The sequence below is a fragment of the Harpegnathos saltator genome, unplaced genomic scaffold (genome assembly GCF_003227715.2).
Source record: "Harpegnathos saltator strain DR-91 unplaced genomic scaffold, Hsal_v8.6 scaffold96, whole genome shotgun sequence".
Classification (NCBI taxonomy): domain Eukaryota; kingdom Metazoa; phylum Arthropoda; class Insecta; order Hymenoptera; family Formicidae; genus Harpegnathos; species Harpegnathos saltator.
This window is the reverse complement of record NW_020230724.1, coordinates 1,635,861-1,707,949: the sequence shown is the minus strand read 5'-3', so window position 1 is coordinate 1,707,949 and position 72,089 is coordinate 1,635,861. Positions and strand designations below refer to the sequence as shown.

At 48.9% G+C, this 72,089-nt stretch overlaps 1 protein-coding gene across 1 annotated transcript; it reads left to right on the top strand.

Moving 5' to 3' along the window:
* Positions 1 to 32,443: 32,443 nt before the first annotated feature.
* LOC105190572 (LHFPL tetraspan subfamily member 6 protein) lies at positions 32,444 to 58,695 on the top strand. Its single transcript, XM_011153363.3, has 5 exons — positions 32,444 to 34,474; positions 43,085 to 43,203; positions 51,535 to 51,710; positions 52,893 to 52,991; positions 57,486 to 58,695. Exons 1-5 carry the CDS (start codon positions 34,385 to 34,387, stop codon positions 57,617 to 57,619), a joined length of 618 nt encoding a protein of 205 aa, XP_011151665.1. The 5' UTR covers positions 32,444 to 34,384; the 3' UTR covers positions 57,620 to 58,695.
* Positions 58,696 to 72,089: the final 13,394 nt, after the last annotated feature.

Sequence of the window (72,089 nt, the reverse complement as noted above, 5' to 3'; positions counted from 1 at the left end):
TCTCTCTGTCTCTTTCTTTCTCTCTCTCTCTCTCTCTCTCTCTCTCCCCTTCCCTCCCTCCCTCTCCCGGTCTCATGTTCCTTCCTCGTTGCTCTGGCAGTCTGGGACTTTGCGTCGACCGCGTTTCTTTCTTCCGTTGCAGCTGTCTCATCTTGTCTCGTCCCATTTCGTCTCGTCTCGTCTGCTCTCGCGAACGCTTCTCGATCCTCTATTAAGCCGAGAAATTAAATTACCGAAATTACAGCCCAAGGCAGCGCGTGCGCGCGCGGAGGCCGCCAGGTGGAAAATCGGCGAGATGGCCATCTGCTGTTACCGTCGACTTTTCGTCGGCTCGGTTGAGGAAGAGAGAGAGAGAGAGAGAGAGAGAGAGAGAGAGAGAGAGAGCGAGAGAGAGAGAGAGAGAGAGAGAGAGAGAGAGAGAGAGAGAGAGGGAGAGAGCTCGTCTAGCTTCTTCTTCGTCGGACGTGGCGGCACCAACGAGATTAAGATTCCGTTACCTCGCGTTAGCCCGTGTAATTTTCCCGAGCACGGGCACCTCGCTACCGCACCGGCTGCTCCCGATATTTCCTCAGGACGGGATTAATACTTGGAGTTTCGCTCAGATACGGGAGGTTCTCGCGCGTGTCCTCGCTCGGCGCACGTTCCGGATGCACGCTCGACTGACATCTGCCCGCCGCGAATTAATCGGTTTTCACGGCCCCGCGACGCTCTCACGCTCTCCTCGGACTCGTGTTTCAAATTAGAATGTCGCGAGCGGTGCGAAAAAGAAACGCGATACTGAAATTCGAATATCGAAATATGCGGATGAGATATCGCGGTAAAAATAATAATGAAGTTTTTGTCATCTTGGGTCGTGCCGTAGAAACATGACCTCGGAAGTGCTACCTTCTTGTCCAAAAATATCATGTACTTTTCACCACACGATATTATAAATGCTTGAATGTTTTATTCTTTGATATACAATATTTAATATTTTTATAGCAATTTATATTACAACATGGTGTATAGTTTAGCTTTGCAAAAAAAAGAAAATGTAATTTCAACGTGGTTTTCAGCGCGTTATCTCCTCCGTGTATAAAAATCTTTCGACGAGGGATTATTATTCTGAAAAATGTACGTGCGGGTGTGTTAGTAACCTGTCCATTTGAGACCTCTGCACGTTATCAGATTGTGTCGATACTTGGATTTCTCCAGAAATTGTTCCGTTTTTCAAATGTCGATAATATTTTTTCTCGAGGTAACGCGCGCCCGTCCGGGAACATTATTCGCGTACAGGAAAAGGATCGATGTGGCTGCGGCGACTGAGATGATTTCTCGGGAATAGAAGCAGCCAATTTCCGGTCGTATTAACTAACGCTCGAACAGGTTCATTGACACTCAGCTGATTCTTTTTCGCGCGAATCTCGCGCTCTCTCCGTGTGAGCGCTTTCTCGCGACACGAGATCGCCGTTGCGGAGAGCATATGGAGATGTCGCCTGGGATAGAAGTTCGCGGCTCATGTGTGTATGCGTGCGTACGTGACTTTGTATGTAGGCTGAAATGTTTATTTTAGTGTAGTGGCTAAAGACAGAGAAAGAGAAAGAAAGAGAGAGAGAGAGAGAAAGAGAGAGAGAGAGAGAGAGGGGGGACGAGGAGAAGGGAAAGAGAAACAGAAGAGAATTCACCTAGTAGGATCGTAGGATTACAAAGGTGCGCGGAGCAAACGTGGCATGCATGGGCGCATGAATAGTCAGTTGTATCGCAGATGGCACGAGTGAATTTTTTACAGCGTGTGTTAGACACTCGGCGCTGCCTACGGTTTCTTCCGGCCCGGCCCGGCCCGATCCGGAGGAGCGTCCGTTGCGAAATTGAACGGCTCATCAACGATACCGTTCTCGCGCGAGCGAACGTGTTACGACGCCGAGAGCGGCGCGCAACCGGCTGCGACGTCCTCTTGGCGTGCGGGCACATTTTTGTACCGGAATTTCTCCGCAAATTTCCGATTTTGCAGACGTCGGTCGACGGTACCGACGATATTTTCCCGTGGATTCTCGCGTGGTATTTTCGACCGAGCAACGTAAAGCTCCCGACTCGTACGCGATATCGCTCCCGCGCCAGCGAACGTGTTACGACTAAGGTTTCGACCCACTCCCCCCCCCCCCGGACTGTCAGGTTTTCAGTAGTCTTGTTCAGTATCCGGTTAATAAGTCAAACCGGACGTCATATGTCCGGTTTTTAAGTTATATCCGATCAATGGAATGGAGAGTTCAGATTTTAGCAACGTTTCTCCGTGTCAAGCGCCTACAAACGATCGAGAGCAACGGAAAGCCATCTAGTGGATGATCTGCCGATCCATCACTCCATATATATTAAAGAAGCAATAGTTTATTATTTTATTCAATCAAATCTTGTTTATAAAATTGTTTGGAAACTGATATTGTAAATAAATTCTTGTCATATTTTGTATTTAATGTAACGTTATGATTATTATTTCTGCACCAAAGAGAAAAGTATACGATATTTGGAACTGTAATGATACAGTAACTAAATTATAGTCCGAAATATCATATTTATAGTAAGTATATATTGTCATAATATCGGTAATAATTACGATATAGGCATAGTATAACCAACCATATAATATTCTTACCAAGAATTGTAGTAAGTTAAACTAAAATGATTGTATGGATACAAATATAAAATGGTAGGTAAAGTAACTCTTTTATATAGCCAATTTTACTAGAATATTTGCTAAATGATGACAGATGTAACTGTATGAATATTAAATCTCACTACATTTGTGAATGTGAAATTACCACATACGTGGTAAAAGTAACTAAACAATTATTTAAGACAATCATTGACTGTATATTTGTGTTTATTCTACTATATTTCGCAGGTTCCACGAACCATAAAAATATGGTTGACGCCAAAATGAACTATAAAATACAGTGAGATCACAGTTAATTCAACTATATTTTTCCATCAGTGTGTCCGGTTTAGTCCGGTTTGGGTTTGTTACCAAAGAGGAAATGTCCGGTAATGTTGACTTTTGGATTTGGCAACCCCAGTTACGACCCGAGAACGACGCAACCGGATTGCGACGTCCTCTTCGCGCGCGCGAGGAAACACCGGAAACGCGCCTAAATTGCATCGACGACGGTGGCTGCTCAGCATTATTAGCCGGCGAGCCAGGCGTGACTGTGTGCCGCAGATTATATTATAATTGATTAACATTAACGCGCGCGCGCAACCTCCTCGTCCGGCCGACGCGCGTGCACGTTTCTTCCTCCCCTTCTCCGCGTCTCTATTCGACAAGTCGGGATCACTTCCACCCTTCGTTTGGTATTCTCGTCGTCCCGACGACGCGAGACACTCCCTGCCCGTGCATGCATCGCGCGTCCGCCGGCTCGTATTCGAGCGCAGTCGCGACGCTGACCGACGCGACGCGGCGCCAATGTAGTTAGAAGAATCTCACCTCGCGAAAATGGTATCTTCCGTTTTTGCGGGGCGACGGGGCGCGAGAGGTCGGGAGATGTGCATTTGCATTAAAATGCTCCTGGCCACTGAGCCACGTAGCTGGCCGTCCCTACGGCCGGATTTTCACACGTACGCTTTCAAAGGGGACTCGACGATTGTAAGAGACTCACTGTTTTAAAACAGCTAAGTCCGCCGGCGTTGGCGGTATTCAAAAGAGCTCTTCCGCTCCGTATAGCTCCGTGTGCATTAATTATATTCTATCTCTACTAAAATTATGCACGTTGCACTAAGAACGTAATATAAGGGGCTGAAGAGAGAGAGAGAGAGAGGGGGGGGGGAGGAGGAGATAGATGGATAGATAGACTCTGGGTAGAGGAAGAGAGGGAAGGAGAGGGGGGCGGTACTTAAAATGTAAAAATTACGCGGGTCAGCGGGAAGCCTCGAAAAACGGTAAATATTAATCGGGTAAATGTTGGGTTCGTTAAATTACGTGTTCACCCGCCGACGGAAACGGCGGGGCGTAAGAATTTTTTTTAATTAACAATTCCGCCTTGTGATACTCTCGCGATAGCGGCGCGGCTGCGGCTGCGGCTGCGGCTGCGGCGACGGCGACGACGGCCAATTACAATCGTTATACCGCGCCTTTCGACGCGGCGCGCCAGGTGAACAATACCGGCGGAATTGTATTTTTCCATTTTCGTGCGGAATGATTGCCATTGTTCGCCGTGTTCGTGTGTATCCACCGAATTCTATTTATACAGGAAACTGGGTTCAATGTTTCCCCGTTCTTGCACGACCGCGGAACTTTTGTCGGCGGCTCTCTCTCTCTCTCTCTCTCTCTCTCTCTCTCTCTCTCTCTCTCTCTCTTCTCTTCTCCCCCTCCCCTCCATCCCTCGTCTCCGCGTTATCAAATTTCAATTAAAATCGCCGCTGCAGCGCTTCCAATTTTTCACCCGGAAGACACGCGATAACGCGGCTCACGCGGACTCGAGCTTCTCGCTCATCGCCGCCGTAGCAAAGGGAGTTTATCTCTATTAGGACGGCGCTCTCATCGCAAGCGCGGGATACACGAATCACTTCATTTTTCAACGCCGGCCGCGGCCGGCGGTTTGGTCCGTTAACACGGGCGCCGACGTCGCTGACGCGCCGTTATCAAAAGCCGCCGGGTAAGAAATCCACGTTAAAGCGAGAACGTCGTGGCCGGATGGAATGCGACGGGGGGGTGGGTGGCTCGGTCGGGCGGGCTAGGAGGACCTAGAGAATCAGCCGGAGGAGGTGGTCGAGCGGGAGGAGCGGAGGAGGAAAAGGCAAAAGACGTTTAATGCCCGCCATCGATAATGTCGTCTGAGCCCGGGCACCGGGGAGCACGCAGTTAAGGAGCGAATGAGGCGGGGAAGAGAGCTCCGTCGGCGAAGCGAGAGAGAGAGAGAGAGAGAGAGAGAGAGAGAAAAGCTGCGCTGGGTCGCGGAGGGAAGAAGCGACAAGTGAGTGACAAAGAGGCAACAGCGCCGGCGAACAAGCAGGAGGAAGAGAACGATCGACGGCGGCGGCGACGACGACGGCGAGAAGGCGGGCAGGAGGGGTAGGGGGATGACACGAACTAATAGCAGTCGAACGATTAAAACTAACGATCCCGTTGCGTCGCCTAGTTCATCCCCGTGCTTGTCCCCTCGACCAGGATTAACTGCCGGATGACGAGCGATCCGGCCAAATGAAAATACGGCGCTACCATCCGGGCCGCCTTCCATCTTTGTCCGCCGTACTAATTGGCGCCTCGACCTCATCGTTTCTTCGCGAATCGACTTTGGAATTGTCGTCCCTCCGCTGGGACGACAAATCCTCCTCCTTCTCCTCTTCCTCCTCCTCCTCCGCCGCCGCAAGCTACACGTACGTGCGTCGCAATCCATGCGCGACGGCCGGCCGTCTGTCTGTTTCCACTTCCGAGAACGGAAGTCGGCCCGCGGATGTTCGATCAGCTCTGCGTTTCTGCTGCTACGCGCGTTAAACTTATCCCTTGTGCGTACGAAGTTTATTCAAGCGGGGAGTCCCACGCTGCAGTTTTCGCTGGTTCCGTTGAAAAGAACACACAGGCCTGTAACGTGGAGACTCGCGAGAGAGCGAGGAGCTTCTCAACCGGGACTCGCCATTGCTCCTCTTGAACGAGTTGACATTCTCGGCTGGATTGTTGACTTTGATGCCAGAGGACTGTAAATTATATAGATTTGGGATTTTGTTCCTCTCCGAGACGTTGTATTCGAAAAACGACGCTCGAGCAGCGTGGATACTCAAACGAGACACCGATCGTTGCGCAAAATCTTGCCCGAATCCCCGAGATCAGTTCTATCGAGAGAGCTTCGATATCTCAAAGCTTCAAAGTCGGATTATTCGAAGTTTCGAAGCGCTTCGAACATATCAAATAGTACCACTGGTTTGGACACTTTTCTCTCTCTCTCTCTCGACGCAGTTTGCAGCGCAGCCGATGGTCCAATGAGGATCCCCAAACTTCCGGGAATTAATCAAAAACACAAGTTCTCCCGCAGGAGCATCGGTAGGGCGTTCCGAGCTGCGCGGCGGAAAAGAAAAGTACTCCAGCCATATTGAAATCAAGCGCGAATAGTCACGCGTCGCTTTCAGCTCGCATGAAGGAGTTCTCTCCCCCTTCCCTCGTGGAATTACAACTGCTTCATCAGAAGACCCCCCGAACGCATGAAAGTGCTCCGGGCACAATTATACGGATAAGAGCTCTCTCGCGCTTATCGCTCTCGACCGCTGCGGTTAACGCGCCAAACCACCGCCGAACGGCGCGGCGAAGGGGTTAATAAACGGACGTTTTACCTGTAACCGATACGCGCTGATAGATCTCGCGGTCGCCGCCGGTTATCAAGCGAAAATGAACGAACGCGCGCGCGATTTCTCCGTCGCGGTCGCTGACGAATTTTTGCCGCCGCGCCGCGTCCGATGCGCGAACGTTCGCGGTTTCCGCGCGAGCGAAGCTCCCCTCGCTCTTCCTCGCGTCTCGCGTGTCCTCGCTTGTACTACTTGCGTGGCCGCGCGGGCGCGTCACTTTTCCACTGCGGCGTGCAACCGAGCGCCTCCGCGCGCGCTGCGGTTACGCGGAGATGCTCGAAGATTTCACGCGTTCCGCTCGAATGAGACGCTCGATCCGGCCGGGACGAGGCAGGAATCTGCGCGAGATTTCCGCGAGACGTGACGAAACGATGGCGAAGCGGCGGAACGATCCTCGCTTCCGGGATGAAGAGGCGATGCTATCGCTGTCGTGGCACTTCGGGGGATTCGCGCGGACATCAATTCTTTCGATACTTCGGAAATTTACGCTCGCGAAACTCTTCTCTCTCTCTCTCTCTCTCTCTCTCTCTCTCCCTCTCTCTCACCCCATCTCTCTTTATTTTTCTCTCAGCTCCGGAGTGCTGTGCGCGCGCGTGCGTTTGATCCGTGCTTGCTTCCCGGGGGCGATAAAGATACCGGACGGGTCATCTATCGGGATGAGATTGCGCACTATATTATCCTCATACTTGGCCCTCATTCTTTTCGAATCGTACACCCTCGCTCGACTCCTCCCTCACTTACACTTCCGGCCTTTCTCTTTTCCTCTCTCATCTCTCCGCGCTCCTTCTTTCACATCGAAGACGCTTTGTTCGCGCGACACGGAGCGCAGGCTTCGCGAGCGTGTTTCACGAGCATCGCGTGATATGTGCGAACGTCGGCGGCTTAATCCCCTAAAAACCTCGGCTTCTCGACTCGCCCGAGACCGTTCCATTTGTCGCTCGTGCGGGAGCAGGGACGGGAGCGCGGCGGATCGACGGACTAATAAACGCAACGGAGGTTCTCGGCGCGCGAAAATGTCGCGCGCCGGTAGGCCGTCGCCAACGTCTTCGCGCGACAGATCCTCGGCGGGATCCGTCAATATCAGGATTTATGGAACTTTCGCCGCGGGGAGGGCGCGGCGGAGCGGTAGGTGCGGGTAATTTCACGTAGAAACGTGTTCCGTCCGTCGGCGACGCTGTGTGAACGCGCGTTTTCTCGACCAATCCCGCGCGACGATGGAGCCGCGCGAAATAGGTAATCCATCAGAGAACGACATCGGTAAGACTTCAGTATACACAAATTTATATATCACACCCCCGGCATTCCCCTCCGCTCCTCGTCTACTTCCTCTCTCTCCCTCTCTCTCTCTCTCTCTCTCTCTCTCTCTCTCTCCTCGCTCGCTTTCTCTCTGCGTCTGTGCGGGCGAAGGACCGGCCGGGGAAAAACTGAGAAAGAGAGAGAACGAGCGAGGGCAGGACGAGGGAGCCAGGACAATACCCAGCAAGTTCGCATCGTGACCAGCATTTTCGATTCCTCGCATAATTCATTTTTTTTCTTTCGCCGCCACGCCACCCCACCGCTGTCCCGCACTCTTTCGTTATCGGTACCACTTGCTCGGCTCTCTCGGTTTTTTTTTTCCCCTCCTTTTCCTCCTGTCAGGGCCTTCGAGGACACGCTTCCACTCGTTTTCGGGGTATTGATCGATCGTGCGTTTTGCGGGCGCGTTCGCGGCCGATAGGGGACAGACGGTTGGTTAGCGATTTAAAGGGGGTCGCGTTCGCTCGGCTCGGCTATAGAAATTTCATCGGGTCGTCCCTTTAACGCCGTGAGCCTCCGCTAAAGCTCCCTCTTTCGCGCCCTTCCGCGGATGCTTAATCATTATTACATCGCGATGCGCGAGTCTTTCCGTTTCAAGGAAATGCAGCGGATAATTGTCCCGCCCGCGCGTGAATTAATGTAATTACACCTTTCTTTCTTTCGCTCCCGTTCTCCCCTTTGACGCGCGCGTGAGATCGAGAGCGTTTGAAAACTTAATTAAAGATCCGGAATATATGCCCTGATGGAGAGAAATTACACGCCGCGTAGGGGGAGCGAGGTCTCTCCTCCCCTCCCCCTCTGCCCCACCCTCTGTCTCGATACGTTCAGTTTGCCGGTTAGGAGATCGACGTAATACACACACACGGCATCGCGCCATTCAACTGAGCGCGGCACTCGTTAATTCATTATGTTGTTCGCGAGAAGCTCGTACAGCTAATAAAATCTCTCGTGGAAATTACGGCCAGCACCTTTCACAACGGGCGTCCCCTATTGCGTTTCCACTTCAAAGTTGATATAGGCGGCGTGTGTCGGCGCTCATTCGCTCGCTCGTGTGTGCGCGGCGAATTCCAGACCTCTACCTATGTAAACTTGCCTAGAGAGAAACACTTGAAGACGAAGAACGATCCTGACGAGGCCCCCGCACATGCCATTTGCCATCCCGCGCGTTATCCCCGTAATAGGGTTCGCACATGCGATCTTGTGTCACGAGATTCTCGAGACTTCGCGAGTTATGATGAAAATTGGAGAACCGTCGGGGCATGTCGTATCTGATCCTGACGATTATTCCACCCTCGTTCGTCCACACACGCGCGCTCACATATACATACGCGCGTGCGCACACACGTGCGGGGTCATCGCGGTGTAATAATAATGATAATAATCGTACGATGATGACACCCGAGTGCCGCGATCTTTCATGCCGGCGACGCGACGCGACGCGACGCGACGCGACGCGGATTCGTATCGATTGCCGGCACCGAATTTCTGCTCGCCGAAATTCCGCGCGCGCACTCGCTTGCGGGATAATTTAATCCTTCGCGCTCGTAATTCAGAAATGTGAATATACGAGGGTGCAGTTTCTACGAACTGCGAGTATCTCACAGGTCGGAATTGGCTTTAATTAAATTATGCCGCGCGCGCGTAAACATGTAATAAACAAACTCGTGGAAGTGATGATAGCAATAGTAATCTTTATTAATGGGAAAAGCCTTTGGTACGCGACAAATAAACTAAAGTCGCCGATCGGATTTTAATGTACGAGGGCAGTCTGAAAAGTTCACGGCCTGACACATAGATGGCATTGGAAACTGTCAAATTATAATTGTATTGGAAAGTGGCATCCCTGATATAAACCCATGTAAAATTTTATTTCGATCTGTCAAGTCATTCGAGTAGTAGCACCAGTTGAAAAAGCTTTGTGCAAGATGGCTGCCGCATTTGACCCACAACAACTGACCAAAAACGCATTCGAATGCGTGTGTTTCTCAAGCGTGTTTGGCACATTTTAATCGTTTTAAGCAAAATAAAATGGGTTTCAAGCGTCGTTTCATAACTGTTGACGAAACTTGAATCCACCACTGCTACACCAGAGCGAAAAGAACCTTCCGGAATCACACTTTAATGATGTTATTGAATTATTGGAAAGACGTTGGAATAAATGTATTGAAGTTTCAGGAGATTATATTGAAAAATAAAACATATTTCACGGCGAAAAACTTTTCTTTCGTTGTTAAAAAGTTTGTTCATTGTTGAAAAGAGCAGTCGAAACAATGGATCGAAGCACCGGTGGACGTGCACCGAAGAAGGCAAAGACGGTTCCATCAGCAGGAAAGGTTATGGCAACAGTTTTTTCGGATTACAAAGGTGTTTCGTTGATCGATTATCTTCAGAAAGATAAAACGATTAACTCTGAATATTATTGTAACCTTTTGGATCTATTGGATGCAAAAATTCGTGAGAAAAGACCTGCTCTAAAGAAGAAAAGAATCGTTTTCCATCAAGACACTGCACGTGTTCACACAAGTGTTTTGACAATGGCAAAATTCAACGAATTTTTAAAGTTCAACGAATTGCTTGAACATCCAGCGTATTCACCAGATTTGGCTCCCTCTGACTATTATCTGTTTCCAAACCTGAAAAAATTCCTGGCTGGAAAGCGTTTTGCATCAAATGACGAAGCTATTGCAGCCGTGGATGGATATTTTGCAGACCTTCCGGAATCACACTTAAATGATGGCATTGAATTATTGGAAAAACGTTGGAATAAATTTTTTGTATAAATGTATTATGTAATGTGTAAATGTATTTTGAATAAATTATGTAATGTATAAATGTATTTTGAATAAATGTATTATGTATGAAGTTTCAGGAGATTATATTGAAAAATAAAACATATTTCACGGCAAAAGAATTTTTCTTTCATTGTTAGGCCGAGAACTTTTCAGACTGCCTACGTAGAGGAAAAAAATAAGTAAGACGAAGAAAGATAAGATATCTAGGCCGTAGAAAAATGAAGAAGAAATATAGAAGGAAAGTTTAAAACAATCGTACGCGTCAGGAAACTTCGAAATGTAGACCGCGCTACTAATCCGTTAATAACAAACAAATTTCTATACGTAACGTAGAAATTTTATTATTTCTTAACTGGCGTATTTTCTTAACTCGCTTCGCACTCGTCTGCGGCCGACTCGCGACAGATGAAAGGCGAAACTTACACGCGATCGAAACGGTCCGAGCGATGCGGTCGCTGAGAGCAAACGTACGAGCACAAAGGGTTAAAAGACGTTTCCTCGGACGCAATTTGCAGCACAGTCGGCGTCGAAAGGGGGAATTTGTTTTCGAGTAATTCTCATAAGATAAGGGTTCTCTCGCGGGACGCCGAATGCGAAAGTCTCGAAGTGCAAAAGAATGTTCGGGCCGCTCCGCACGCGAGTGTACACTTGGTTTCAAATTCGAACATTTTCCCGCTGCAGTTTGCAGTTTGAGACGCGGTCGGTGAGATCCGAACGAGAGAACTCACCTTTTGCGAATGAATCCAAAAGCCAAGTTCTCTCTCGTCGCATCATCGGCTGCGTTTCAAATTGCATCGGGAGGAAAACGTTCAAAACTGCAGGTCTGCTCCTTCACGCCGAAGCAGCGTGCACTTTCGGGACTTGAAGAGAGACAGGCATACCGTTGAGACTTGGGAGGGGGGGAAGGGAAGAGAGAAGAGAACTGTTGCAAACTAGAGCACTAGCGGAGCACGGCGATAAAGAACAGACCACTAGTGTGCAAAGTGTGCAACGAAGAAGGACAAACTGCTGGTGCGGAGGAGGAAAGTTCCGACGCAGCGTTGCTTGGGCTAAGAAGAATGCGCCTCGCCTTGAAACCGAGTGTACAGTGACTGGCCTAACAGCCTTAACATTTTCTGGGTTACTAGCAATCTTTACTTGCACGCGGTGCATCGATTTATTGTTTATCGATTACTCAGATCCTGTCAAAGCAGCACATTTGTCACAGCGGTAGCTTTACGTTAATGTCTACACTAGGAAAAAAAATTTTGTATCTCTAACAAAACTGTTTAGTTGAAGCATTTTTTAATAGCAACCAAATATCTTGTTTTATACAACCAAATATATTCAGTTGTCTCAATTAAACTTTGTTCTCTGAACCAAATGATTTTGTTCTTAGACTTTATATGTAAAAATTAATAGCATTTTGGTAATTTCATCCATAAAAATTACATAATAACGAAATATTATTTTACATAAACTAAAATAATACCCTGTTGGAAGATGAGTAGCGGTGGCGGAGGAGTTCACGATCCCGCGCGTTTAAAAAAAAAAAAGCTGATTCGAGTCGGTTGCGAGGGGCAACTCTCGCTATAACAAGCTATCAATTATTTATTCTTCTTCCTGCTCTTGCTGGATAAAGGTATTTTGTCTGGTACATGATATTTGGTCAAGTTTAATATTATACTTTATTTATCAGGTAATTGCGCCTTGTGCGCCAGGACATTGCGCCAGGTATCTGTTCACAGCTCCTGCCGCCTCCTTCGTCTGTGCTTCTGATCTGCAGCGACTCCTGCTGCTTCTACCGTCAACACTTCTGACCTGAAGACTGTTTGCTGCCTTCTTTCCTGAAGTCCAAACCTGCAACAGCTTCCGCCGCCTCTTCCATCGGCGCTCCTGACCTGCGGCTATCCGCCGCCTCCCTTCACGACACCTGGATCTTCAGCGGCTCCCGCCGCCTCCATCGGAGCTCTTGACCTGCAGCTGTCCACTACCTCCCTTCACGACACCTGGATCTTCAACGGCTCCCGCCGCCTCCTCCATCGACGCTCCTGACCTGCGGCTGTCCGCCACCTCCCTTCACGACGCCTGATGTTCAGCGGCTCCCGCCGTCTCCTTCATCGGAGCTCTTGACCTGCAGCTGTCCACTACCTCCCTTCACGACACCTGGATCTTCAGCGGCTCCCGCCGCCTCCTCCATCGACGCTCCTGACCTGCGGCTGTCCGCCGTCTCCCTTCACGACGCCTGGATCTTCAACAACTCTCGCCGCCTCCCTTCTCGACTCCTAGAACTTCAGCGGCTCCCGCCGCCTTACTTCTTGACGCCCAGACCTGCAGCGTTTCCTGCCGCCTCTACCGTCAACGCTACTGATCTGTGGCTGTTCGCCGTCTACTTCCCGACTTTTGGATCATCTTCGGCTACAGAAGCCCTTCTTGAAAACGCTATAGACCTGTGATCGTCGACTACCTCCACTCCCGCTAACCGAATCTATCGCGACTCTCATCACCTCCAATACATCGCTCTCTTCGAAATTCACGTGAATATATCTATTTTCATTATAAATAATTTTATTACGTATATAGATAAAATACAGTCCACATAACATACCCAATGGATACTATTTTGTCTTTCTGTGCACTAAAATTTAGATTTTATATATTAAGAAAAAATTATAGCATTTTTAATAAAATTCATTTAGCCAAAGCTTTTTGCTTTAACAAAAGTTGCTGTAACAAAAGTATTACGTTATACGAACAAACCGTGATCAAACAAGATATTTGTTTGCAGGAGCTAAACAGTTTTGTTGGGCATATTTTAACCAAATTATTTTGTTGTTACAACAAAATTTTGGTTCACGCAACAATACATTTTTCTTAGTGTAAAGAGCAACACGTATGATTAGAAAATATCCTGACAACCTTGGACCGAATGTTAGGGCTGTTATGTCGGTCTGTAAAAGATCAGGTCTGTCGTTCACCGGCCATCTCGACGGGGAAAATCGATGAGGCTTTAGGCGCAGCGTTGCGCGTTCCGCGATTTACGACGGCCGGAACTCGTCTCGTTTCCCCTTCGATTAATACGAATTTGCAGTCGTACAACAGTTGAACACAGATATTTCGGCCTAATACACCGCCCTGTTAATTTCATCGCGCGCGAGTGCGCGCGCGCGCGCAGCCGTTCCGCCGTTATCGAATATGTCTCTATTGCGAATTACTGCGAGAAACTCGATTTGAGTTTGCCGGATAAGGGAATGATTAAATACTACGGTAGCGCACCGTGTAGGGCCGTTTACGCATATCTGCCCGCTTATGCAATCGTATCGTTTGCGTATACATCCGTAGCGTATCGTGAGTTACTACGTGAAACTCGATTCGAGTTTACCGAATTAAGGGGTTATTAAATAGTATTACGCCGATACACGACACGCTTTGTTTATTACCGATATCGCGCGAATGGAGCTACGCTTCCACACACGCACCTGCGCGCGCGCACGCACGCCACGTACACACTCACACACACACACACACACACACACACACACAGAGAGAGACACGCTCGCTCAAGATAATCGCGCGGCACTCGATTGTATATGTTATCATATATTTCCCACACACGATAGGTTCCTTCGAATAATGAGCAACCGTCTGTACGTGTATATGTGTGTGTGTGTGTGTGTGTGTGTGTGTATTATATATATGTAGATATCTATTTTGACGAAATTAATTGACGGGAAATTCGTCCCGACAAATCGCAGAATATTATCGCGCGACTGTCAATATTAATCACGTTCGGGTCTGCTCACGGAGCGCGCGGGAGGAGGAAGAGGATTCGCTGCCTGGAATTGTCGATACATCGTTAAATGTCCGGATCGAGGGTGAAACGCGAATCAAGTTTTTCTGCCCGTAATAACGCCATTCGGAGGAGGGCGATATACAGGAAACTGCACGCGCGCGCGGCCGTGAAATAAGCATTGTTTTGCCACGCCACAGCGTTAATCGATTTGCCAATTAAGCACATACATGGCTTCCGCGCGTGCAAAGACCGGATTTCCTACCTTATTTTCTCTCTCTCTCTCTCTCTCTCTTCCCCCAATCTTGCGCCTTTCTCTCTCTCTCTCTCTCTCTCTCTCTCTCTCTCTCTCTCTCTCTCTCTCTCTCTCTCTCTCTCTCCCTCCCGACCGTCTGCACAAGTTTTCAATTAACTCTCTCGCAGGTCGCATTGTTCTTTAGAACTCGCTAAGGTCCGTAATTTATGGCATCTAATAGAATAGCTAAAACGAGATCTTTAGAAAACTCGCGGCCTCGGGCGCGCTATTTCAGAAGGCCCGAGGAACTTGACGTCTGCGAGGGACAAGCCGTCTCGGAGATGACGAGCCGGGGGAAGTGGGACGGGGCGGGATGGGTCGGGACAGGACGGTCAGAGTGGGCGATGGCGAAATACCATTAATAATTATCGCGCTTAAACAAAGGCTCGTGGAGTGGATGGTCGAACGACTTGCATAAAAGACTTGACAGGATCGGCGCGCTCTCGGCGCCTCATGAATATTCCGGCGTCCATCGCGCCCTCCGGCCGACGCCCTCCGGCCGCCGCGCCGCGCCGCGTCGGGAGCTAAGGGCGCGTGTTGGAGCGCAAAATCATTTCGAGAGATTGATAATCGGACATTAAAAGCGGCGACCGCGCCGTGACACGCGCCAGGGGTGAGCTTGTGACGCCAGTCACGCTTTCCCCGCTGGTCAGGACGACGGCGACGGCGGCGGCGGCGGCGGCGGCGGCGGCGGCGGCGGCGGCGACGACCGAGAGGAGAGATCTTGTCAGATGGAATTCCACGACGAATGAGGTCGCGCCACGCTGTGACGCCACGCGATCGCGATTTCTCCCTAGGGCGAAGCGAAGCGATCAACGGGTAGAAAGAGCGTAAAATAATTCTCTAAAATAACGCTAGCGTGAAATTAAAAATATCGTCATAACGTGACGTGGCCGCTTCCGGCTGCGCGCTCTCTCCATCGCGGGCAGATATTTTACGGCGTTTATTTACCGGCTCGCTCCGTTTCTCCCGCTTCTCTCTCTCTCTCTCTCTCTCTCTCTCTCTCTCTCTCTCTCCTCCTTTGTCCTCATTACACGACGCGTGTCGCATTTTTGTAAATATTCGATATGACGGTGGGACAAATTTATGCGTTGTACAACAAAACGTGCGCAGGCACATGTAGACGTACGCGCTTCCTGTTTTTCCTCTTTTTTGTTCCTCGTCGAACCCGCGTGCGTTATTGATTCAACATGTGCTCGCGTGGAATATTCTGTTTGTCGGGCAACGTACAGTGTGACAAACAGTACATATGATACTCGCCGGTGTCGCGTTAAATATTCCAATGTGCACGGCGCGCGTAACGGAGGGGAGGGGCAGGGCAGGGAGGGGGGGACGCGGCAATCCCGCGACCCAGTGACGGTTACCGAGCGATCCCACGGAACAAGAGGAAACTTCGAGTCGCCGTCGGGGCGAGCGAACTTCCGATGGCGTGTGTATTCGATAACAAGACGCCGCCCGCGCCGCCGATAGCGTTACCCCCCGATGGCGAAAGTTGGGCAATTTCGCGATTCTCCGCTGTCCCGGTTTCGCTCGCTCGCGCGTGTAAAAATGCCCGCCTCCGGTCCTCCTCGTGGAGGGACCTCTTCCTCGGCCAATTTCGCTTCTTTGGGACTTTCGCGACATTAGGACGACGTAAAGAGAGAGGGAGAGAGAGAGAGAGAGAGGGAGGGAGGAGAGAGAGAGAGAGAGAGAGAGAGAGAGAGTGGGGAGAGAGAAGACCGACGACTTCATGCGGATGGACGCAACGTGTGACACACGAGAGCTTCTGCCCGCTCGAAAGCTTGTTTTGGCTCGTGTGAGCGTTTCAGCGCGACGGAAAATCGCGCGTCGGCCGTCGCGGTACTTCTCCGGCTACTCAAGCGTCAATTACCGGGCAGCCTCGGCGGTTTTTCTTACTTCCTCCCGTGATATCCTCTCCTCATATTCCGACTCGTAAAAGTTTGCTTCGGGCGTGCAATAAAATGTCCTCCTCCCATCGCCACTACTTTACGACGCAGCTTCTGCTTTTCCTCGTCTTTCATTTCGCTTATCTGTTCTCGCGGAGGATTTTATCGACGTCGGAGCGGTCCGCGCGAATCGTAACGCGTGTTGGCATCACGGTTATCGCCTGGTTCTCCGTTTAATTTTTACGAGCCGTTTTAGCGGTCACCTGGCCGCGGGATCGTCGCCGGCCGACGAGCCGGAGAAACTGTCATGCCGCGCGTACATCGACAAATAATTGTTCACTGCGAAGGACAATTGCGCGTCGGTGTATAAAGTTCCCTCGAGCCGCGAGCTCGAGTGTTAAAATCTGCTCGATAACCGCGTTGAAAAACCTGATAGCGTCGATAATCCGGTCTCACTGATAAAAAAAAATATATATATATATATGTACACGTGGCAGCCGCGGTACGGATGAAAGAAGAAAAAAGCAGACACGTTGGTGGTTTTATATATTAACCGCCGTGCGTTCAACGTTAGAAATACTTGAGACCGCGCAGATCGCCGTTCTATGATATAATGATATCGGAAGCTTTAGCGTTGCACACATGCAACACACACACACACACACACATACACACACCGACATTCGTTCGTGGTTTCGACGAAACTTCAACTTCACGGCGCCGAAGGGATGACTGGTGGGCGGATTTGCGCTGTCGTATATTTGCTGGAACAGCGCTGGGCCGCCGCGGCAAAAACGGCGAGACGCAACCGAGCATTCGGTCGTATATCTGACCGAGGCGTGAAATTAATGCCCCTCGAAAGTTGGACGCGCCAAGAGTGGGTTGTGACGTGACGCGAAGTTTTATCACGAAATACGTAATGTGGAAATCCCGGCGCGGCAGCATCCGTGAATATTTTAATGCCATTAAACATTCATAAACCTTTCCCTCCCCCTCCCCTTCTCCTTCTCTCCCCGGCCTGCCATAATCCCGCGTCCCTGCGTGAACTTTATAACTTCGCACAAATTTCTGATCTAATTTAATATTAAATATTTTCGCGCGTCGACCGCGACGGTGAAATTCAAAGGATGCGGCCGATATCGCGCAGCCCGCCGCGCTATCGCGTTACAGATAATACACAGGCTGTTTTATTGGCTGCATCATGAAATATCGAACATTGTCCGGAGGAAATTCGCGAACGAAGCAAATTAACTTTTAATCAAGTGCGCGCGCGGAATAGCGAAATTGTGCCGCGTTATTCGCTATGAAATCACTCCGCGCGTGTAACGCACCCGCAGAAGATGGACCGGTATCTCCGAACTTCCTCTCTTTTCTCTCTCCCTCTCTCTCTCTCTCTCTCTCTCTCTCTCTTCCTTTTTTATATGCTCACGCGAATTTATGAAGAATTCAAGAGGATCGCGTAAACGCCCGCGCTTCGCGCGCGTACGTCGTTTATCGTAGCGACGTTTGATTATTCGCAATTTCCTGAGGAGAAGGACGACGCATTATCCTTTGCGTTAGAAATCAATTCGCGAATTCGCAGCGTTAGAAAATGCTGTGTGCTTTGTGAACGTTCGATCGTCCAATCGTCTAACCTGCTCATCTTGCGACGTTTCACCGTTGATTGCGCCCGTTTCACCGCTTTCATTCGCTTTCATTCACGTTACACTTCACTCAGCCGACAAATTACACTCGGGCGACAACATGTTTATTAACAAGCATTTCGGAGGTGCTAACGAAAAATCCCGATTTATTCTGTAATGAGATCGGCCGGCACGATGAACGAAAACTAAAAAATCGAAAGTAGAATTTGCGGGCTCGTTTAGCGGATGTTTATTGCGATACGATAAATGTCAGCGTTTCGTCGACACACACTCGCAAATCGCGTGTGAAAAATTCACGGTTGGGAGGTGATCGCCTTCGGCGAGCTCGTCACGCTTTAATATGCTCGATAATGAGAGATATCAATTGAAATCCCCAGGATCAAGCAATTTAGCGACGCGAATGTATCGGGTGAGTGCAAAAGTTTTGATACGCTTCTCGACGATATCGCGAATGACCCACTTCTGTGGCAGCGCTTACAGACACGCAAATACTTCGATATACCAAAGGTAGTAGAAAACAATGGCTTGCTAGAATGGGTAAATCAAGCGCAAAATAGTTTTTAACAAAATTCCTCGGCTCATGTTTTCATCGGGACGCCCATCTAAAACTTTTGCACTCGCTCAGTACCCGCGAAAATCGCCGATTAAATATCGAACGAAGCGCGTAATGCCTTTGTCGAAGCTTTCCGTCCGTCTTCACTTACAAAGTTTAAGCGCGTCTGGAAGACACGTTTAAATGGGTGACACGTTTAAATGGCGAGCGCGAAATCAAAATTCACGCGGGCGAGGTTACTTGGAGTTGTGAGCGTGTGCGGCGGCGCAATTTTCATGGGAGTTATATACTACTCGAAATAATCAAGAGCTTGTGTACTGAATGAATAATACTGCGGGATAATTCTGCAGCCTCGGTCAGAGATGGGAGTAGATCCCAGGAAAAGCGTCACATTTTCACGTAACTGGCTTGACTACAAATCGTCAAGGATTAAGAGAGAATCACTTGAAATCCGTAATGTAAATCAAGCTATCGATGAAGCGATTTTATCGAGCAGTGTACTTTGTTCAGCAGCGCGAGTATATGCGCGAAAAAATCGATACCAGCGATTCGCATTGGACTTCAACGATATTTCTCATCTTAAATTATTTTTGCCTTCACTCGCCGAAGCGACTCGCAGTCAGAGAGAGCTGGCCGTGTCCCGTTCCGGATCCTTCGAGAAAAAGAAGATACTCGTTGATTGGATTTAAGAATTCGGCTTGACGAACGCGGACGAAGGCTAAGAGTAGATTTTAACCGTCTGCGTAATTCGTTATACCGACACGATTATATCTCGACTGCCGTCGCAAAGGATTAAACGAGGCGTAAAAGAAACACATAAACTCACCTTCGAGCCAATCCTGCTCGGCTTGAACTTGCTCTTTAGGTGTGGCACTCGCCTCCGCCGGGATTACAGCTGCCTTTGCGACGTGGCCGCAAAATCTGCCAGATCTGCAGCGAAGATTTAATTTTCCTAGTTAGTAATCAGAGCGATAAAGAGAGATTCTATTTTTTTCGTTACCTTATAGCATTTAATTTTTTAATTAAAACGTCCCGAGACAGAGAGCGCTTAGCGGGCTTATGTGTTGATCATTATTAAAATTCTGAATATCACGATCTTTTCAAGATGGCGAATTATCAAGGCTGCAAAGAGTTCGGCGAAGGTGTACAGAGAGTTTGCGTCCCCGAGAGCGGTTCACCGCGAAACTATTCGGGAAAGTTCCCGAATCCGCGATAAATCCATTTTTTCCTAGACAACACGACGGGAGAATCTAGAGGGTAACGGAATTATTTCGATCTCGGGATCCTTCCCGAACAATTTCGCGACATCCGGCCGGAGCGTCCGCCGCTAGCTAGAAATCCGCGCCCAACACTTTTGTCGCGTTTCGAAATTCTCGCTGATATCACACACGTCGCGCGACCGTCGAGGAAGATCGATACGCGGGATTTTTTTAGCTGCGCGCATTCCCGCCGATTCAATTTTACAGTACATTAAATTCCGCGCCCTGACTAGGCTGCGCCGCCATCAGAGAATCTCTGAAATAATGCATAAGCGCGCCCTTTTATTACTATTGCATCTCTCGCCAGGGCGCGAACGGGGGCGGGGGAGGGCCGGCGATAGCTTTTTTTATGCGTGAACGACGTCGCGTTTTTACATTTTTGCGACGTCACGCTCTGCACGCGCGCACGGTCTATGCAAATTATTTACTGCGAACGCATCCCTCGTTATTTTCGCCACTAGACGGCCACGCAATATCTTTTAACTCCCCGGCGAAGTTTGCGGGGAAAAAGTCGGCGAACGTGCGTTGCACCGCGCGCGCGCGCCTATCCTCGGCGCGTCGTGTGTCGGACAAGGACCGCACACATATATCCGGCGTTATATATTCACGCCCCCGTGCGATTGCATTTCGTCGAAAATTTGCCGTACGCGCGCGCTCTCGGAGCCGACGTAAAAACAACGAGCCGTGTCCGGCGTCGTCCGTATATTCGACGCGGCTGCGGAATTAATGCACTTCGAGAGAGTGGGATATTTTATCGCGAAGTAAGCAATACTCAAACCGCCCCCGACCGCCGTCGGTCGGCCAAATGTCCGCGTTTTATTAAACATTCACAGCCTTTTAGTATTTCCGAGTTGTCGCTTCGTCCGTGCGTTTCTGTCTTTTTTTTTTTTTTACTTTTTGTCACCACTGCGCCACGCGCTTGCGTCACGCGCGGCGCACGTGCGAGCGAATCTAATTCGGAATCGATGTAATGCGAATTAACGAACTTGAGCTCGGCGCGCCGGCGACACCTTTTTCAATAATTCCACCTGAACCCGGCGAATGTACACATCTCTTTGACGACGCCCGCGATCGATGCCGGCTTGACGGCGAGGAGAGTGCGATTCGCGTGTGACGCGAGCAAAGCGGCAGGATCGGAGCGAAGGGAGCCGACTGATCTATCGGCACAGACCGTTGACTTTTATTCAACGTGTCTCAAGTAGCGGCGGGGGGAGAGGAGGGAGGAAGAGTGAAACGCTACATCGTTTGGAACGTACTGTATTTGGAATGGTGCAATTAAAAATTTGAAAGTATGAGACAACAAGCTGGACACGCCTCGACAAACGATAAACGTGTCGCATGAAGGAAGGAAATGAAAAAGAATATAAAATAAAATTATACGAAAGACACGAATGTGTATCTGTAGCTTTAATAAAATGAAACATGACGCAACATTTTTCGAATTAACCAGGCAGAGATTGCCTGGTCAAGCAGAGCTGTCGTGAACACGTGCTTTACGTGCCAGTGGCCGGCACTCTGTCAGTTTTTGCCATTCCCGCGCGAATTTTATCAAACATTAAGACAGGGATTTCTTATTTTCTGCAGTTACTCGCTAATTATGCTACTACTTATCATTTGTTTCTTTCTAACAATAAATATATATTTATATAACTCGGAGAACAAGATAAATTTGTACATAATTATTATATATTTATTTTCACTCGTTAATGTAATGTCGTTAATGTACACTCGTTAACATACACGTTAATGTTCAATAAAATCCGGGCAAGAGTGGCGAAGATTGGGGCGATGAGGCTACCGGGCGTTTCACCCTACACAGATAACACACCGTACACAAGACTTATTCCCCCACCACCATCCCCATCGTCCAAAGTCAGCAGTCTAGTTAGTCGGTATATAGAAGCTGCGAGAAGAATATATACGTACATCTTGAGTGCGCGCGCACGAGAGACACGACGGCGATTCTTTTCGCGTCGCCGCGGCATCGGGATGTAAGCTTATGGAAATTGCATAAGCCGCTTTGCGCTTCCGCCCGGGCTGCTTCTTCGTGCCCCGCGTTAACAAATCGGAAAATCGCGTTCCTGAGCGGGCAGGAGTACGCGGCGCGAGGTCGTACGACGCCGAGACCGCGGTTCCGCTGTGTCCCGCTTCCTCCCTCGCGTCCCGCCCGGCGTAATCTAATAAGGGAGCGAAACGAGAGGGAGAGCGTGTTCTGCGAACGCTGCGCGCAATGCGTAAACGCGCGAAGAGCGAAGAGTCGATTTCTCGCTCGAATCTTCGCACGCGAACGCGCTCAAGTGGTGGATATTCATAAATTTCGACGGGGAATTAACGTACGGCAGGCTGAGTCACACGCGTAAATCCATCGCTGTTAACGCGCGCGGGGCCAGTTATGGGAGTTATGGGGAAGGGGGGGGAGCGTATGGAGAGGGAGAGTATGTGCATGCGTGCCGCGTGTCATATCTACGTCCCACAAATTCCATCCGCGTTCCATTTACACATCCCACACGGTGTCGCCCGCCCGACCACCCCTTATTCAGGCCCCTCCCTCCTCCGCCGTTGCAACCGCCGTCGCCGACGCCGCGGCCGTCGTCGTCGCACGTCGTCCTCGTTTCATTTCGTGTTACATTTCATTTCATTTCATTTCATTTCATTTCATTTCGTTTCATTTCGTTTCATTTCATTTTATATCGCCCGCCCGGCCGCGGCGTTACGACGCGCGAATGCGCGCGGTAAGCGACGTTTTCTCGTTTCCGCGTGTCTTTTTTTCTGACGCTTTTATTCGGCGGTATTCGCCAGCGGTGGGGCGCGAGGCCGGAAAGGAGATGACGACGAGAGGCGCGAAAGCGACGGAGCGCGCGTCGGCCCGCGCGGGGGGAGCGCTAGGTTTTATTTCGTCGTAAACAATATTTTTATTGCCGCCTCATCTCGTGGAAAAACGTGGGGTGCGAAAGTGCAATTCCGGGGGATGTTTGCCGTTCCTCGTGTGCATGCCGACGATGACGGCGACGACGCTGTGAGCGCCCGCGCAGTCGAGCTGCGCTGTAAGGCATAACTCGTTCGTTTCCGAGAGAGGCTGACGGGCCGATTTTCGCGAGATGAAACGATCCGCCCCGCGTCTCTCTCTCTCTCTCTCTCTCTCTCTCTCGCGCGCGCGCGCGCGCGCGCGATTCGCGTTCACGTATGATTTATAACATTTTTACGCGCGTGTGCCTTTCTTTTCCATTAAAAGAGCCGTGCAGCGTTGCTGCCGCTACTGTGAGACGCGCAGTCTCACAGTGATGTACAATTCATGCTGATCAAACTGAGAGATGGTAAGTTCTCGATCGATTGGCAGTTTGACGCGATGTCTGCGATTCCTAGGGTAGTCTTTTTGGGGAGAGATCTCTTTCGAGAAGGCGCTGTAAAAGTTGAAAATTTCAATCTGTTCATGTGAATAATTTCAATCACTGAGAATTAATTATTTCCCAGCTAAAATTAGTGATAATAATTATATATATTTCACTTTATACTAGTATATATATATCTATATTTAGTATATATATATATATACTATATATATAGTATATATATATATTATAATTATATATATATATATATATATATATATTTATATATAATAGTTGCAATAAAATATCGAATAATTATTATCATCATGAATATTATGAATATCATGAATATCATGAATAATAACTCTGAGTCAGTATGACCACAAAGAATATCCGTTGTGATAGATAATTTATTGAATCGCACCTGCATGCACTTCACGATGCGAAACACAAGCAAACCACACTTGCAATCACCGTTTTATCGTTATTGTTATATTTATTCGTTTCGCTAGAGAATATATGTTATACCGTTAATTGTTTATTAAATAAATATATCCTTCGTACGTGAATGTTTTGGACATGCGGGGGAATAAAGAAGCAGCTGCGCGGAAGATAATAAGGTCGAGTGCGGAATAATCGTGATAAATAATATATGTAATAATAACAACGCCGTTCGATAGAAAAATTATCGAGGCGAAAACAGCGCGATTCGCTTTCAATAACGTCGATCACGCGATGTATGCAATGCGCGTGCTCAAGAAGAAGCGTGCAAAGAGACTGAAAAATATCGCTCGAGTGTGCCGCGTAAATAAAAATATGTTGTGCAAAACATATGAACGCGGAACGTACGTCGGGCGTTGAATTGAATTTTTCCTCGATCAATTCGTCCCTTCCTCATAAGTTTTTTTTTTCCCTCGGACGAGAAGATGAAACCGACCGGCCGGCCGGCCGGCCGGTCGGTCGGTCGGTCGGTCGGTCGGTCGGTATTTGCACGATTCTCCGTGCGCATTTTTCCTCCATTACCACGCTTCCACTCGCCGCTCGCGTTTGTCGTCCATGTGTCACGCTCATTAGCGCGATCATTAACGCGGACACGCGCGGCCCCGGCCCCGATAATTCCCACTGTTGGCCAGCAAGCTTGAGCGGACGCGCTAAACGGGCGACTCGTCTATACACGGCGCGAGCGCGCGACCATTCGCCGCTCGTGTTTGACACGAACTTTAATTCGGATTTAACTAACGAATAGAAGCAGTTTATAGACATGCATGGATATACGAGAGCAGAATTAACGGCTACTCACGCACCGCGGCTAAAGCGTCAATCTCGAGAAAGTTTCGGATCGCTACAGCTCGAAATTTCGCTCACGTATTCGCAACTCCGTACGGCTATTGAGGATCGAACACAATCAAACTGCGTGCGGATACATATGCATATATGCATGCGGCGTGGCGCGCGTCGCCTCTATTGCCCTGTACGGCGATTAGTTTGATATATTCAAATTGTCACGCAAGTTTCACCCGGCTTCGTTTACCCCCGAGTCTTGCCCTTTCTCCCCTTCTCCCCTTTATCACCCTCTCTCTCTCTCTCTCTCTCTCTCTCTCTCTCTCTCTCTCTCTCTCATTTTTATTCCATTCTTCTTGAACGCTCTGGTGGCGTGATTTGATGCGCTTGAGCGGTTCTCTTTAACTTTATCGATCTTTCGGATATCTCTCTCTCTCTCTCTCTCTCTCTCTCTCTCTCTCTCTCTCTCTCTCTCTCTCTCTCTCTGACACTTCAATATTTATAGTCACACACATGTGTATTATAAACATAAAGTGTGAATTTACGATACGAGAAATTGATTGTGTCACCTTTTTAATTAACTCAATTAATTAACAGAAAATAGCAAATTTATATCTTGAGCAGATTATCCGTTCAAGATGTAAATTTGGTATTTTGTGCTAATTCATTTTTGTACGCTCGAGGGGACATGTCCCAATAATAAATATGCTTTTCTCTCTCTCTCTCTCTCTCTCTCTCTCTCTCTCTATCTCTATCTCTATCTCTATCTCTATCTCTCTCTTTCTCTTTCTTTTCCTCCCTCTCTCATTCGCCGGATCGCTCGTTCGCTCTTCTCTCTGTCTCTCGCTTCTCACGCCGATAATCGATTTCACTGAAAACATAATCGCGAATTATATTCCGCGAGCGGCTTGTTCAAATATTCATCCCATTCTCCGTCACGCTGGCCGACGATTTGCTCGGCTCTTCGGGATCCGCCGTGGATGAGAAGAACAGAAGAAGCGCGGCAAAAAGACTTGTAATCTCGTATTAATGTTTTACGGTGCGACGGAGCGAAAGAGCGGAGGTTGAAATTGTCGCGCGCGACCGCGGCGATTTTCAATGCCGATCCGCGGAGATTTCATTTTCGTCCGCCGTTATTCCCGGCGCTGACGATTCGCGCGACGACACGCTCCCATTTTCCGAGGTGTTAGCGCGCGGCACGTGGGACATCTGTTTTTCCTCGACTCTCGTAACCGCTGTAGATTCAAGATGATGATCTTCGAAAGACAGAGGGGGAATGCCGGGAATGATTATAATTGCCGGTTGCTCTTTGATTAAAGCGCCTCTGGCAAACTGCTACACCGCGCTGGCAAGCGAGTTCATTAGCATGCTCTGCCCCCGCTTGTTGTCTGCGCCGTCAGGGGTCGGCTGACGGCAACGCCAGCGTCGCCGTCGCGCGGTCGTCGGCGACGCCGACGCCGACGCCGACGCCGACGTTGGAGCTGACGCTGACCTCGACGTCGACTCAAGTTGTTCGACGCCATCCGACGGCTTCTCCGGCACTTAAGTGCTCGATAGCAACACTCGATAGCGATACAAGCTCCCCTACATCGTGTAACCACCCTCCACGCTAGCCCTATTTACCGGGACATAAGACGTTGTTACAGCCTGTAACGCGGGGCATTGTGGTCTTGAAGGTTTCCGGGAGATATCAGGAGATAGCCGGGAAAGAGAAGCGCTCGAGCTACAAAAAGTATATAAAGACGAAAACGGACGCAATAAGAGCCGGCGCGTCTAACTGGCGCGTGACGGTTAATTAATTTACATCCGCGTGCGCATTGTCCACAAATACGTGCTAATTAGACCTGTAATTTGGCTCTTGTCTCGTCTGTTCATATATTCTTTTCCCTTTAATCAAAGAACAATGCTGTACAATTATTCGCCTTACAATCGTTTAATTGACGCTCGAATTACGCTCTTAATTAAAGACAAAATAATTGTATAGAATTACGTACGATTATTGTGTGTGGCCACATAAAAAAATATATAATTATATATAATTATTATATATTATTATATATAATTATATAATACATATATATATATATATATATATGATTTTATGTAATTGTATATACAGAGTGTCCGGGATCTTTCGGGAAAGAAAAATTGTGAAGATTGATCAGATCGGACTGAGACGAAAAATCACGTACCGTGCAAAAATCGCAAAAATACTTGTTAAGTTATTAATGATCGGAAGTGACATGTAGAGAGAGAGAGAGAGAGAGAGGGTCTTTTAATTGATAACTTGAACATTTGCGTACTTATTTGCAAAATGACACCAGACCTTTCTTCTCAGTTTCATCCGATTAATCTTCACGATCTTTCTATTCCAAAAGATCCCGGACACCCTGTATATTTTTTCTCTCTTTCCGGGAAAGTTTCGTTATACCGTCCGGCTAGCATTTCACCTCCTTGCGCGTTTCCATTGACTTCGGGTAACTCTGGGTTAGTAACAAGCGCTACATCGTCCAAACATGACAGTCTGCCTGTCGTGGGGTCGCTCGTAAAAAGGCGGAGCTCACAGGGAAGGAAAGTTTGACCCGAAAATAAGCACACCGTCATATTGGAGCCACATGGCAATCGTTATTCCGGGGCTACGGCGAAAAAAACTCGCCGACAGCATTGCCTAAACATCGGCCGGAGTGCTGCGTTCCGTGAACGTCGAGCGAGTTACTGGACAACCGGCTCCGACGTGACGGCGCGCTCGTTTTAGGGCGGCTCCCTTCCCCCCCGCCTCCTCCCACAACTTTACTTTCATAGTTAGTATGATAATGCCGCTTTACAGCGTTACATGGCGGCACTTTCCATTTCTCCAATTTTCGCGACAAACTTTCGCGACTCTAGTTGAAGAACATCGAGCCTCTCTTGCCGTCGTTGCTTCTCCGAGTATTACGCCGAAGTAGCGACATGCACAAGGCAACGAGATGTTCCAACTATTACGCTGGGAAAAAGATGTTTGACATTTGTAACTTTTAATAGCGTAGAAAGAAGTACAGCCCCGGGAGAAGCATTTTTCTCAATGTACGACTTTTCATTGTTTTTGCGCCTTCGAGCGAGCATGCAATCAGCTCGGTCGGTGGTTCGCAATGTCTATCGGTCTTCCATCGAACCGTATGTGTCTCTCTCTCTCTCTCCCTCTCTCTCTCTCTCTCTCTCTCTCTCTCTCTCTCTCTCTCTCTCTCCGTGTCAGATGGCGGCGGACAAATCGGATGGTGCGTGGAACGGTGGAGAAAAAGTATGTAATTAGACGCCTACGGGCGAAATGAATTCTTTCCGGGCGAAACGATTAATTCGACCGAGTGGGGAGGATGAGTGGGAGGAGGGCCACGCTCATTTGTCGCCTATGCTAGAGATAGAAATAGAGGTAGAGAGAGAGAGAGAGAGAGAGAGAGAGAGAGAGAGAGAGAGAGAGAGAGAGACTTTTTCTCTATTTTACACGCGCGTCTCTTTTTCCACATACACGCTCCTTTCTCGCGCGATCCGCAGCGAGTCGTCGCGATGCGACGACCGCCCCTGTAATTTCGCGCGCAGCGAATTTCTATTCATTCCGTATGAATATTATATAACAAAAACACTCCGGAATTTCCCCGTTTATTCGCGCGCGCACACAACCTCTCTAAATATATATATATCTATCGTTATTAATATATCCATAATACCATTGCCCGTTGCCGAGCTCGTTTCCCGTAAACAGCTTCTCGCGAGCCGAGAATTTAATCCGTTCGATCTCCGCGAGAACGCTCATTCGCCGATATATATTTTCGCGCCCTCTCCCGCAGTTTCCCCGATTCTCGTGGCGGCGTTTTACGGCGTCTCAGCGGCCGCCCGCGCGCGCGCGCGCCTTGGCCGAGCGAATCGCAGAGTTCATCGCTGGCAGGTCGAATCGACCGTATTTATTCAGCAGCCGCGCGGCCGCTCCGAGAGAGAGAGAGAGAGAGAGAGAGAGAGAGAGAGAGAGAGAGAGAGAGAGAGAGAGAGAGAGAGAGAGAGAGAGAGAGAGAGATAAGGCTCTTTTCTTGATCCAGCCACGGTCAGCACGAGGTAGATAGATAGGTGGGTAGGTGGATGGGTGGCCAAGCAGATAGCTAGGTAGGTAGGTAGGTAAGTAGGTGGATGGGTCTCGATCTCCTGCCGTGAAATCTTTCTTATCACAGCGAGAGACAGCGATTCGCCCAGGGCGGCTCGTTTGACGCATCGCACCGTAACAGCCGGAAGCGACGCCGCTATCCGATAAATCATGTTTCTTAAGGCGTGCTATGCCGCCTGTCTTTGATCCTCGCGATGCATAATTCGTGGCAGCAGCAGCGCGCACATTCAGCCGGTAACGGTCTGTTATTTCCTGTGCGCTTCGCTCACCCCTCTTGGCCTACCCTGCCTCTTCGCATTACCACGGAGGGTGCGCGTCGGCGACGGTGACGTTTGCGCCGGCGAAGACGTGTAGCGGCCGGAAGGAGCTCATTGTTGGACCGAGTAGAGGGAGAAGCGGAGAGAGAGAGAGAGAGAGAGAGAGAGAGATAAGAACGAGAACGCGGAGGCCGCGTATTTTAATTTCGCCGCTCCCCCCCCCCCGCCCTTCGTCGCCGCCCGCGCCGGTGTGTGTTTACGGCAAACGCGTACACGGCTGGAGTTCTCGCGCGCGGATTCTCGCGGCGCGGCGCGGCGCGGCGCGGCGCGGCGCGGCGCGGCGAGGCGGCGGGCGGCGCCGAAGGTAATCCGACGGCAATTTCGCCGTTCGTTCGAACGATGATTATTTTCGCTCCCGTTGCTTTCTATACATTTCACGGTGTCGTGACTCGGAGCACCGCCGTCGAATCAAGCGCGAGAGCGGCATCTCTTCTCTCTCTCTCTCTCTCTCTTTCGCTCATTCTTACTCTACCTTCTACCTCGGCACAAGACGAGTTCGCTGGATCTCCGACCGGTCGTAAAAATAAATCCAGGACTCATAATCTGTTTGAGGGGATAGCGCTTTTCGTTCCCATCGCTCGCTCCGAGACGGTGAACGTTCCGTCGGCGCTGCGATGATATCGGAAAGGGGTGCGAGAGCACGAGATGAGAAGGAGGGAGAGGGGGAGGGGGAGAGAGAGAGAGAGAGAGAGAGAGAGAATGGATTTCGCTCAACGTTTTCAGAACTTCGCCGCATTCATCGCTTCTGCCCGGACCCTCCTTTGACGATCCCCCTGAAAGACGACGCTCGCGAACGCTCGTCGAGAGTGGCTCGACGCGCCTCCCCCAGCCGCCGGATGTAGCAGCCGGGGTGATTCCGAAGGCGCGAGCGACGAGCGCTCACGCGATAGTTAAGCGAGCGACGACGTCGTTTCTGTCCCCCGCCCGCTCCCCGCGTCCGCGCCATGGCGCGCGATTAAAATTATTATCGCGGTAATGTGCATAACGGGCGCGAGCGGCGCATAAAAATATGCTTACGCAAACGAGATTTCGCGGCGGCGCGCGCGCATTGGCCCGTCGGCAATAAAACCCGAATGGAATTTACACCGAAATGAGACTTTACGGTGCTGTGAGGGCCACAGAGGAGGAGAGAGACGGAGGGAGGAGGGAGGGATCGCGCGTCTCTCTAACGGTCTAACCGGCGTGCCGGCCTCGCCTCGACCTCGACGCAGCCTCGCTCGCACACACGAGCGCGCGAACGAGAGCCGGACGAGATGGACGAAGGGTGACTCCCCGAGCAGCACTCCCTGGCGGAATACAAAGTTTCATTCCGGCCGGGGCGAAATGAAACGTTACATCGCGCCGCCGCCGTTTTCGCGCGAGTCCTCGTCGTCGCCGGTCCGTCTCTCGCTTTTTCCGCTCCCGCGCGTCGCCTTCTTTCTCGCTTCCGCTTTTTATTTCCAGGCTCGCTCGCCACCCGCTTCTGCCTCCCCCTGCCAGCCCCTCTCGTACTTGCGTCCGTGCGACGGCACCGGCTCAATTGGGGGGCGGGGGTGGGAGGGGGAGGTGTTGCGGAAGAGGCGGGGGAAAAAGGAGCGGCGAGGTTCATTTTCCTAATGCGCGACTGATAGCGCCGGCGAGCGGGACGCATCACTCGCGATGTCGCGGCGTCGATAGTCCCGTTCTTACGCTCGGCGATAACGAACGAAAGCATGCCACGTGTCCATGATGGACGATGGAAATGTTAACGAGGTGCCGCGGCGGGAGAGGGCGCGAGCCGGGGCGACAATGCGGACTTACTCGGAAATGCACGTCGCGGGAGTGCGCGCCGCGCCGAGGTGTCTCATGTTTGAAATGAAAAATCGTCCTTTGCGGAGCGTGCTCGGGTAATTTGTCTCCCCTCCCACTCCTCCTCCCCCTCGCCATTCGCTGTCGCCGCTGTCGGGGCCGCCGATCGGGCGTCCCTCGCGCGATTCAAGTTTCACCGGGATGCGCAACCGGGGTGCACAAGATCAACATCGGACACGGAAACGAATACCCCTCCCCCCTCGCCCCTCTTCCAGGAATTTCCCGCGCCCGGGGGCTCTGGGGGGTCGCGTCTCAGGCGCGATCTCCGGAAGGAGATGGATCGCGTGGTGATTAAAAAAAAAAGAGAGAAATGCGTCGCGAAAGGATCGAGCGACGAGGGCGGGGCGAGGGGGATCTCCGGGCGAAATTGAAATGAAATATTTTCAGCGTGCGCGCGTCCCGCTTTGTCTCTCCAGCTTTGTCAGCGCGACCCCGCGCGAGATTCTCGAATTTCCAGAGACCCGACGACGCGTGGGCTCGGGTCACACGCGCCCTCGACGCCGCTCCGGGAGGGTGGGGGGGGGGGAGGGAGGAGGGGCGGCTTTGTGGCGGAAGAGCGACGCGACATTAACGTCTGAAATCAATATGCACGGAATTAGGGCGCACGCAATTTCATCAGCAATTCCGCTTAAGTCTCGGCAGCGGCCGGGATTTCGCGCAGGGAGAGGAGAGCGGCTACGGGAGGAAAGAGCTCGGGAAATGTGAAGCGGGCGCGTTTCTCGTCCGGCGGGAACAAAGGTCGATGTTGCATTATTATTTCCGGACTGCTGGCGGAAATTCAACTACAAAGCTACAAAGGACACGAGCTGCTCGCTTCCCCCCCCCCCCCGCCCCGCTCTCACCGTCCGACACCGCCGCCCGATCCGTTTTTCGCGTGTTCCATAGAGAACGCTCGCGACTTCGGCCGGCCGCGCCGGCGATTTCTGCGCGCGTGCGGCCGTTTCTCCGAAATTTCAGATAAAATCGCAAGCCACCGCGGCGCGGTGCCGCACTGCGGAGAGACGAGAATACTCGAAGTCCTCCCTGGCCTGGTCGCAATCGATGTGTCTTGCCTTGGCATTAACGAGTAACCGTAACCGCGCTGCGAGCAGACGGCGGGAGCCCTCAATTATTTCGGTATGACAACCGGAGCGTCGAGCCCCTTCATCCCTAAACTGATACATCCCCGGGGGACCCCGGGTTACAGTCTCGCATCGATCGACGCGCCGCGCGAGCGCGCGCGCGCGCGCGCGCCAAGAGAAACGAAATAAAGAATGATTAATACCGGAATAAGAGGAAAAAAAACGGAGCCCGCCACGGCGGAGAAGTCACGGCGACAGGCGAGATATCGCGACCCTCCGCGACGATCTCGAGCCCTCGTCGAGACGAGTTCATCTCTCGCGCTCGTGAATCTCCAGACGAGACGAGACAAGACGAGACGAGACGAGGCCGATCGTATCATCCAGCGCACGCGGAGCGATTCGATCTCTATTAACTAACAAAAAAGTTCCCACTGCTCGCCGGTGACTCGCACACGTGCGACGCTGCGCACGCACATGTCTCTCTCTCTCTCTCTCTCTCTCTCGACGGTGCGTGTACGCACGTGTGTACGCGCCAGCCACCCTCGCCCGCGCGCGCGCGCGTGTGTTCGCCAGATGGACGAGCGCGGCGGGATGCTGCGTCGCGGCGCTCTACGTCCCACAGTGCGGTCGCGCCGCGACCAGGCGCGACGCAGAGGCGAGGAGAGGCGAGGAGAGGCGAGGAGAGGAGAGGAGAGGAGAGGAGAGAAGAGGAGAGGCGAGAGAGCGGAGGGAGGAGGAAAGCTCCGAGTGGAGAACGGAACCGTTCAGTCGCAGCCACGAAGCGGCGCCGTGCGCGACGACGACGACGACGACGTCGACGTCGGATACCCTCGCGCACCGACCGCGCACATTTCTGTCGCTCTTCCGCTTCGTTTACTTCTTCATCTTCTTCTTCTCCATCTCGCTCGTCTTGGTCTTCGCCATCGCTCGGACACGCGTTCGCTCCGTTAAGGGGACGTTGCGGACGTGAGGGCTGCTCGGCGGACAGGCAGGAAGAAAGTGTACATGTGTGTGTGTGTGCGCGCGCGCGCGCGCTCCGCGTGTGAGTGTGTGTGTGTGCCCGGCTAAAATTAAATTTCGATCGGACGTCGTCCACTGGACGTGGGCATTCGGGCTGCTCTCTCCTCCGTCTGTCTCTTTCCTCGCAATTTCGAACATTGATACCCTCCGCGGTGCGGCATCTCGGCCTGGGACGGATCGCCACCGCGGTACGACGTGTGAATTCTTATCGAAGACGCCGAGGTGGACGCCGAGCTGCGTGGGTAGTCATCAACCACGCAGCCACACGTCGCGTGGTGGTCGGGTCTATAATTAACCGCGGAGGACGCGTCTGGAAGAGAAACGAGCTACCGTCGTCTCTCCGCGAGAGACTCAGGCTGCGAGCGACTCTCGGAGTTTCGGGGAGGCAGAGACAGAGAGGGGGAGAGACAGAGAGACAGAGAGAGAGAGAGAGAGAAAGAGAGAAAGGGAGGGAGAGACAAACAGAGAGAACATTCGGTGAATCAGCAGCCACGCGCCGCGAGAAAAAGTGCGTGCGAACCGGGGATGAAGTGCGGTCGTCGGATCGCGGCTTCACCGGCCACTCCGACGAGTCGCAGGAAACGCTAGGAGACGCGCGTCGGCTTCGATCGGCGGATCGACGCGGCGGCGACCGCCGTATGTGTGTGTGTGTGTGTGTGTGTGTACGTGCACGAGGACTCAGAGTCCTTCGGGAAGTAATCTTCGCGAGGTACAGCCGCGTCGAAGCGGGTATCGTAGACGCGAAGCGCGTCCGCAGGAGTAAAGCGCGGTGCGGCGAGTAATGAACTTGCCGGGTCTCGTCGCAGGCAGTCACCGAGGGTGCGAAGACGCGGGGGTGGAACTGCGTGCGTGAGTGCGAGCGCGACTGGCTGTCGCCTCGCTCTGCCGTGAATTTCCGCACGCGCTGGACGAGATCGCGAGATCAGTTCCGCAAGCGGCCGTCCGTCCGTCCGTCCGTCCGTCGCTCCCTGCGCGGAGAGCAGGAATTAGATTTAACCGCGTGACTCATTCGAAAAGGAGCGCGCAGTCTGGTTTCCGGCGAGAAAACACGACGCGTGATCTCGTTGAGGCCGGATCAGCGGGGGCGGCGGCGGCGGCGGAGGGGAGGGGGAGCGAACGTTGTTACATCGGGAAACGGCGAGGAGGCCGACGTTGATCGACCGATCGGCGGCGATCCGAGCGGCACTCGAGGCTGAGCTCTCGAGGGCTACGTGTCGGCATGTCCTGATCCGCGATTAGGACGTGGTTCGATCCAGAATTAACACAGCCACGTGAGTGAGCCCGACGAATGGCGACGCGGGGCCATCAATAGCCTGATAAATGTCATTCGTAACGATCGATCGCCGCCTTTTGCCAGCCGTGACGTAAAGAGAGAGAGAGAGCGCGATTTCGCGACGCGACGCGACGCGACGGCCGCGTAGTCGTCCGCTCGGAAAGTGGACGCTTCGGCACAAGGACGAACGAGGACGCGTTCTCGTCGCGCGGGGCCGCGCGTCCAAGTTCGCGGTCGACGCCGACACGGCGGCGCGGCGACGAGGACATACCCTGACGCGGCTACGCACGCATGGAGGATGAGGAGCGGCGCGTGAGGGAGAGAGGCGGACGCTCCTAAACCGATGAGATGACAGTGCTGTGCGTGCTGTGGGCTACTCTGTCCACCGTGGCCTCGATCCTGGCGTGCTCCGGCTTCTACCTGCCCTACTGGATCCAGGTAAACGAGCGCAGCGGTGCGTGTCCGCTGGCCGACGGCTCTTTGCGTATCTCCGCAACGAGACCGCATTTCGATGCTTCGGATGCTCGGCGCCGAGCGAAGGATTGATTGAACGAACGCGGCGATCCCGCGGCGAGCCGGAACGCGTCCCGTTCGAGGGCAAACGAAATTTCCCGGGGTGAGTTCGGCTCATGCAAGCCGCGAAAGTTCCGCTTCCTTCGCGCGAGAGCAATGCGCGCTCGAATTTCGTGTTCGTCACTCGTGTCACTTGGAGTCTTTTCGAGGGAAGTGGGATTTCTCTGGTCTCCTCTCGCGACGGAATTTGGTTCATGCGCGACGAAAGTTTGGTCGTGGAAAGCGAATTCGGCTCGCGGGAAACGGAAATTCTGCTTGCTTCTCGAGCAAAACGCGCGCGGCGTCGGTCACGTTTATTCGGTCGATCATACGAAGAGAACGGAGCTTCCGCTTCTCGAAGCCGAATCGGATTCGCATGAGCCGCGAGTTCGCAAACGCGAACTTTGGTTCGTTCATCTCTTCGCGCGTTCGCAATTCGAACAATCTCTTTTCGCCGCGTGCGCGTTGAACGTCTGGAAAAAAAAGACCAGCACGCACCGACGTACCGTCGAGTAATTCTCGTGTCTAACGAATCACACACGAAGGGAGAGAAATGTTTGGCCGGATGAAACGGCTTTCCGGTGAGATATGAACGATACAGAAATTCCGCTTGAAGTTGTCGGGATTCAATCTAAGCGATCCAGATTTCCGGTCGACCTCAACCGAATTCACGTAGCTTTAATCGCAATTTCCCGATCGTTCGTATTTCGCTAGAAAATCGGCTCGCTCAACCAAACATTTTTCCCCAGCGCAGCGTCTAATATCCAGCGACGAACTCGCGTTAGCCTTTTATCCCTGCCGGCTGTTCAGAGCCTTCGATATCTGTCTTTTCATTTTTTGACACTTGGATATCTAATATTCGAAGCTGCAGCGAAATGTATGAACGCTAACGTTCGAAACGCCGCGTTTTTTGCGAATTTGTCCTCGACATCTCGTGGACAATTCAGCTCACCTAATCGGGCATAGAAGCGACCTGACGTTGGATCGCTCCTCGGGTATTCCCTTACAAATCATTTTTCAACGCCCCGAGCAGTAGACTGATCTCCCTCTCTCTCTCTCTCTCTCTCTCTCTCTCTCTCGAGTTCGCCTGTTAGAGTTAACAAGTTAGCCGCCGACAATTAATGAAACGAGAGAGAGAGAGAGAGAGAGAGAGAGAGAGAGAGAGAGAGAGAGAGAGAAAGATGCCCGCTCCCGCCTTTCGTTTGTTCGTTCTCATTCGCTCGTATCGCCCGCTCGCTCGCTCGTTCGCTCGTTGTTTGCTTTCTTTCCTGCGCAAATATTAGTGCTCAAATATGTCGCTTATAATCGAATGAATATCTCTATTGCTCGTGAATCACGGATACACCGTATCGCGGCGCTGCGATGTTTGATAGTCATTAACGTGTGACATTAATGGGCCGATAAAGCGGCGTATCGATGAATTCGAGCGATTCGTTGAATCCAGATAGTGCGCAAATAAAATAGCGTTATTGCCGACTGCGCACGACTGAATTAGTCCGGCGTTTCGTGCCGAGCGTGAAGAAGAAGTGCGGGCTCGTTATTTGGCAACACGCAGCCGTCGCTGTTTCTTCGCGAATTGCGCGAAACGACTTGCGCGAAACGACCGATGAGTCTCGATCGACAACGAGTGGCAACTCGGAAAATTATGCTTATCGAGCTCTCATCCAACTTGATCGTCCCGCATACCGCGGGAGGGGGGAGGGGTGACTCTTCTTCCCTACTCGCTTCCCTATTCCCTATGCGGAAACTGGCACGATGTCGTTCTCGCGTACATGCAACTTTGCCGAAAGGTCATTTCGGATTTCGTACGATCATAGTTCGCGCGTTCAGGACTCTCTTTCGTGCGCGTACACGCGCTTTTACGTGCGCGCGCGTATGGCAGATACGAAGAGAGGAAAGTCGTTCGCCGCGCTCGCGCACGGCTTTTCTTATCTTCGAAGGGCGGCCCCGTATCGACGACTTTGACGACTCCAACAATTTCTCAGGCGAGCGCGGAGAGCGATTTAACGGGCGCGCCTCGATAAAACCGAAATTTGCGTGCCCGGTATCGCTGTCGGTTATCTCGCGAGCCTGTACGACGTGTCGGGGAGTATTTCGTGATTGCGATACGAGATACGGCCGAGATACTTTAGGCTCGACAGCGGGCTAGGGACGATCGTGTACATCTCCGCCGACGCATGCAGCGCGTTATTTTTACGTTGTACGTTATTACGTTACACGTACGTGATTTCATTTTAGCGGGGGCTTTAAAAAAAGATATTTCTCGATAATAAATTTTTCAATAACACAGCTTACATTTTTAATACCGTTAAGGTTATTAAAGCGCCTGTAATATTTAAATTAGATATGTATGAATGATTTTATTCACCGAGAGAGAAAGCGTTTAAAAACTGAAAAATATTTATTCGGTGGGAATGTTGAATTGGAAACATATTTATTTACATTGTAATACATATACAATTTTTATACAGAGAGACATCTTTTCAATCAAGAGAAAATGTATATTTTCTCTGAAGCCGTTGCCTTCGGTAAAAATAATTGTTAACCCTATCGAAACAAAAAGTGTTCAGATTTAAGTAGATATGTTGTGTGTTGCTGCTTATCCGATAAATATATATATTTTTTTTAAATACTTTTTTCTTTCAATATGCGCAAGAAGAATATTTATCTCTTTAGATATTGCCTCTCGAGGTCTCTCAGCAACAATTCTCTGTCGAAAATTCCTCCGAAATTCATGCGGCCGTCAAAATGTTCGGATCGTAGCTCGCAAGAAAGCGCGCGTCGTGTAACACTTTCATCGCGTTATTTTTAACTGCCGTCGAGCTTGCGTTCGAGTCTTCGTTCGAGTGGCGGCAGTACATTTATTACTCTCTTTCTCCTTTCACCTAACTCTCGCTCGCTCGAGCCGTTCACAGGAATCGAACGACTAAGACCCGCGGACTCGAATTTCTAGACTTCTCGGGCTCGAGTCTCGTAGCCACGGGCGTGTCGACGAAAGCTTTCCAAGCTGTCCGCTTCCATTAACTCTCGATTCCTGCCGCGTAATTAAGCGTAATCCGATTAAACGTGTATCGATGCATTTCGAATGAGTCAGCGAGGAATCGGAGATGCACCAGGTGCACTCCCTTCTACAAACTGAGAATTAACGAATTTTTGTTGGGAAGTTTCACCGCGGAACAGAGACTGCAGGCTCGAGGTACGGTCGTAACGTAACCCCGAGATACGGTTGCCTCTGCGCTCACGTACCTGTGTGCGCTATTTACGTTTCATTTTCGCATTGGTTTGTTCGTGCGGCCGATGTAAAATGGGATACCTAGGCGGAGTCCACGATGCAGGGAGCGAAGCAGCGCGGCTGCAAAGGGACTCTATTAAACTGGCATTCCAACACAGGAAATTGATGTAGCAAGTATACCAGAGTCAAGTACTGATTTAGAGTTGCATCAGGATTTTCGTTTTAGCGGTATTTCGAAGAAATTCGTCTTTGGAAAGGAGGAGTAAGTAAATATCGAGCAAATATATATGTACACCATAATTTAACGTTTTCTTTATGCTTTAATAATATTAAATTATAAAGAAATGAATAAAGAAATTATAGAAATAATAAAGGATAATAAAGAGAAGGCATGCTGAAAAAGCGTGCGATCTCTTTTTGCATATTATATTATCCTTATATTAAAAAGTAAAATCACGAAACATAAAAATCTTTGAATTTCTCGCCGGAAATTCCAACCATCTTCTCGCTTATTATCTTTCCCTGGTATCATATTGTAAAGTTGGAAAATCTTTTTTTATTTTATGTTGTACATACATTTTTAAATATTTATTATATTTTATATTATTATATGATTGTGTAATCATTATTATATATACATTATCGTTGTAATTTTGTTAAATTGTAATTGTAATATGTAAAACAGAATCCCAAATTAGAAATAAACATTTATATTTTATATTATATGCGCAGACTTCTTTATTTATTTTCCCTTGTCTCTTGTTATTCCTATGCCCAATTAATAATTCCTTTTTAAATCCACTTTTTTCAATAAAAAATTTCGCACCCATTCCTTATGCATTATATTGTTCTATTACAAATTCATAAAATTAAAAAAATTCTACAATTTTTTCGATTTTCGCATTTTAGTATTCGAAGTTTTGGCGGGAAACTAAAAAATTTGCGTGCCACTTTCTCGGTCATTATATTATCCTGTTACAAAGTCGCATAATTGGAGAAATTCACTTTTCTCGATTTTCGCGTTTTGGTCATCAGGAGAACATAAAATGCGAAGAGGTGTTCCAAGTTTTGGCGGGAGATTAGAAAATCTCCGTTTCTCGATTTTCATATTTTTGTATCAGAAGAATATAATTGACAAAAAGGTAGCACAAAGTGCACAAGGTGCGAAATTAAGATATGGATAATGGGAAAAGACAGAAAAGTTGGTACAAATAAGTAGAAACTTAGTTCAGAACTATCTTTATTGTTATTTGTTTCAATACATTATAATGCAATATTATATATCATACAATGTATAATACAATACATATAACTATAGAATATAACATATTGTACAATATATTACAACATATACAATAATACAATAATATACCATAATAAGATTAAATATAATTATGCAGAAATATCATAATATAATATAATATGATTTAAATTTTAGTATTTAAATTTTATACACAATATCTTTTATACAAGAGATACACTACATTGCTATAATATAATGAGATAAATTATTGAGAACGTTTCTCAGGCATAAATACGTTTGGCTACATTAATTCTGACGGATGCTTTACCTCGGTGCGTTCACGGTATATACATGTCTCCTTTGTCTCGCGCGTAATTGTTAAATTGTAAATGTCGTAATTGTTAAACTAAATTAGCACTTAATTAGCGCTTAATTCTGACGCTCGCATGTCGACTTTCTGTATTTGTATCGGAGGTGCCAATTTACCAGAGGCCAGAGGAGAAAAGTAGTCTGCGAAGAGAACAACTTGGAAATAAGAAAGTGTGAAAAAAGTCGTAGGAGCAAGGGGAGCGGGGAAAACAGCGGAAAACGTGGGAAATCCTATCGAGCTCCATCCGATTCGTCGAGATGGATCGCGGTGTGGCGATAGTAATCGGATTCTCCGTTCTGAACGACGAGTGCAACAACGAAACAGCAATATTACTTTCCTCCGTAAAGAATCGTCTTGATGCCGGATTTTGTTACGTTCATTGTAACTTAATCGGGAAGAGACTCGGCGGAGTCGAGTGAGCGAGCGAAATGAGAGTCGCGTGTTATGGTAAAAGGTACGAGGGGAGGGTGGGGGGGTGAGGGAGACGCAGTCCGCTACGAAGACACCGTTCTCTTTGACAAACGTCTGCATCAATTCTCTTCGTCTGCACGACTCTCTTAGGGATGCGCCGCGTATCCGGACGCGATACGAGACGCGGTATGAAGCGAGATTGCTCCAGGAATCAAAGAGGAGGCTTTGTGGCTTTGCAGCTCTGTCTCAGTGTCGGGCGTTGATAAATTGAAATTAATTGAAACTGCCCAATCAACACGGAGGAGGAAGGCGTCATTACATGTGTTTCTGTCTCAACCGTATTCTTCGATTTACATTATACACTGATTAATATCTTCATCAGTGAATTAAATTATTCACAATATGACACATGTGATGATTGATTAATTTTGATGAATTATTTTAATCAACTAATCAACTCAATCGACTAACATGCCCGCTTCATCATGCTAACACGCCGAGCGGCACGTTGAGTTCACGCGCGTCAAGCAGACTCAAATTCCCGGTGTTGTGTTAACCCCAGATAATCCGCGATACGATTACATCGAGGGAGGTGTGGTTCGGGGGAAATAACGTCGCCCTCTTAGGGTTAATGATATTCAACATTCAGTTCTCTTATCCGCTAAACTTCCACGTACCTAATCAAAAATCACCTGTAATTAAGCGTTAAGCAAAGCTTGTCTCAGCCACAAAAGCAAACGTAGCAAAACTCTCACTCGCGTGGCAGACGTGGCAGTCGCGATGTTAAATAATGACAGTGACAATCACGGTTACTCGACTCGGTCTGACATGCTGCGCGATGACATCGCGTTCACGTCGCCGACAATCCGTGCAATCCGGGCACTCGGATGATGATTTCAATCCCAGTGCAGCGAGCACCGTGCGCCGCTGCGACGAGTGTAACGAAGTCCCTCTCGGCTGGCTGCGACGCGAGGCAAAATTCCGACCCTTGAAACTCACCGAGACGTTCGTTACGCATGCAAGATTCTTGAGCGAGACAAGAATGCTCTGGGCACTGTAACTTGGAAGCGGCAACTTGATGAGGCGAGTATCGTCGACGGGGTAACTTCGTACTTCGCGCGCGCGCGCGCGCGAGCGAGCGAGCGAGCACACTCGCCTACTCGCCTTTGCCCGAGGCTCCGGCGTTGTCGCATATTCAAAGCAGCCTGCAAACGAAGTCCCGGTCGCGGTCAAATTGTTCCCGTATTTCCCGACGTCACGGGGGCGCGCGAGACGCCCTAGAAAAATAAACTTCCGTTTTCCAATTAAACGCCATGGCGCTGCGCCGCGCCGCGCCGCTCCATTTTTGCTCTGAATTCGCGGCTCCGCGGCGACGACGACGACGACGACGACGAGCGCCAATTTCGCGCGACCGACTCCTCGCAAAGCCTTTTCTCCACGCTGCGTGCAGCGTGCAGCAACGCCATATCCTCTCCCTCGTCTTTCGCTCGTCTTTCGCGGACTTTTCAGCGCGCAGGATCGCAGAGATCCCGCGCGCTCCTCCGCGGGAGCTTCTCTTTCGCTCTGCTGTTTAGAATTAATGATGTATCAGCTACCACTCGCGCTACCACTCGCCGATCTCTCCGGAAGAATCTGAGTTTATACAAGGGGAGGCTTGTTGCGAGGTGAGTCTTGTTATCCGAGGCGTTTCATCGATTTAATTAATGGACGGCGCTTCTCTCGCCCTCTTAAAACCAATTACTTCGCCTTACGCGATTTCCGCTGTTAACGTCCCTCGTTGCTCCGGTTGCTCTTAACTTTCTCGAACGTGCGAGCCGAGAATGAACGGTCTCTATGCTCCTCCCCCCCTTCTTCTCTCTCTCTCTCTCTCTCTCTCTTTCTCTCATTCTGTATTATACGATGCGTTTTTCCCTCTGGGTCGCGCAAATCTATGGCAAATACGATTCATACGCTTTAGATATTGTTAAACCGCCAATAACATTCAATAATCGTTAGTTATAATTGTTTGTTCAGCGTAAATTTATTTCCATGCGCGAAACATTTTGTCATTATATTGTAAAACTGAGCGTTGTTGTGCGGAAAGAAAAAAAGAATAAAAAAATGATATAAATCTCTTCGATATTCCGATCTTTCACTTTAATTAAGTGTGCGTGCGTGCGTGCGTGCGTGCGTGCGCGCGCGCGCGCGCGTATACGAAATTTATTTATATAAATACGGATTTATATTTGTCGCCGCGATTTTTCATTTCCCCGAAGCCGAAAAAGCCTATTTGTGAAATCGCGCTGTTTGAATTTCACGTTCAACCGCGATATTTTTATTACGATTTGTTAATACAAAACAAACACGGCGAGAAACAAGCTCGCTCGCTCGCTCGCTCGCTCTCACGCTTGAAAAACGAAGGGGGAGTGGCGAGCCGAACGGAGGGTGGTAGACGGTACTGGGCGAATGACTGTCTCTCCGCCAGACGGTCGCGTTATATTATATTTTCTCCATATTAAGAGGAGCGATCGAAAACATTCAGACGGAACGGCGAGACGTTTTCCGTTTTCTTCGGCGACATCCTGAGAATCTGCTCGTATTGGGTCGTCGAGAGAAAGGCAAAACTAGAGAGAGAGAAAGAGAGAGAGAGAGAGAGAGAGAGAGAGTCCTCCCCGTCGCTTTCGTGTGTCATCGCGTCGCATAAATGAATAGAATGTATAAATGTCTCGTATCTCGCGTTCCGGACATTGTCGCTCGATCGACCGGCAAGGATCTTCGCGGCGGGAAAAGCAGCCGGGCCGTTTTAAAAGCGTGGCGCGTCGCCGCGTTTACCCGCGGTGCGCCAGCCCTCCTCATTCCTTCCTCATTCGCATCTGCCGATTTATTTCCCCCGCGATCGCACGGTAGCTCGCGATACGCCGAAGAAAAAAAGCGCCGTCGGCAAGTTTAGAAGAGGAAGCCGCATGCGGTGCGGAAGTCCCACGTAAATTCCGCGCGCTATTTACGCGAGCGCTTCGGGCTCCCGGGCTCGTGAAATTTTTCATTACGGCAGTTTCAGGCCTCTCTCTCTCTCTCTCTCTCTCTCTCTCTCCTCCCTCGATTTTACCCAAGTTTAAGGTTAACGAGCACACCTTCGAGGCGCGCCAGCTAGGCCTGGCGTTATCGTTAACGGCAGCGAAGCCATCCGTCGCCGCCATAAGCGGCCGGAGGGCCGTTAAAACGCAGCGGCGTAACCGCCGTCTTGTGTGTTGTGTGTTTCAGGGCCGACTGCTGGGTAAGGCGGACGCGTACTTCAGTTCCTTTCGGCGCTGCAACTACCCGCGAATCAGGGCACCCAACGCCACGCCTGAGATAGTTTACGAGTGCGCGAGGTACTCCAGGTACGTAATCCCGCATTAATGTATTCCCGTGCGAAAGCGGCGGACGGCGGGCGGCGGTGTGTCGGCGACTGCGAGAGCGCTTTACGTTCTTTGCCGCGAAGAAGAGCGAAGCGCGGCCGTTTCTCGCGCGCGCGCGCGCGCGCGCGCAAGAAAGAGAGAGAGAGAGAGAGAGAGAGAGAGAGGGTGAGAGCAGATTGCGAGAGATTTTAAGGAACGATCGTTTGCAAATTTGCTCAGTCACTCTCGCGAATTACAAATTTGTGCAGATCGCGTAAAACGAGAGTAATTGCCTCACCGGATTAGCGGGCAGGAGGGTTGGGGGCGCCCTGCCCCTCCCCTTGCCGTCGCGATCCAACGAGCGCGCTTTTAGTTCTCCCGATCAATTGCGTAATTTCGGGGAACGCGCTTCTGCCGGCGGCGGCGGCGGCCGGGATTACGGCCACGCGCGAATTCTCGTCGACGATTATTTTTTATGTTTGCCCCTTAGCGTTTCTTTTAACAGGGGCTCTTCTTTAACTTTAACCGAGCCCGGGCTCGGTAATATTCCTTCAACCCGTGTCAGCCCGACAGCAGTTTCCATCACTTCCTCGAGCCCGGGCTTGGTGAAGAGTTTCCGTGCCATCTCTTCTCTCTCCTGTCCAGTCGCGCTCACAGTTGGCGTGTGTAATAAAAGCCTTACGAGAGACTCGCAAAGCAGCGACTAACCTTTGAAGCGAGTCCCAGACAGAAACAATCGGAGTGCGTCACGTCGCACGCTGTGACGCACGCTGAATCTACAGGGCCGTGTCTGCGTATCGCTTTTATATCGACGCCGGTTGAGAGGAAATATCACGTCGAAGCAATGGACGGGGGGAGGGGGGGGGGATAAAAGGAATCGCGGAAGCGCGCGAGAAAGTTCCCTCGTGGTTCACCGGCGCTTCGCGAATCATGTCGGACGCGTTCTTCGTTGCGCCGGGCTTTAGCTGTTTGACAGATAATAACATATGCACATGCATGTATATGTATGTATGTATGTATGCATACGTAGGCACGTATACATATCATATGCTGACTCGCGATGATTCGATGCGATGGTTCGACTTACGATTTGTCAAGCTTATGATGGTGCGAAAGCGATACGCGTTCCGCAGAGACCGTATTACTTCGAGCTCTGAATTTTGATCCTTCCCCGGTAGCTTGAGAATATTTTTAATGCATTTTCGACTTAATGATATTCTCAACTTACGATAGTTTACCGGGACGTAACTCCATCGAGCTTGCCAGCATTTATAGTGTGTTTGTGTGTACACATATATATATATATATGTGTGTGTATATATATACATATATATATATATATATATATATATATATATAGGGTGTCAAGGGATCTTTTGGAAGCGAAAAATTGTCAAGATTGATGAAATCAAACTGAGAAGAAAAGTCATGTATCACTTACAAAATTTTACAAATTTCACAAAAATTTTACAAAAATCGCAAGAGTTATCAAGTTATTAATGATTGAAAACGGGATCTAGAGGCCCTTCAAATTGATAACTTGAAAAAGTCCTTTACCATTTTGCAAATAAATACGCAAATTTGCGAGTTGTCAATTAAAAGAGCCTCTAGACGTGGTAATTTTCAACCATTAATAACTTTGTAACTCTATTGTGACTTTTGCAAAATGGTACTTGATTTTTCTTCTCAGTTTGATCTGATTAATCCTCACAATTTTTCATTTCCAAAAGAACCCTGTATATGTGTGTGTATATATATATATATATAATTTATACACGACACGTTGCTGATATTATAACGAATCCGTAATCGAGAATCCGAGGCGCGACGGGCGTGGTGGAATATCGCGAAATATCGGCGCTCGAGTTGCAGCGCGCGCAAAGAGTGACGGGAAGATTTTTCGAATGTATTCCGAGCGGAAAGAGGAGGAGGGGAGCGGCGGAGGGAGGGAAGAGGGAAGGCGGCCGGATCTGGACGCGATATTTAAAGTTCGACAATGGACGAGTTAATTTGAGTTCGAAAAACGCGAAACGGAATAATTTCAGTAGCTCGAGTGGCTCGTTCACGTTCGCGTGTCGCGCGGCCGGAATAATTCTGCGCGAACGCTCGCGCGCGCGCGATATCGCTCGCGGACGCTCGCTCGCTCGCTCGCTCGCTCGCCAGCTCGCTCGGGAAAACGGGACACTGCGCTATAAAAACTTTCCTCACGACCCATATATATACACGGGCGCGGCTGCGCTCATAAAAATCGCGGTGCCCCGCGGCATTGAAACTGAAGCACCGTTATTAACAAAGAGAATTACGGAAGAGGGAGGAACCGTGCGCGCGAGCGCATGGACGAATGCTTGCTTCTTTTTCCCCCGTCTACGCGCGTGAAACGCAAAAGAACGAAATTATACGGGAAATGTCGCGAGCTCGTCGAGCGAAATGCGAATGTCGATTCTCCAGCGGCTCCGCTCGCCAACTTTTAACCCGTCCTCGTCTCTCCTCCGTTCCGTTTCGTTCCTTGAAAATATTCTGGCGGCGCTGAATCCGACGCTGTCGATATAAGAATGAAAGTTTGTCGTGTCTGTATGGCCAACATGTCGACACATTTCGAGGCGTAATGCGTTCATTGTAATACGCGACAATGCGAGTGTTACGGGAGGAGAGACAGCGCTCGTACCACGTTTCGGAGTTTTTTGAAGGACGCTCGAGTCGAAGAAGACTCGAACACGGTCAGGAGATTAAAACGGGAGAGAATTTCGCCGAGAGTCAGCCGTAAGCCTCTTTTTTCGAGACTCCCGAGCACTCGCGATGATAATTGGGTCGAGTGTCGGTAGTTGTGCGCGATCGGACGTAGTTCAGCGCGACGGAAGCGTTAAATAAAGTTCTCGCAAGAAGAACCACTCCCGGCTCGTACTTCCGCTCGTACTTTCGTATTTTCGCGACGTCTCGCGAGCGCGCTGTGTCGAACGGTTCAAGTGTTTACGAAGATTGCGCATGTAAACACGCGTCGAGATCAATTCTCGCTGGACGCGGGGACACACACACACACACACACGTGCATGTTCCCGAAAGAAGGAAAATTTATCCACATTTGGAAAAGGCGGGAAGGACGATTTCCTGGAAAATCGCCGGTTGTGCAATTTTTCGCGATTTTTTTTTCTCTCTTGAGAGCGACACACGAGTGTGTGTATCCACCGATAATATCGATACGTTAATACCGGTCAATCAAAGCGGAGAGTGGTTTCTTGTTGTTGCGATATTTGCAATGCGCTAATACGGCAACGGGAATAATAACAATTACCGCAACGACTACGGAGGGAAGCGCGGGATTAATCGGATCAACGCCGGCGCCGCTTCGGGTGCAAAAGGTATTAAGGTATTTGCGAATGACGTGTTTTTCGAACGACGCGCGCGTATCCCATCCGCGGTGAAATGATGCGCGTCGGATTTGCGTGACCCGTGTGGCTCTTGCTCCATGTGCGGCGTTAAAAACGAGAATTGGGTCGTTCCATATCCGAATTACCGGCCGTTATCGGAGTACAACCGCGCCGGAGTTGGCCCGCCACGGAAACACGCGCGGGCCGAACCTCTCGAAAGCAGCTCCCGCTCGAAAGAGCGCACGAGCGCGCAAAGCATCGCGAAAAAAGCAACTCCGATTTCTCGAATTCACCGAGATACGGAACCTTTTGCACTCGAGGAATATTTTCACATTTTCTCCCACAATAATCGACAATCATAGATATAATTCCTGGAGAAACTGCAAAAAAGGATCTTTATTATTTTCTTCAACGTTGTCGTCGCATTTTATCGTTTTACCGCTCTCTGTTTTCAACTTTCTCTTTTCGTGTCAGCACAGCTGGCATTCCGAGTGCAAGAGGTTAATGCGTTTTATCATACTTTTCCCTGTCGATTCTTATTAATCGGCGCAAACGATTGTCGGAAGCGGGCGACATCGACTCGCTACTTTTTCAGACATTTTATTTAACGGAGACTTTCCGGTGTTCCTCCTATATACTCGAACTTCCCGTGAGAATTTGTCAGGATCATGACAAATCTTTTGCACCAACACGGTATCACCTTTTGTTTAACTTTTTATAAAGTCTCCCTTTCCCAACCCCTTTTTCCCGTGCGCTCGTTAATCTACGCATCTGTCCGCCTATCCGTCCGACGTTTCGTGCACGCGCGCGACTTGCAATTCAGCGCGGACGTGTCCGTGGAAATAATTTATCCCCGGTTTGATCTCGCCCGGATCAGCATCGGCCACGCCGTCTTGTCTCTCGAGCTTCGCTCGAGACTTCTCTTGCTAATTGCAACGCGATAAAGCATTGGCCGACTTTCCCGAGCGCGCGCGCGCGCGCGCGCGCGCGCACGCATGTTGACGACGTCGGCAACGTGTGAAATTTCATGGAAATTTCCGCGACAATACGCGCTTTCGCACGTGACCGTGCGCACAATATGATGGGAAACGATAGGAAATGAAGTTAACGCGCGCGCCCGCGCTAGACCGAAATCGTGTCGCCGCGCTTTTCGCAAAGCGCTCGTCAACCGGCCGACGGGCAACCGTCCTCTTCGCGCGCATTCGTTTTCGAATTTCCATTTTCCGCCGGCGATTCTCGAGCTGCTGAGCGGCGCCTTGTCGTCGCAGGAATTTCGGATCTGCCGGAAGCGACCGATCGCGCTTAATTATAACACGACGTGTCGCCGAGATGCGCGACGATGCGTCGACGAAGCGGACGTGAAACACACGCTCCGACGTATTCCTGTCCGCTAAAAGTTTCTCAGCGCGCAACTGACGTGTCTCTCTCTCTCTCTCTCTCTCTCTCTCTCTCCCTCCATCGAAAATATCGCACGACAAAGACACTGGCGTTCTAACAATGACTCATCCGCAGGTTAAATCCGCGGTTGTGCACTCTCTTATGCGAGATTTCACCAGGGCTTCGTTCGCGCGAAAAAACGACCAGGAGAGAGAAGCGCATGTGTGTGTGTGTGTGTGTGTGTCGCGTATGCGCCTCTCTGATTTAATTTCCGCAAATTCGTGCAACGTCGTGCAGCATGCAGGTCGGAGTACCACGGGGTGTCAGTACCATCCGAGCAAGCCGCTCCTCATCTCCTCCTCTTTCATCGCGGTGTACGCGCTCGGCCGAGCGAAGTTTTACTTACTCGTCAAATTTCATTCACCGTCTATTGAATATAACGAAATTGCGTGTGCGCGTCTGCGGTCTCGATGGATTCGCAGAGAAAAGGGAGGAGAGTACAAGCGACATATTTCTCTCAACACGGCATCGCGCAAGATGCTCCACGCGATTTTCCTGCTCTCTTTAGTTGATGCCAGTCGATAACCTCTATGATTTCGAGAGATGAAGGAACGACGATCTGCGACTTATTGCGAATAATTAAGGGCTCTGGGACTACGTATTAAGAACGTGCGAAGGTATTTAATGACAAGAAAAGCCGAAATTGCGAGTCATTTGGGAATAGCATTGTTCGCTTAATTAACCCGCAAGTTTGCTTTTATCTTCGTTCTTTTCGTTATTTTGATTTCTACACGCGGAGGAAAACATGTCCGATTGGATGAACCAATTTTCTGGAATCTGAAATATGAATAACTGAGAAATTATAATTGAAGCTAGGACAATCCTTTTCAAGTTGAAATCTTGACAAGTTCGTCTAAATTCTGATAATTTCGAGCGGAATCTCTTATATTCTATTCTTATATTTTACCCGAAAATTATTTCATTCAATCAAACCTTTCTTTCCGCGTATATGATTTAATAAATAATATTCCTATAATTTTTGCGCTTTAATGCCGACGAATGATGTCGGTAAGAAGTCCTGCGACGGGTCTGCTGTCGTTTTCTCGTGAGTTTCGCCACTCGCTCCGTTTTGAGTCACGGAGAGACATCATTTTCGCATGTCTATTAGCGTATCGAGCGTGCACGCTCGCCGAGATTACACCTGTTTGAGTCTCTCAATAGTCAAAAATAGCGGACATCACGCGACGCGAGCGATCTCCCGATTGGCCCAAGCACGTTGGCCGATAGCGTAATCGTACGTACGCGAAACGTGCTTCTGTGATCCGCCGTAAGCGGATCCGGTGTAAGCGGTAAGTGCTAATAGCGGAGTCACTCACACTCTCTCTCTCTCTCTCTCTCTCTCTCTCTGCCCCTTCTCTTTCTTCCCTCCCCCTCTTCCGCTACAAACCAGCGTGACTCGATAGTTCCTCGATAGATTTGCGCTCACGGTAGGCCCACAGATGTTACCCCTCGACGTGGAGTTACCGTAACTCGGAAAATCATCGACATTGATCGTTTTGCGAAAAACTTTGGGGGAGAGAAGCGAACCATCTCCGGTAAATCGTCGGGAGATAACGTCCGCGATGCTTCGGCAAACACTGCTCTCTCCACGATTGCAACTCGTGCGAGTCGTGTCGAGAGTCGTCCGACACGACTCTTGACACCGTTTCTCGCTGCCATTTCATTACGTTCGGAGGTGTTTCTCCTTTTTCCCGACAATTGTAACAACAATTCGGAATTACCGACGTGAAGGGCGATTGAAATTATTCGACCTAACATCGCTGTCCGAGGCGACGGTTTTAAAAATGCACGAGGGACGAGGAGCGTTTAACTGTGCAGCGCGCCCGTCGCGATTGATATTCCATTTTTTTTTCGCCACGCTCGCCGGCACAGAAGGTCGAAAACTATACAATATTTTACGTCAGGACGCGCGCCGCGAAAAATATTGCGCTCGGTCGTATTTAACGAGTCGAAACTTCGGGAAACTGAAAACAGATAATACGATATTTTATACGTGGGGCGATATCTGCGGTGAAAAATATTTGCATAGAACGAAAAATATTCTGCGTAGTTACGTCCCGCCGCACCGTATCCGTGTCCTGCCGCGCGTCATCCTTTCATTTTACGACACGAAACGATTTTGCGCGGACCGATTCTTTGTTTGGAATATTCACTGAGGGAAAAGTATGTGATATTTGGAACTATAACGATACAGTAACTAAATTATAGTCCGAAATATCATATTTATAGTAAGTATCACCATAGTACCGGTAATAATTGCGATATAGGCATAGTATAACCAACTATATAATATTTTTACTAAGAATTATAGTAAGTTAAACTAAAATGATTGTACGGATACAAATATAAAATGGTAGGTAAAGTAACTCTTTTATATAGTCAATATTACCAGAATATTTGCTATATGATGACAGATACAATGACTATATGAATATTAAATCTCACTATATTTGCGAATGAGAAATTACCATATATGTGGTAAAAGTAACTAAACAATTGTTTAAGACAATCATTGACTATGTATTTGTGTTTATTCTACTATATTTTGCAGGTTTCACGAACTATAAAAGTATGGTTGACGCCAAAATGAACTATAAAATATAGTGAGATTACAGTTAATTCAACGATATTTTTCCATCAGTGTTCAACGCTGCGCTTCACCCGCTCCGGAATTTCCGCCGATGGAATCAAGTCCGCTTGCACTTAATGTGACTGTTTACACAAGAGAGAGAATCGCGCGGCAAAAAGTATACACACCGCCGCGCTTCACGAGTTAACGTTGATTAGAAAGAACGGAGAAGCAAGAAACTGCGCTCATTTTCGCTCGTTTTCACAGCCACGCGATCGAGCCGGACCTTGCTGAATATTATTGATGAAATTTTCATCCGCCATGATTCGCCAGCGCGATCCGACACGATTTCGTTTGAATTTGCGCTTGTAATATCATATCGGCATGTAATTAGGTTAAAAAATGTATCTACTTGTGTATACACACCGCACACACACACACACACACACACACACACACTCGCATGTACGTCCGTTCGTTTTGCTTGAGGCAGCGATCGATGATAAATTCGCACTAATTTCGTTGCAGAGAAATTGCGCACGTTATTATTGATCAACACGGGCGGAACGTGCGCGTATATAATATCATCATTTCACTAAATTAAACGATAAACACGTTGTGAGCGCGCCGATTGAAGTTTCAGCGCCACCACGTTCATCCGTCCTCTACTCTAATGAAACGTTACTTTCTTTTGGCCGAATAGTTGTCCAATTCGGTGTGCATCGTGATCGTATTACGTTAATCGATATTACGTTAAATGCACCGCGATCGCGCGGCGAATATTCGCGATCGCGCGCGCGCGCGCGACGCAATAGTCCTCCGCGTCATCGCCGATGAAGAAAAATACGATCCCTCTCGATTGCCTCTCCGGCCGATCGGAGCGCCGACATAATAATTGCGCTTCAATTAACACAGCGAGCGACTGACAGCGACTAATCGGACTGGTTATTCGTTTCATGGTAGCTTTTGGGACATACCGAGCGCCTGGTGGCAAGCGAGCACGGTCACGATGGGCATCGGCGTCGCCGTCGCGGTGATCGGCGCCCTCACGCTCTTGGCGGCGGCGTCCTCGTTCCTGCCGCACATCCTCAAGACGCCCAAGCACACGAGGATCCTCGGCTCCTTGCAGCTGTTCGCTGGTGAGTGTCGCGGCGCGGCGCGGCGCGGCATACCGCGCGCCGTTATAGTGAATGTCGGGCGGGTACCAAAATTGTGATGGGCTTCGCGCGAGAAAAGCGCACCGACTCTGTCTTCCGATCGATTCGTTCATCGTGCCCCGACTGATCCCTAGAAGTATGTCCTTTTCGACCGATTTTTACACCTACTACGTATTCGCAAGTGCCGCCGTAGAAATTGATCGCGACGTCTTTGAGAGAGCCATCAAAACTTTTGCACTCATCCGAATATCGGCAACTTGAGGCTGAGTCAATGAGCGACGTTCGTGATGATACGCGCCGACGAGCGGTGCCGTCGGCTGTTGATGCGTCATTTAATAACGCCCCGAGAGAGAGAGAGAGAGAGAGAGAGAGAGAGAAATGTTCTCTACGTGTCCCGTTGAAGGAGACGGAGTGTGATTTGGACTCTTTTTATCGAGCGCCGTTAGACTTATGCACCTTTAGAAGTGACAGTCCGTTCGTCCGTCCGTCCGTCAAATTGATGTGAGACGAGGGTAACGGGCCGGTGAGACACCATTTTGCGCCGCGAAATAATGAACTGTCCCCGAATAAAATAGATATCACGGCGACGTCATCCTTCTTCCAGCATTGACGTATTCCATTTACGCGCTTCAAGTTAGTCCGTTGTTCTCGATTTGCTCCTTTCCGCGCGTTCGAGGGAGCGAGCGAGAGAGAGAGAGAGAGAGAGAGAGAGAGAGAGAGCCGCTTTCGAAAAACGACAGAGCTCGCGAGCGGGGCTCCGCGCGACATGATCGATGCGACGAGACGAGACGAGACGAGCGGGAAACTCGAGAATCTCCTCGTAGCGCCGATTCCTCTCGAGAGGACACATTCGACGGCGTTGCCGACGAGGAGACGAGCGGTTCTTGTTGGAAAAAATTAAACGAGGAATCTGCCGCTCCCGTGAAAGACCTCATCGCGAGACGAGCCATTTTCGTGTCGCGAGGATCGCCGAGGGCTGAGGAAGAAACGCTCGTGGCGAGGAAAATAGCGATCGGTAGAAAAGTAGCGATTATTACGAGGTAAATAAGGTGAAAGCGTAGGAACGAAGCCGAGGACGAACGGACGACGGACGACGGTAAAATCGAACAGGATCGCTCGACAGCGCGTGCGATTAACATGCCTCTCTTTTATTCCTCGTTACAGCAGCGATGATATGCGGCGGCCTGGTGATGTACCCGATAGGCTGGGATAATCGGGAGGTGCGCGAGTCCTGCGGGAAAGGGGCCAATGTTTACAATCTCGGTAAGTACCCGGCATCGTCGGCGCGCGGCTTTTCGGTCCTCGCTCTCGTTTCGGACGCGACACAGATACGTCAGGGTGTCGCTGCGCGGCAATGGCGTTGTACGAGCGAATGGAATTGCCGGAACTCAATTCCGCGCGGGAATACGGCCGGGAGTTATCGATCTAATTCGATAACTAATTAACGCTCGACGGACTCGCGCCTTAGTTGCTCGTTTCCTTAGTTTAACGACGTCTTCAGCGAGAAATTGCCGTTCCGATGCGCCGCTGAAGTGCGCCGCGGACGTGTGTCTGGGCGTGATTACTCGTACAGGCGTAACCTCAGCGGCGGCGACGGCGACGACGACGACGACGACGACGACGACGACGATCTGAGGTCGGTAGCGTGGAAGTTTCCGCATTTTCGCGAGCGAGTTCCCGGAGCGTTTTACCGAGCACTCAACGACCTACAGCCATTCCGGGACTTTACGTAAACCAGTCAAGACTTATGGCTCTTGTAACTTCCCGGGGGCGCCGCAATCCGCGTCCTCGGCCCCGCGTCCCCCCAAGACTCCGCTCCGCACGACGTAGTTCCTGATTTCCCCGTAATTTCCCAGCGTGCTCGTAACGATCTGATTCGACATCGGCGATCCGGCGATTTGCCTTTCAATACCCGGGGGATTGTTATTGATTTGCTGCGGATTTACCGCGCGGCTGCGAATGCGTGTCTCGCGCGCGCGCGGAAGTAAGCAAGCCCAACGTCTTCTCTCCCCGATACCGCCTTCGCATCCGGGAAATTTACCGCTCGAATATAACAGAACCCGGACGACGGGGAAATGCTGCCTCGCGCGTCCGACAGGAATTCTCGCGTCTCCGGCTTTCGCTCCGGTCGACGTTCCTCGAGGTTCTCTCGAGCAAGCCGATTTGGAAGCGAGACTTCCGTGGCCGCCGCGGTTTATTTTTCGCGTCCGTGAGAGCGCTGGCAGGTTCGTCGGGTACTCGTCTGAAACGCGCGACTGACAAGCGTCTCCAGGTGAGTGCTGCGGGAATGGACCAGGTTGGCGGTTGAAGCCGACCTTCAAGAACAATGACGCACGAATCGCGCGTTATATTTCAGATATTAGTTTATTAGATATTAGTTTATTGGGTACAGTAGATTAGGAGTACAAATAAGTTTCTCTAAAAAATTAGGAATTTATTGTGAAAGAACGGTACATTACGTTTTATTCCAAGTATTGTCCATCACTAGCCACTACTTTTTCCCATCTTTCTGGCAGCATTCGGATACCACGTCGGAAGAACTCTTCATCTTTTGAGGCTATCCACGAATCGACCCAATTTTTAGTATCTTCATATGATGTAAAGCGCTGCTTAGACAGGCCATGTGCCATCGACCGGAACAAGTGATAATCGGAAGGGGCAATGTCTGGTGAATACGGCGGGTGGGGCGGGACTTCCCAATTAAGTGTTTCCAAATAGGTTTTGACCGGTTTCGCAACATGTGGCCGAGCGTTGTCATGTAGGAGAATAATTTTGTCGTGTCTAGAGTAGTAATGGGCGTGTTTTTCCTTGAGTACTCGGCTCAATCTCGTTAAATGTGTTTGCTAGAGAGCTCCAGTAATGGTTGCTCGGTTTGAGCAACTCGGTTTGAGCAACTCATAATACACGACACCAAGCTGATCCCACCAAATACACAGCATGAGTTTTTTCGATGTCGAAGCATGGCCAGGTGGTCCCCATGATTTTCTCTTCTTTGGGTTATCGTAGCGGATCCATTTTTCATCACCAGTGACTATACGATGCAGAAAACCCTTTCTTTTATGCCTGGCAAGCAGCATTTCACACGTGCAAAATCGGCGTTCAACGTCTCTCGGCTTCAGTTCATATGGAACCCAATTTCCTTGTTTTTGAATCATTCCCAACGATTTTAAACGATGAAATTGCTTGTTGAGTCACTTCTAATATAAGTGCAAGTTCTTCTTGCGTCTGGCACGAATCTTCCTCCAATAATGCTTCCAATTCCGTGTCTTCGTACACTTTCGGCCCTCCACTACGTTCTTTGTCTTCCGCGTCAAACTCACCGTTTTTAAACTTTTCAAACCACTCACGACAACTTCTCTTCACTTAAAGCAGTCTCACCATATGCTTCTACAAGCAATCGATGCGCCTCAGCTGCAGATTTCTTCAAATTAAAGAAGTAAATCAAAAGTTCCGGCAAATGACGCTTGTTCGGCACAAAACTTGACATTTTCGCATGAAAAAAAATTATGTGATGCTGATACGGAGTCACTAATACTTCAAGGTGATGTTGTTACCAGATGTCCAAACTTACGATATTACGTTTTACATCTGACAATTTCAACATAACCTTCTGGTGGGGCCATCTTTTGTCAAGCGGCGGAAACTTATTTGTACTCCTAATATTTCAGCGGGGCGGCGAACGCAGCTCGCGGCTCCGAACGATATTAGTTTATTAGATATAGTAGATAATATATCCTCCGCGTACTTTCTGCCCGCGTGTATGCGCGCATCGAGTTTATTTATATTAATTCTACAAACGCTCTCTCGTTACAACGCGGCACGAGTAACTGCGAGCGAGCAGCGGCACAGATCGATCGCCACTTGTGATTTAACTCGAATTACAATTTTGACACTAATTGCCACTCGCGTGTCACTTTAGCGCTGTGTTGGAACGCGACGACGTTCCCGCACCTTGGGGATTGCTGCCCCCCTCTTCGTCCGACGCGCGCATGTCTCTCGCGTGGTAACGAGTCGAGTCGAAACGTTGATCCTACTTTCGACCTCGAGATTCCGTTTGATGCTGCTTTAAAGCCCCTATCGAGCTATTTTGATTGCATTTAACATTCACAGCGGAAAATGCGTTTTCTGCTTGGAGGCGCTCCAGGTGGGGCTTCGGTTCCTTCGCGTAAATTACAGGTCCGTTCTTTCGGAATCTGTAGACGCCCGGCAGAGTTCCGGTGGAGAATTGGAGCAAAATTTCGACTCGGCTCGTCTGTCCGTCGCACGCTTGACTCTCTCTCTCTTTCTCTCTCTCTCTCTCTCTCTCTCTCTCTCGGTAATCCACTGTCGCACTGATTAAGCGATTATACTGAACCTCAGCGCGACGATTAGGACACCGAGCTATCCCCCGGCGAATTCCCGGGGGCGCTGATGCGTCGGGCTCTCGCGAAGGGTCGCCGTCGAGTCGATGACAGACGGCTGCCATGTGTTTCAGGGGAGTACTCGGAATCCGATCCTGCCGCGGTTGCTTGCCGGCTGTCTCGATGACGCGGCGTCCCTCTCGCGAGCTATTCTCAAGCGGTCGCCGCGCCGCCGATCGAAAAGTTCCTTTCCGCGGAGACTCGAGTCGAAATTCTCATCCCGCTGTTAACCTCAACATTTCATTTAAGTTTTCTGTTTATTTTGCCGACGGGTCCTTTTAAGAATGTATCTAAGGGCAAATTTTGTATTTCTGAGGCGCTGAGTAGGACTTTTATGCGCGTGTATTTATGTTCAAGAGTAAGAGACAGTTTCAATGTGAATGAAATATTTTCGTTGCTCCTCCCTTCCCCTCCCGCCCCCCCCCCCTCCGAAATCTATAGACAATTCAGGACAGTTCGGGAAATCGATTGTGTAGAACGAGGTGGAAATTACAAAAGTGAGTGACTCTATTCGAAAATTTACGATTTCATCAGCCAACACCCAGCAAATTTGTTCACTTTTCATCTCGTTTCAAGATACGAAAGTAGAGCTGGATCCACTTATTTTGATTGTATTCAAGCTTTAGCTTTAGCTTCGCCGAGAGTTTCCCTTGAGAACTTGCAAGCGGTAAATTGAGCGTTTTCTGCCACATAGAAACTTTAGTTCCTACGTAAATTCAAATCTTTCCCGGAATATCCACGAATGAAATAGACTGGTCGAAAACAGGGCCAGAATTTTGATAGGAGAGAACAAAGAGAGAGAGAGAGAGCGAGCGAGAGCGAGAGCGAGAGAGAGCGAGAGAGAGCGAGAGAGAGCGAGAGAGAGCGAGAGAGAGAGAGAGAGAGAGAGAGAGAGAGAGAGAGAGAGAGAGAGAGAGAGAGAGAGAGAGAGAGAGAGAGAGAGAGAGAGAGAGAGAGAGGAGAGAGAGAGAGAGAGAGAGAGAGAGAGAGAGAGAGAGAGAGAGAGAGAGAGAGAGAGAGAGAGAGAGAGAGAGAGAGAAAGAAGGAGAAAGGAAAATGTCGAAAGAAATACACTTATTCGGGCGCGATTAATCCGCTCGGATCGGGGGGAGCCGATTGAACGACAACAAACGCCACGACGATTACGCGGCACTCCGACGGCACGAGCGACGATTAGGAGGTCCGCAAACGCCATTTCCCGTGGAGATTCCCCCGGGATTGCGACACGGATTGCCGGGATTCGCGAGAGGACTCGCGTCGAGTTGAATCGAGTCGAGTCGAGTCGAGTCGAGTCGAGTCGAGTCGAGTCCAGTCGAGCCGGGCCGGGTCGATGACAGACGGATGCCATCTGTTTCAGGAAAGTGCTCGGTGTCCTGGTCGACTCACTTGCTGGTCGGCTCTGTGGCGTTGCTGATGCTGTGCTTCGGCCTGAGCTTCTGCGCGGCCCGACACAAGCCCTCCAACTCGCACACGGACCCCCTGCGCATTTGACAATCGAGATACTCCCAGTCGATTCACGCCTACGCCTCGCCCAAGACGACCACCCTCTCCATCGTCACGGTCTGTTGATCGTGCCTGGACGCCGTTGCTGCGTGTGGTGGCTGCGTGCGTATGCGTGAGTATGAGTCCGCGAGAGCGCGGCCGACCTTCTCCTCGTCGTCGTCGCCTGTCGTCCACGTCGCCCACCGTCGCCGTCGCGCAGCCGGACCAGCGGATTTCATACGCGCGTCATCGCGCGTCACACGAGCGAGCGACACGCCTGGTGGCAGCGGCGACGGGGCTGACAGTTGCGCGCAATCCCACGTGTCGAAAATGCCCTCGCGTCATTCTCGCGCTCACCCTGCGCGCCTTCTCCGCGGACGCGTGCCTGTGTTTTCGCGCGATTTTCCGCCGCACGGCTCTGGTTGACCGCGGCGAAGCGCGGACGCGCTTCTCGCGCGTCGCCGGCGCACAGTGGGACAAAACTGACATTTTTTGTTCACAACGGTCCAGAGACCTCAAAACTTAACGAAATGAAACAAATTCTTTCTAAATTACTCGTTGAAAGATAACGAAGAAGACTGTCTAAGCAGACTTTTGAAAAGAATCAACCCTATAATCCCATTAGAAAAATACACAACCCAATAACGAAAAACGACAACACATAAATCGGTAACTTTAACTCTAAAACCCCTTCGCCTAATAGCTCACAAGTAAACCGTCGGAACTGCCCGTCACCGATTTGGATCGGCTTTGGATATGTTGTAGAGCAAAAAATAATTAGGTCATATTTTTTTATCTGCGTATCTCGACGTTCGAGGGGTTGAAAACACCCCTCGAAAATAACGGATTTTTTCGTTTTTTGGGAATATGTTCTAAACTATGAGATGCATGAAAAAATGATTAGATGACAGTTTAATGGTATTTTATGCTTTATGTAATGGTATATTTAGATTTTCGAAAAATATCAAATTTGTTAATTTACCCCTCCTCCCTCCATTATAATTCTTGCCATTTTCAACATTTTTGTAAGGACAGAAATTAAAGAGCTTAAAGAGACAAATTCATCCATATGTAATAATATTATATTTGACCGATTACATTTTTAGAAAAATGCATTTGAAACTTCGTATTATAGGAGTTGCACTGCGTTACATTGCGCTGTAGGCTTACATATTATGTTATTTCTTTTCTGCAACATGATGTTTACACAAACAATAACTGCATTTTCTGCATATTGTAAACGAGCAAAAATTATTATTAATTACATCATACGCAACGTATTATATAACATTATATGGCATTTGATAAATTATGCTGCGTTTGAGTGGAAATGTATTTGGTGTCGCTATTGCATAAGTGAATCTTGGAATAAGAAATATATACAGATACACACACAGAAACATACTGAATATATATAGAACACACACGCAGTTGTTTAACAAGATTTAAAATGAGACTTGATATAACTCGTCGAGAGTGACATAAACATTACATATGTATAAATAATGCGTAGCGCATTTACGGTACATATTTATCGCAAAGATGATGTTCATGGAAAAAATGTGTTACACAAAGAGATTTCTTACACCAAGAACATATAATTATTGCAGTTTGGCCGCAAATGTCGCAATATATTTTTGTATTACTTTTGAAACAGAACTCGACAGGTGTTTGAAATTCTGTCGGTTTATTTTGCACATATCCACTTTTAAGCCAAGCGTATTTAAATAGATCTCGAAATCTAGGTGATGAGAACTGATTATGCGTTAATAATTGCAATTTAAGTATTATTTCTGGCATCAAGATCTGTTGCAAGATCTAACAACATAGCCATATCTGAAAAGTATTTAATAAAATTTTTCCACATTCGAAATCCGTACACATCAAATGGCTGTATTTTTCTCGTTGTGCCAGCCGGAATAGTTAGTAAAACAATATCTGTTGCAAATTCTAATCTAGTTTCTGCAATAATATTAGGACACTGACCAGTTCGTGAGTCTAGTAGTAAATCTAATTTCGCTCCAACATTTGGAAAATATACATCTTTTAACCAAGTTTTTACATGTTGCGATGTTAATTTGCCTGATTTTGAAGTCATAATATAAATATTAGGTGCTTTAAATATATTTTTCTGCACTCTTGGACCAAATACCTCCACCATCTTCTTTTAAGGGGGGAACCTAGTTTAAGAGGCTAGAAAAAGGAGATTTTTATGAATTTTTTTTATTGACAATGATGCAGTTGAGGTTCCTAAAACTTTTATAATATTTAACTGCCTATTTGAACATGTAAAAAAGATTTTTATATTGTAAAATAATTGCAAAATGGCGCCATGGTGTATCTCTAATCAGAGCGCCTCGCCAACCGAGTTGCCAATCTGCGGGAAAAATGTAGTCTGCAATTTTGATCTGAAAAAACCAAAAAGATTATTAATTTTCATGTATTTTTATTCTATTTGAACCAACAACATGGTTAAAAAACCGTAAAATACAAAAGTTTTTAGCACTTGAACAAAAAAATTTTTTTATGCGTTTTTATGCAATAACAATTATTTAAATTAATGTTTTTACCAATGTTTGAGGTTCACATAGAATGGTTGTTCATTCTCTAGCTAACGCACTTTGAATCAAGTCGATTGATCAATTAGTTTTTTCTCTATCTTTCCTGCAGATTTTAAGAAAGTACGAAAATGATACTTCGAGAAAAACGCGTTTAAAGTTTGTGGTACAAAAAAATATCATTTATTGGAGACTTACCGCAATCTTATGCTAATCAGCTATACCAGGGCCATACTGCAAGCCTTCAGCTTCTTCATAAAACTCGTTTCGTTGCATTTGCTCCAGTCTACGAGCTGTGCGAGCTTCCTTGGTCGTGTTGCTTCGGCGCCGCTTCCCTCTCGTAACTCGCTGCGCATCGTAATTATCAGCGAACATTTTGCATTGCTGGCCGATATTGATTTCTAATAACTGCATTGTTAATAAAATGGCAGTGTAGCCTTCATTAAAGATGCCAGTAGCCAAATATGCAGCGATTTGAACAATTTTAAAGCCCGAATTGAGGTGGTTCGGGAGCGATACGCCACACAGTCGAATTGAAGGATTCGTTGGAATTTTGTGTGTGCCCGCCTAAACATCTAGTCAAAAGATCCTCATTGGAAAGATCTTCATAGATCGAAGTAAGGTGTTTCTCAATATCAGGCTTTATAACTGGAGTAGGATGTTTACGAGTTGACCGGCGGCTTCAGCTTTGCGCCACTCGCACCAACTGTCGGCGCCTGCGGGGCAATTTCCATGTTTCGGCTTTTCATCGGTCGAGCAATAATAGTAGAGTGTTGCCATTATGCTTTTTTTCATATCACCCACAGAATCTACATTTCGTCTTATGGCTAAACCGTAGTAAGTGGTTAATTTTTTTATGACGAGATCGGTCAATCTCCCCTTGCCGCCAAGCTTCTCCTTTTTTTTATATTTCGAAGCCACGTCCCCATCCGCTTCTGAACGTGTCCAACGCACTCACTTTTTTTTACGGGGCAATCTTTGCCATACGGATTCAAAGTCAAAATGGACTTATAAGTTTTTTTTTTTCTATGATTCTATAATAATGTAATGGATTCACGATAATATTATCAGTACTCGCTGTACTTAATTTTTTCGCACTGATGCTCTCGTCTAAATGATCACTTTCATTCTTGGAATGCTGGTTGCCACGAAATCTTCTTTTCGGCGGTTTCGAAATGCGCTGCGAAGTACTTCTTGAGCCTTTTCGATACATATTTAAAACTGTCAAACGACTTTTGCTAAATAGAAACTCTTTACTCGTCGAGAATCAGAGCAAGACTGATCGTTGAAACTATAAACTATACACACGTACACACACATAGACACGCATACACTCATACACCTACGTGACAATCTATAGGAATGTGTAATCAAGTATCATGTCGGCATATAGCACGTATCTGTACCGGCCGAGCGCTCGTATACTTGCGCGACGCTGACTCACCATGTATTCTATAACATTTAAAATACTCTGAATTGGGCTCTGAAACTTTGGGAATATATTCTTGAATAGTTTAACTATCGATTAAGCAAAAAAAAAAAATTCGAAAATCTTGACCCTATAAACCAGGTTCCCCCCTTAATACTATGAAAAGAGACGACAATAATCTACCATCAGCGGTGATGGTCGGCTGTATAGTGCAACTATGCGTGGTTGATGATATTGACTGTACTACAGTTTGTATCTTCTTTGTACTTTTGCGCGCTAGAGTACGGCATGAAATTCTAATTGGAATCCGCTTTGATCTGAATTATAAATATTTTCGAGTCCATATTGACCGATGTAATATTTTACATTTTTAATGAATGTTACGCATTCATTTTTCTAGATCTGTTTCTGATAACATAGACTTTTTAGTAACAAATTTTGTTATTTTTCGTGATATAATATTATGCATAAGTTTAAATCTTCTCACTCATGTCTCTGAAGCTGTGAATCCTGGTGCATTTTCTTCTTCTTGTGCTCGGGCAGCCCATCGTGCGATATCAATGTCGTGAATAATTATTCCTTTCTCAAGTGCTTCATTGAAACAATTTATTATGTAATCAGAAATTCGTCTTAATTTTTCACTTCTAGTGATTCACCTTGATTGATTTATTTTTCCCATCGTAATTGTATTGATGTAACTTTCCGAAATCTTTGTCCTTCTAATGATCTCCGTCTCGTTTTACCGCTCTTCCAGTGTACTTCCCACGGCACTCCTTTTACATTCAATTGATAATGCTTCTGTAGAACATAATACTTCTTCCGGTAAATACTCTTTTCTTCATGACTCTGAAGTAAATCAACTGCTTCAGCTTCGAAGGTCTCATATGAATCATAAAAATCTAGAGATATTTCTTCTTCTGTTTCTAATACTTTTTCGTTACTTATTTCTTGTAACATGTGTTCAATTTTCTCTTTTACTTCCCGTTCCTCCAAAGTTATCGGACTCTGAGGAATATTTAATGCAGTAAAAGTTACATACAGTAACATTACTACATTTAATGGATTAAATGGCGTCATTCTAAAAAAGATTACTAATTAAATATCTGTTCCAAACTATGATTATGTAAAACATATTGCGTACTTTATATTTAATGAAGCAATCTCTTTATGTTAGTTATACGATACTCCTTTCTTTCTTGATAGAAAATGTGATTTGAGTCCAAAATAAACCACTGCATCGTGAGAAAGTAATTAATAATTCAAAGTCTCGCTAATATAGACACAGGAAGCAGTCTTACAAAATTCGTAATGAAAAAACTATCCTAAAATATGAAGCATGAAAATTCAAATATTACATAGGCTGAAAAGAATTGTAGAAATTTGCTTAAGTTTATTAGAATGTAAATAACTTTGTTGAATTGTTGAATTAATATTGATGCGTTACGTGTTGGATTATTTTATGTGATTATTTTATATGACATGCACACCACAGCACAAAAACTGTATATATAAAACTGCACAATAAAACAATTATTTGCTAATTTATAAAATTAGAATAAAAAGCAATTTAAAATTATTGTAAAATATTTACACGTTTACGAAATCACATTACCAATAGATATAGTGTTACGTGACGGACACGCTCGCGATGGATGAGCGGTTCGGATAATGTCGAGGTTACGTTTTGAACTGATAATATTCCACGGATCACGGATGTGGAATATTATCAGTTCAAAATTAAATTCAATATTATATATACTTCTTGCTGTTCACGGCTCCATTATGTTGCACACGATACTACTGTTTGTTTCACAATTCTATATCAATATGCGAGTGTTATTTTTATTCTCAATTGTGTATCCAAATCAGACCACTTGGCAATACTTCGTGAAACTTTGCCAGCAATCGTTATGTAATAGCAGAATATCTCCTTTTAACCATTTTTAACTTCAGTCTCAACTTCTCTTACATTTATGTCTCAATATATTTATGCTAACAAAAGTAGAATTAACAGAAGATATTGCTATTTATTAAATATACTATATGAGAATTCAGTCAGTCTCGACGAGTTATATATCGAGTCTCATTTTAAATCTCGTTAAACAACCGCGTGTGTTCTGTATAAATTCTATATGTTTTGTGTGTATATCTGTATATATTTCTTATTCCAAGACTCACTCGTGCAATAGCGACACCAAATACGTTTCCATTCTCACGCAACATAATTCATCAAATGCCATATAATGTTATATAATACGTTGCATATGACGTAATTAATAATTTTTGCTCATTTACAATACGCAGAAGATGCAGTTATTGTTTATGTAAACATCATGTTGCAGAAAAGAAATAACACAGTATGTAAGCCTATAGCGCAATGTAACGTAGCGCAACTCCTATAATACGAAGTTTCAAATGCGTTTTCCTAAAAATGTAATCGGTCAAATATAATATTATTCATTTCGTTAAGTTTTGAGGTCTCTAGACCATTTTGAACAAAAAATGTCAGTTTTGCCCCACTGCGCGCGCGCGCGCGCGCGCGAATGACGTTGACGGCTCTCGACGCGGGCTGGACGTGTCTCGCGATGGGAAACTAGAAAATCGTGGTAAGGCGATCGTGTCGCGAGCTGTGGGCGCGATCGCGCCTGTTCTTCTCGACGAATTGTCGGCTAAAAACGGAGGTTCCTGCTCTGGACTTTGATCGACGCGTCGTCGATTGCAAGTTTCCAAAGTGCGGCTTTGGAGTAAGATCCAAAGCCGCGCTAAACGACGGAACGCGTGTGTAATTTCTAATTTCGGACACGAGGATGCATGTTTGTTAGATCTGCGCAGTTATTTGTCAACTTCCTCAGGATTAAATCGTCGATGAGAGAAACTAAACTATCATGTCATCGAATAAATAAATTTAGATCTTCCCGTAAATTAGACGAATATAACGCAACATTCAAGCCCCAGGTATCCAAGTTTCCCAACGAGATCGGCTTCCAACGAACTTAGCTTCAGACGTGTATTATCGATTTATTAAATTGCCCTTTGCAATGAGGATTATTTAGTCAGTAATCGAGGCACTCACCTCAACCGTGTCGCGACCGGCGATTGGCCGATCGACGGACGGAAGGATCGATGACTCGAGAGTGGAAAGTTGATGGGGGCGTTAAAGGCAAGTACAAGTTGGAAACATTCGCGCGGAGGAGCTCACCTTCCGATCGCTCTCGCGGGGCGGAAGCCGTACATGCGCGTCGCGTCGTGTCCTTCGATGGATTTCCGTAGATCCTCGCGCGGCCAACTTCGTCCCGCGCGAGGATGTAAGTAACCGCGAGTTATCACCCGACGATTGAGCGGACTCGCGAAAGGAGCCGCCGCGGGAAGGAATCGCCCGTTTCTCCGTTCGATCGCTAATCGATCTTGAGGCGGAAAAGCCAGCCTGAGTAGATTGATGAAACTTTTGACGGATTAACGCATATCTATACCTCCTAGAGGCGAGTCCCGCGTCTTTGTACATACATATACGCGCGACCTGTACGTGTACGTATGTGTACACTCATACGTACACACACTCAACTAGAGTGAATCCTGTAGTCTTACCTCGCGACAGATGGTTCGATCGGTCGTTCAAGAGAGGGAGAGAAAGGCGGAGAGAGAGAGAGAGAGAGAGAGAGAGAGAGAGGCGGAGAGGAGAGAAAGCGAGAGGAGTTACTGGTACAGCACGGTATTTCCAATTCGGTGCCGTAGTAAGCCCGGCTGGAAGCGACGAAGCAATTGGCAATTCGCCTCAGCGGGACTTTCAGCACTTTCAATTCGCATGGGGAGCAAGGCTTCTCCGCTCGCTCGCTCGCTCGCTCGCCGGCTGTGTACGCGGTGCAGACTGTAGACGCGAGAGGACTCGGAGAGATGGACATTCCCCCGCATCGGGACTCTGCATTCAGATGCGCCGTAACGATCACGGTATCCAGGTGGACCGTCGCCTCCGTCGTCGTCTCTCGACGACCGGGAATCACTGTGTTTCCCACGGCCCAAAGCCTTTCGGATATATCGATCGCGCAGTGGCACACGCTACATTTCGACCAGCTCTTCGGAGACTCGCGCGCATACCTCTGTCTCTCTCTCTGTCTCTCTCTCTCTGTCTCTCTCTGTCTCTCTCTCTCTATCTCTCTCTCTCTCTCTCTCTCTCTCTCTCTCTCTCTCTCCCGCCCTCCCTCGCTCTCTCCTTGGACAGATGTTGGTTTCTTTCGCGGGAGTAATTTATTGGCTGGACGGTGAAAGCTGGCTTTTAGCGTTTCTTTGGAAAATTGAGCCGCAACCACGAGAGGTCCGAGGACCGTCCATCGGGCGGATTTTCCTCCAGGATATATTTCGCAGACTCGCGAGGCGAATTGCGAGAGCGAACCCCGGCGATTTCGACGAGCTGACCGCTTGATAACGTCGTGAGACGACCGAAAATGAGAGACGCGTGGCGTTTTGCGAGTGATCTCCTTTTCTCCCTTTCTCTCTCTCTCTCTCTCTCTCTCTCTCTCTCTCTCTCTCTCTCTCTCTCTCTCTCTCTCTCTCTATCTATCTATCTCTCTCTCTCTCTCTCTTCCCGCGTGTTTATGATTGGCCCCTCGTCGGCACCTCCGCAAATATTGTCGAGCGTGAGGTGGCGATTGTCGCGCGTATTGAATCGCACGAGCGCAGAGGAGAATTGGGCTCAGGCCAGACGCGGCTGGGAAATTCAACGAGTAGCATAATCCGCCTAATTAAAAGATAAAAGGATCCGAGGAGGTCGGAGGGAGCTCCGGTCGGTCGGCTCAGCGGGAGCTGCGGGCGCTAGTTTATTTGTACCGCGGCTTCTATCCAAACCCGTCCGCGGGTTTTCGGTTTCTCCTCTGCCGTTTCTCGCGAAGCGAAAGAATCCCGAGCGAGCCGGACCGCGAGTGGAGGAAGAGTCGGGCAAAGAGAAATATTTCCTCGTTTAATATTTGCAACGCCCGCGCGTCACAGCTCGACGCTTCCCCCGCCTCCGGCCCCCCTCCCCCTCCGGGTCGGTCATTTAATCGCGCAAACAGCAGCGTTTACGCAACGATACACGACACCATCCCACGCGATATTCTCGCCCAACCGCTCTTTTCATTTCCCGTTGCTTAAAATTCGGAAGCAATCAGTATGCCGGCCGCGCGTTTCCGTCGAGAAAAAAGTCGGCCTCAATTTGACCGCGAAATTTCGCAGCGCGTGCGATCCACACGGGCGTGAATATTGGGGCACCCTGTACAACTGCTGGGTAAAAAATAACCCGCGATTGTGTCCGTGTGCATATGCGCGCGAGATATAAAAAACGTAATATTCCGCGCGCGCGCACGTGTGTGCGTGTGTCGTATGCGTGTGCGTGTAGCTTCAGTGAAATTCACAATTGCGGGCGCGGTGGAATTTCACGTGCTGACGGTATGGCGCGCACAAACGATGGCGTGCGTTACTCGGTGAAGGCATCGCTATTGACCAGATAAAAATCCAAGCTGAAGCAAATACATGGAGCATGTAGCCGGCCGACCGCTTGCACATTCTCTTGGTCGCTCGTCCGTTCGTTCATCGTTCGTTCGTTCACTTGTGCGTTCGTTTACTCATTCGTTCGCTCGTTCATTTGCTCGTTCACTCGTTCACTCGTTCGCTCGCTCGTTCGTTCCTCCGCTCGTTCATACTTTCATTCGTGCGTTCGCTCGTCCGTTCATTCATCCGTTCGTTCACTCGTTCCTTCACTCGTTCCTTCACTCGTTCGTTCACTCGTTCGTTCACTCGTTCGTTCGTTCGTTTATTTGCTCGTTCACTCGTTCACTCGTTCGCTCGCTCGTTCATACTTTCATTCGTGCATTCGCTCGTTCACTCGTTCATTCGTTCGTCCGCTCGCTCGTTCGTTCTTTCGCTCGTTCACTCGTTTGTTCACTCGTTTGTTCACTCGTTCGTTCACTCACTCGTCCGTTCGTTCCTTCGCTCGTTCGTTCGCTCGCTCGTTCATACTTTCATTCGTGCGTTTGCTCGTTCGCTCGTTCGCGGAATCCGCGTGCCGCTTTTTGCATCGGATTAATCGGTGCGTTCCTGTACTTTTTTTTGCTCCCGTTTTTAGCCACACGTGCGTATTGTTGCGCACATGAAACAGCGAGGATCCGTCATGGGGCTCCTCTGCTGTTGCGTCTGATAAAAATCGTTTCACCGTGAATAGAAGGATTCGTCGCGGTGATATGGCCACTGTTCGCGTCGCGCTGCTCCCCCCCATCCCCTTTCTTTCTCCCGTTCTCCCTCTCTCTCTTTCTCTTTCTCCGCGCGGTATTCACCTGGAATATCTGAACCACGGGAATCACCGCAAATTCCGAAAATATCGCGGTTACCTGTTACTGACGCGTCACGAAGTCACACGTCGACGTGCTTTTGCAGCGGAACGCGCGACCTAGCTGAGCCAGCGAAGGTGTCATAAAGCCAGTGGAAAAAGCTTGCTGTGTTTTATCCGTTACGAGGTGGCTTCAATCTGGACGTATCATGCTTATCAGCGGCCCCGCGCGCGCGCGCGCGCGCTTCGCGACGTGAAAATCCGCGAATTCCGTCGCACGGCGAAGCGCTTGTGACATAAAAGTCTTCATTTGAATTTGTGTCACACGACGACGGTACCGACAATCCTCTCGATGTTCGCGCCATCGAGAGCATCGTATGTAATTAGTCCTTTTCGAGTCTCCGTCCCCTCTCTCTATCTCACTCGTTCGCTCGCTTTGACATCATCCGCTTCGCCTAACGGCACGCGTCATATCCTCATTTACCAACAAGCTAACTTCCGCGTCTCGGGCTAACTCGATTCACTCATTAACTCGTCGTACGCTCGCAGTTGGATTTACCGCACCGTGTTTCACTCGGCAACTGCAACTTTAGGCTCCGCCGTCGGGAGGAGGAGGAGGAGGAGGAGGAGGAGGAAGGGGAGAGCGAAAGAGAGTCCTGCGAGTGAAACTTACTGGCAGTAAGCCGCGGGGAGGAAGATCGAGGAGAAAAATGAGTAGGAAACGAGCCGCCAATTTGCGATCCATCGGACGATCGATCGATCGATCGATCCGCCAGCCGAGCGATCGACGGGCTCGCATCGCCCCGCTCGCTCGATCGTGCAGAACGGACGTTCCATCCGATCGACGAGAAAGTTTCGCGGTGAAGCTCAATTCTCCCGCGTTCGCTCGCACTCGCGTTCCCCGTCCCTCACTAGGCGTCCGCTCTTTCTCCACCCCCTGCCACCCTTAAGTCTCCGTCTCCATTCTGCGGCTCACATTCTCCCCAGGCCTCTCTCTCTCTCTCTCTCTCTCTCCCTCTCTCCCTCTCTCCCATTTCTCGCTATGAACACCCACACGTCGTTCCCCCGATTCCACTTTGCCTCTTATCGACTTCCGCCTTCCTTCCTAACCTAAGGACTCGCCCGGCCATTTCTCTCGCGACCGGCCAACACCACCGTCGCCTGGCCTGCTCCGCGCGCGCCGAGAGGCATCGGGGGAGCCAGAGGGGAACGGAGGGGAAAGAGATAGCCGGAAAAGCGAGTTCGTTCTCGTGACTAATTGAGCTATCGGTTCGTCGGCACGGGAGATACGGCGGCGGGATGCTGCTGCCCTCCCCCCCCCCCCCTCCAGACGACGACGATTCAGGGAACATGGGATGTCTCCGCGAGCCAACCGGTTGTTCCCCGGCTTCCCATCCCTCGCTATTCTCTTCCCCCGTGCTTTCACTCGCTCGGGTCACAAATATTTTACCGTGGCGGCCGGACCGGGCAAGTGCCGGCCATTTCGCTGTCTTCCTAAATGTAGCTTCCAGCTGCCGGTTAGCTTGCTTAGCTGTCCTTAAGGAAGACCATAAGGATCGCCGGCGAATTCCTCCGGCCGCTTTATTCTCCCTTTCTCTCTGTCTGTCTCTCTGTACCTTTTTTTTTTGCCAGCCCTGGCATTCCCCTCCTTCGTCCTACTCCTCCTTCCTTTTCTTTTCTTCCTCCTCGATCCAGACCTCACTCCCTCTTTTCTGCGTTCCGGGGAACCATTCCCTACCTCCAATCTTGGGTCCAGAGACTCCCTCGCACCTTTTGCTTCCTTTTTCTCAACCTCGTAACTCTCTCTCTCTCTCTCTCTCTCTCTCTGTCATTTTCTTCATCCCATCCTCAACCGAACAGTCCCGTAGACTTTCTTTAGGCCCGGCGATTCCTCCACGTCCACAGACAAACACTTTTCCTTTGACACGCTCCTCCCATTGTCTTTGTCCGTGTAACTCTCCATAGTAGTAACCACAAGGACCGAACCAGGAGAGACCTGTAACCCCGTCTTAACCATCGTTCTTTTCCTCCCATCACATTGACAGCAACTGGTCTCTTTGGGTCCAACCTCCGTGTCAGAGAACTCCATTACAGTCGCTGCCATAACGTTCACTCTTCCCTTCTGCGCTTCCTCCCACCTCCTCACAGAATTCACATGTGTCTCCACCAGGGCATCCAGCAGGAAGCCCGCGGCCTTTAAGGTTTCCCAAACCTTCACACCGATGGATTCTAATTCCTCGAGCCTCTTCCTCATCTGAGATTACCAGTTCACCAACGGGGGTGAGATTGAGAAGAAGAGCAAGAGGAGGCTAGAGAGGGAGTCGCTGAAGAAGGAAGGAAAGGAGTCTTTTATAAAAAAGGAATTCCGGAAGTAGGGGACAAAGGATAAGGGATCTTTCTTGGATCATTTGGTGGCAAGTCCTCCGATGTTCCCCCCGTGGAAGGTCGCGAGCTTCCTGGTGGATGCCCTGGTGGAGACACGTGTGGATTCTACGAGGAAGTGGGAGGAAGGTATGAAGGCGCAGAAGGAAAGGGTGAACATTGTGGCAGCGACTGTGATGGAGTTCTCTGACACGGAGGCAAGGACATGGAGCCAAAGAGACCAGTCGCTGTCACTGTGATGGGAGGAAAAGAGCAACGATGGTTGAGGTGGGGGTACAGGCCTCTCCTGATTCGGTCCGTGCGCCGAGGGTCCCAACCGGCACAGCTCTGCAATTCAACGGGACCCTTAAGCTACCCCAGCCCACGACAAGGTGGCTGCGTCCACGGGGGATCTCTCTATACTTACTGTCAGCCCTATTCTCCTCGCCTCACTCCCTGTCTCTCCTTTGGCTTAATCTTAATTTCACCGAGACCGTTTTCCAACCGCCGCTCGTTGTACTTTGTCTCCTCGTATTGCCAAGGAAGTGAGAATAACGGCGAAACGTACGTTCCACTTACGACGTCTGTAAGAATCTCGCGTTCAATCTCTATACCTATGTGTGCGTGGGTACACACATACACGCGTTTCTAAGAGCCACGACGAGTACGGACGATAACCAGGTCTGGAGCGGCCGTTCCGCCACCGCTCCGTCGCGATGGTAATGGCGGATAACGCGAGAACGGTTAACGCGATTACACATAGCTGGCCGCTCGTACGCGCCGGTGTATCGGGAAATGTCAATTTCTGTCGCGCGGGTTAGAGAAACTTCGACAACTCGAATGAGTCCGATGTCTCCATTGGCGTTGGCCAAGTTTTCGTTATGAGGCCGCGAGGAACAACGCTTTACGACGGCCGTTCGGGTCGGGTCGGGTCGACCGACGAGCGATCGAGACGTCTTTTATCGCGGCGATTACGGCTTCTGCACGACTTCGTTCTTCCTTCTCTTCCCTTCCCCCCCCCCGCGAGAGAGCTGCTGAGCATCGCGTCAAAACTTGGGGCTAACATATCCGATCGACTAGTGATTGAGCTGCGTCGGCTACGCGGCGGTCGTCAACCGAGAGCGAGAGGGAGAGACGAATACCGCAACACGTGCCCAACTCTAAACATTCTTATCATTTCCGTCTTTAAATTCGAATATACAACTTTCCATGTAAAATATATGTGCATGTAATGAGTATACGTATATTCTACTTTATGCAGGGTGCTAAATTTCAAACGTAACAGGTAAAGAATCTCGAAAACTATGAAAGATATTAGAAAAAGGCTAAAACACGTGTCCCATGATTTCGAAGGGGAAAGAGAATGGCATTATCAGTTTTTTATTTGGAGGGCATGTTCAAGGTCAGTTGAAGGTCAACTTAATGTTTTAAAATAGAAAGTCCAATTTTTTTATTATATTTTCTTGTTTCTGTGTTTCGGCTTTTTTTTTTAATATCTTTCATAGTTTTCGAGATTTTCTACCTGTTACCTGTTTGAAATTTAGCACCCTGTATACATGTATTACGTACTCGTATATCTTGAAAGTAAATATTCGAATACAATTCGAAGACCAAACAATAAGAATGTGAGCAGCTGCGGGCGTTTCCTTATTATTTCGGCCCTCACGAGTTGGAATATTTAAATCTTCGATATAGAATATTCATATCTTTAGAGGCCAAGATAATATGAATTCCAGAGTCCACGGAGGGTGAGATGCGTGTGATTCCGGTGTGAGTGCTTTAATCTTACGGCGGCGCGAAATTAATGGAGCGCGTTGAAAACGTTCATTGTAATTT

Excerpts from the sequence above, each read along its gene's own strand:
- LOC105190572 (XM_011153363.3), top strand. The coding sequence starts at position 34,385 with ATGACAGTGCTGTGCGTGCTGTGGGCTACTCTGTCCACCGTGGCCTCG. Across the intron at positions 34,475-43,084 it reads ACCTGCCCTACTGGATCCAG|GGCCGACTGCTGGGTAAGGC; the intron begins GTAAACGAGCGC and ends TGTGTGTTTCAG. Across the intron at positions 52,992-57,485 it reads GGCCAATGTTTACAATCTCG|GAAAGTGCTCGGTGTCCTGG; the intron begins GTAAGTACCCGG and ends CATCTGTTTCAG.